General features: G+C 46.4%; 1 protein-coding gene and 1 long non-coding RNA gene across 2 annotated transcripts; both read right to left on the bottom strand.

The window, feature by feature from the left end:
- Window positions 1-23,412: 23,412 nt before the first annotated feature.
- LOC125436217 lies at window positions 23,413-24,743 on the bottom strand. The gene is made up of 2 exons (XR_007245019.1): window positions 23,816-24,743; window positions 23,413-23,706 (listed from the first exon to the last, which is right to left on the bottom strand). It is a non-coding gene; the product is annotated as an uncharacterized LOC125436217 (long non-coding RNA).
- Window positions 24,744-27,055: 2,312 nt separating this feature from the next.
- Window positions 27,056-54,477, bottom strand: FECH (ferrochelatase). The gene is made up of 11 exons (XM_048503016.1): window positions 54,199-54,477; window positions 50,782-50,899; window positions 47,111-47,230; window positions 46,547-46,695; window positions 39,779-39,913; window positions 36,710-36,816; window positions 35,582-35,680; window positions 33,206-33,313; window positions 31,547-31,711; window positions 28,715-28,774; window positions 27,056-27,891 (listed from the first exon to the last, which is right to left on the bottom strand). Exons 1-11 carry the CDS (start codon window positions 54,263-54,265, stop codon window positions 27,757-27,759), a joined length of 1,263 nt encoding a protein of 420 aa, XP_048358973.1. The 5' UTR covers window positions 54,266-54,477; the 3' UTR covers window positions 27,056-27,756.
- Window positions 54,478-59,129: the final 4,652 nt, after the last annotated feature.

Here is a 59,129-nt window from a genome sequence, read left to right on the forward strand (position 1 = left end):
ACCTGTTCCGTGCTCAGCTGTCTACCCATCTTTTGAAATTCTAGCCCCAGACTGGCTATGAGGGATGGGTGGTGTATATGCTTTGTTAGAGATAGCAGCCTTTCAGCTGGGAGTCATTGAACGTTCACTTCCATCCATCCATCATGGATGATCTTGATGCCATTAACTGTGCTCAAGTGAAGATTTCCTTCAATTTCCCATCGTTCATTGATAGGCCTTAATGCTGCAGCAAATTTGTCAGGTTCTGCTGGTAACCAGGTTTGGAAGCATCATCAGTGGGAGAGCTGAGAAAATGGGGAGTGGGAGACAGCCAGAGGAATGGTTCTGGAAGCTCAAAGAAATTGCACAACAACACGTACACCTGCGACTTATTTATTTTTAGCCCGCTTCTCATCCTATTACATTTCGAGAGACTTGTGAGGATCACGCTGACCATTTGAGCATGCTGCAATGTGAGATTGGCCGTGCAAGTGTCTTTTGTTGACTCTCACACATGTGCGTGCACGCATGAATATACAGACACAGAACTGGCATCCAATACGTCACGGTTAATTTACTACACTGAATATCATTAGAAGGTTGACTAAGACCAATGCAAGGTCTATAAGAGAGCCAGCGTGGTTGAGAGCAGGTGGATTCTAATCTGGAGAACCGGGTTTGATTCCCCACTCCTCCACCTGAGTGGCAGAGGTTTATCTGGTGAGCCAGATGTGTTTCCGCACTCCTACATTCCTGCTGGGTGACCTTGGGCTAGTCACAGTTCTCTCTGAACTCTCTCAGCCCCACCTACCTCACAAGCAGAGGTGGGATCCAACCAGTTCTCACCACTTCTCTTGAAGTGATTACCAATTTTTTCTTAGTGCCGAAAAGGGGTTACTAAAGCAACCTCCCTGCCCAATAAGGACTGGAGGTGCGTGTGTGCGGCGGCGCCACTGTTTGAATCCCACCACCATCGGAACCTGTTATTAAAATTTTTGGATCCCACCACTGCTCACAAGGTATCTGTTGTGGGGAGAGGAAGGGAAAGGAGCTTGTAGGCCACCTTAAGTCTCCTTACAGAAGAGAAAGGCAGGGTATAAATCCAAACTCTTCTTCTATAAGGATCTGGGCCCTCAGGTTTTTTTCTAAGTGGGGACCCAAAGCAGTTCACATCATTTTTCTCTCCTCCATTTTATATTGTTGGTCTAACCTACCTCACAGGTTGTTGTGAGGATAAAATGGAGGAGCGGAGAGACAGGTCTACTGACCTGTGACCTGGGGAGGAAGGGCGGGATGAAAATGCACTAAATAACTAATTGGCAGATTTGCCCTAGACTCAGCCATCCTTCCATCTATCGACTCATCCAATGCATGTATGTGCTGCTTAATTAAATTTAGTTAGAAATACATTCATGCCTTTTGAGGCACACAAGAAAAGCTGAGGAACTCGAGCAAGTAAAAATTAGACGACTTTTTTTTTTTAAACCAATCGAATGTCTACATATGCCAGCAGAAACAGCCCTCTGGAAGCCAGTAAATGTTTTAGTGTATAGAAATATTAAGGAGGAAAAGGCATTTGGGGGCAAATGGAGGAAACTGTTTTCAGAGGACAAGGGTACCCAAAAAGTAATGAACATGGAAGTGAGGGGGAAATAAATTGGAACAGGAGAATGAAGCAATTTGAAGGTCAGTAGAAGGATGCCGCAAGAAAGAGGAAAAGAACAGGAAACACAAGGAGTAATATGATCATAATGGTGATGTGGGAAGGGAAACAAAGGTTTCCCACCAAATGATGATTTGTCAAGCAGCAGTTTCTCAGCCGCCTTATCTGGGGTGCTATTGTGAGTAAGAGGACAAGAGTATGCAGTGTCCTTAGGAGGATGAAACTAGGATTGGTCAATTAGTAGATCTGGGCAAGGTCTAGAAGGGTGAAACCCCTTCTTTTCTTGACCCTGATCCTAGAAAGTGGATCTCGTGGTGTCCCGTGTTGTTCAACTCTGAATAAAAGCTATTTAATTATAAGCAGTGCTGATCTTCTTTACGTACCTTTCCATGTTCTTGAGTGTTAAGAAACACTTAAGAAGCCCTTCTAGGTTAGTCCTTTATGCCGGTCAAATAACAGAAAGACATTCTTAGTAAGGCAAATCTTTTTTCACACTAAAGATCAACCTGGAAGTCACCTTCCACCCTTTACACATTTGTAAAGTATCTCTATTCACTGTTTTCTGTATTCTATTACAGGGCAATATCCAGACCTGCCCTTGTTTCTGAGATAGCATATGTTATCTTATGTCTTAACCTACTGCATCTGCAAAGAGTGTCTTAACCTACTGCATCTGCGTATGGTTCTCCAGTTGCACAGTGGCAGATAGGAAGGCGCTCCAAAGGGTGATCACTTCACAGAGGATTATCGGCTGCCCTCTCCCCTCCTTGCAAGAACTCTATAATTCCCAAAGCCTAAAGAAAGCTCAAAATATTCTGAGAGACCTGTCTCATCCAGCACACTCTCTTTTTGAACTGTTACCACCCAGCAGATGATACAGGTCTATAAAAACTAGGACAAAGAGGCTTAGAGACAGCTTCTACTCTAGAGCTGTGGCTATGATGAACTCCGTGGCTTCGTGTTGATGTGTTTGGGGCTGTGTAGGGATGGGTGGAGGAAGGGGAAAGTGAGGATGGGGTATGAGTCTGAAATTGTGAGCATCGAGGAATGCTGCTGTAAATTTCGTTGTGCGTGCACAATGACAATAAACTGCTTATGCTTAGTAAATTGACCCTACCTATTTTCTTCGCAACAAATCTGGCTCTAGTCTATACATACGCGTTTCCATGCATGATGCACTAAACTTAGGCTACCCTCATTCCCAGAAGAATTAATTTGGACCCATCCGTCCTTTACCATCCAGCCCAACTATTAAGATTCTCCTTCCAAATTTGCTGTCTGGGCCCTGCCTGCAAAGGTGAGAAGGTGAGAAGAGAGGTTTTTCAGTAGTGGCCCCTTACCTATAACATGCCTTCCCCAGAACATTACCTGACAAACACCCTACTCTCTTTTAGACAGCAGGCCAAATAATTTCTTGTTACTCAGATTTCCAAGAGCCAAACCACACAATATATGTCTGTCTGTACTTGCCAATGCCACTTGCATGCCACGGACCTTGCATGCATCTTGCCGCGCTTGCATGCGCCCAGCACTTGCACTTGCCTTACTTGCCTTGCGCACTACAGAGGTGGGATCCAGCAGGTTCTCACAGGTTCCCGAGAGTAGGTTACTAATTATTTGTGTGTGCCGAGAGGGGGTTACTAATTGGTGATTTGGCCACGTGATTTTTGCCTTAGTTACGCCCCTCCTCTCAGGAGTAGCGCACAGAACTTGAAGCAGTCTAGTAGGAGGTGCACCGGCGTGTGTGGCAGCCTGCGCCTGTGTGCATTCATTTCCTGCCCAAGGACTGGCGCAGCGGCTGCATCCTTGCCACAGCCCCGCCCAGGAATGCCCCACCCCCAGAATGCCAGACCACGCCCCCGTTGTTCCCCCTCCCAGCCCCATTGGCACTACGCCACCATGGGAACCTGTTACTAAAATTTTTGGATCCCACCACTGTACAAACACACACACACACACACACACACACACACACACACACACACACACACACACACACACATAAATATGTATATTAAACGTGTCGAGTCCAGGGAAGCTTCCGTTGACCTGCCTTCTGCGGTCCCAATGCTTTTCAATGGGAGTCCTCTGAGCAGCTAAGATTCTCAGATGTGTGTCTGCATATCTTTGAATACAGCTCCTCCAAAATAAAATATTAAGAAAGGAAAACTATATATTGCTGGAATTGGCAGGATCAGCTGAGTACAACTATGTGCTTTTTGGCCTGAAAAGGCACCCAGGATTGGAGCCTGCAAAGCAAACGCCCTGGAGCAACCAGCAAATGGAAGCAGGGAGAAAGTCCTTCAGCAGCCCATGAAATGACCGGCGCGAGTGTAGGGTGACCAGAGAGCTTAATGGTTGGCCTGGAGAAATAAGACTCCTCCTGAGCTCTGCATTCACCACAGCCAGGCTGGGGATGTCTTGCAGGTGACTTAGGGGGAAAAGGTACACTTTAAAGTGTCCTCAAAATATGATGGCTTGAGCAGAAATAAGGCGTTCTGAGGATGTCTTAGGGGGAAAGCTGGAGAGTTTCTCCCCAAGGTGCCTTTTTTTGTGTCCTCAGGAGTTAGTGTAGTGGTTAAGAGCAGGTGGATTCTGATCCGGAGAACCAGGTTTGATTCCCCACTCCTCCATCTAAATGTCTGAGGCTTATCTGGTGAACCAGATGTGTTCCCGCACTCCTACATTCCTGGTGGGTGACCTTGGGCTAGTCACAGAACTCTCTCAGTCCCACCAACCTCACAAGGTGTCTGTTGTGGGGAGAGGAAGGGAAGGAGTCTGTAAGTCACCTTTGAGTCTCCTTACAGAAGAGAAAGGTGGAATATAAATCAAACTCCTACTCCTACTCCTTCTTGCTGTGTCCTGGTAAAGAAAAGACCTCGTCACAGCTCCTGAAGCTGTCCACAGTGTCCTAGAACTTCAGCTCATATTTACTTTGTTTATCAAAAACATTATGCTGCCACTTTACGGAACTTGCCCTTATTCCTCTCTCTTCCTCTGCATATCTGCTTTTCAGAGCCCAGTTACAAATTTCCAGACACAAAATTCCAGTGCCCCATGTAGTGTGATACTCAATGAATACTGCAAATAACCTACAATTGGTTGGGGCCAGTGGTGGGATCCAAACATTTTAGTAACAGGTTCCCATGGACGTGGGATTCAAACTGTGGCGTAGCGCCAATGGGGCTGGGCGGGGCACGACGTGGGCGTGGCCAGACATTCTGGGGGCGGGGCATTCCTGGGCAGAGCTGTGGCAAAGATGCAGCCGCTGCGCCGGTCCTTGGGCAGGAAACGAATGCACACAGGTGCAGGCTGCCATGCACGCCGGTGCACCTCCTGCTAGACTGCTTCAAGTTCTGCGCGCTACTGCTGAGAGGAGGGGTGCAACTAAGGCAAAAATCACGTGGCAAAATCACCAATTAGTAGCCCCCTCTCGGCACACACAAATAATTAGTAACCTACTCTCGGGAACCTGTGAGAACCTGCTGGATCCCACCTCTGGTTGGGGTGAAAGAAACAGCAGGGAGGGAGAAGCAACCCCAGGACGAGTAGGAAAATAAAAGTGTTGCCAATGTTTAAGTATTCCTGCCCCCCCTTTCTGCTTCCAGCTGTGAAACACTGGCCTGTATGTGCTGATCTATGCTGACTCTGTGCGTGTATCAAAAATCCCTTCTGGCCTAGAGCGAGGCCCGCTATGATGACCGTCAAGGGATATTGTTTGAGGGGAGATTTCTATTTATAAGAGCTCTTTTCAGACCCCGGCAGCTTGCAAGCTTTCAGCTTCACTTTTTTCTCATTTCTGCTGCTGTACAAGGTTTTCTGGACCTCTGGGGAGCGCAAAAGTACCTCCACGTGCATTTCTGAGAGATCTCAGAAGCCTTGGCATAAATCAGCAAAAGTTAATTTTTTGTAATGTATTTTTGTAGCGAGACAATGAGACACTTCCTTTGTAGTCCGTGGAGGACGAGATGCTGGGAAATTCACGGCTTCCATAAAAGTAGCTGGGAACACTGGGGAACTTAGCTCTTCAAAGCCTCCATTCCATTAATTTTTTTTAAAGAGGCACAGCCTCTCTTTGCTACCAATAGACATTTGTTTTCCCTAGGACCAAGGTCCCCACTACCCACAAGCGTCATATTGCCATCGCTCAAAATAGACTTTTCTACTTATAATGGCTTTCTTGTCATATTTTGAGGTTTGAGTGGCTGCCAGTGTTCGGGGGGCGGGGAGGTTGAAGGAACACTAATAGTACAAATACAGCACTTCTTTTAAAAGTGATTTAATCCATTGGGGTTTTTTTAAATCATAGGCCAATTATGCATAAGCTGTTTGCTGCGGGGTGGAGGTGAATGTCTGCCACAGCAAGATTTCTTGTATGGACGTATTTCCTCTAGCCCTGCTTTCACTTTCCACTCTCTCCGCAACAAGCAAATCCACTTGTAGCACGATTTTGTAGCACAATTTTGCTTCACTGCTAGATTTTACCGGGGGGGGGGGGGGCAGGCACGCACCTGCTGCAATGCACACACCCCGGCCCCCTGGTAACTCTGCCTCTGGGTGCAGATGTGCCCTGGATGGCCTCCGCCCACAGGCAGCCCGACTAGTCATATCCCAACACACATTCCCTCGCACTGCTTTGACCTCCCTACCTCCTCCCTGTTGCCTACTGCCATATCACTTCTATTGCCCATGGCCTCCCCACTCCTGCAAATCTTCATATCTTTAGATTTTTAAAAATGTAAATAACCTATTGATAGATTGATAAATTGATACTAGTAAAAACATGTAAAAATAAGGCTAGTCGATCAGTCCAAACACCAGACTTGCCTCTGCATTTGATCAACAAACTAGACATTTCCAGCTCCCTTAGACTTCCCTATTATTATTATTATTATTATTATTATTATTATTATTATTATTATTATTATTATTATTAAATTAAATTTATAGGCCGCCTCATCCCCGAGGGAATTTCGAGGCGGCTCACAACATGGCTGTTTCCAAACAGCAAATTAATCGTAACATAAAAGGCCAAAGGCATTCAAAAGGCTTTAACAGCAGTCAATAACAATAAATAGATTAAAACAGCAAGATTGTGTAAAGCATACACACACACACAGGCGCCCGATCTAAAGGCCAAAAAAGAAGAAAGGGGAGGAGGTAGGCAGGGCCCAAAATGGAATTAGGGCCCAACCCAGGTGGTCCAGACAGGCAGCTTTGATTTCAATGGGGGGCGGTGGTACCGCAGCCAGCCCCTCCAAAAGCCCGGTGGAATAGCTCTGTCTTACAGGCCCTGCGGAACTCACCAAGGTCCCGCAGGGCCTGGACAGCTGGGCATGGATTCCAGACCTCATAGGGCATGGATTCCAGACCTTTAATCATTTTGGTCGCCCTCCTCTGGACACACTGATGGAAAGAAAATGGGGAAAAAATATCTAAACTTTTGGGGGTGTTTTTTCCCTGTTTTCTTCTGCTACCAAGGCTTAAAGTACTGTGAGTGCATCCCAACACACCTTTTTTTCTTCATCCCTTCAAATACCCTCGCGCCCATTATGAGATAAAGGCACTTTTAAAGGAGCTTTTGGAAAACTCTGCTCAGGCCTAGTGAATCTCCGGGGTCAAGGAAATATCAGATTCACATTGCTGAGAGGAGTGGATGAAGAATGGGGAGGTGGAAAAACTGCACTTGCTAAAGAGCTCCCCTGTTCAGTTTCCGTCCAAGATAAAATGAGGATACCGATTGTGGAAATAGCAAGCTATCTGCTCTGATAACCTGCAATAGTAAAGATGCTAAAAAGATTTCCTTCCTGGAAGTAAGCCCCACTTACTAAAAAGGGGGTTACTTTTGAGTAGACAGGCTTGCCCCTGAAGAGACACACATTGGCAAGAAGTACTAATAAATATAATGTAATATACTGAAGCGTTCTAGAGACAGTGTGGTATAGTGGTTAAACTGTTGAACTCTGACTAAAGACACTTGGGCTCAGATCACTGCTCTGCCATGAAGCTCATTGGGTAACTGTTGTGGTTCAGCCAACCTCAATGAGTTATTTGTAAGGGCAGCTCTACTAAAAAGGGGGAGATTTAGATTGTGTGATTGTTCAAATCTTGCCCCAGCCTCAAACTCACAAAGCAAATCACTGACTTTCAGTCATGCCTCTTCATCTACAACAGACTTGGGTATTATATGGCCCACATGGCAGACCCATTCGGCCCGCCAGATGACCCTGACTGGCCCCCCTGCCGTGCTGGGGAGCGAAGCATCTTTGAAAGCCCCGCAGAAGCCGGTTGCCTTGGCTGCCGGCTTCTGCGGGGCTTTCAAAAGCACCTCACCCCCCTGCCTTTTGGCCCGGCCCTCCACAATATTTTCTGTTTCTTATGCGGCCCCATGGAAAAAATAATTGCCCACCCCTGATCTACAACATAAGGATTGTCCATGGACTATCAACATTTTCTACTCTTGACACAGTGTATTTTTGCTTACTGGCACTGTACATTTTAACAGTCATATTTATTTATTTAAGCGCCAAACTGTCAGGATGCCATTGTTGGGAGGTTGAGGATTGTTGGGGATTTCTTTCGCGTTTGCAGGTGCTGCTTTATCTGTTTCCCTGGCCTTGGAGCTTGGCGGCTGGGACGGGCCTTCAGGCTGGACTTTTCTGTCTTGGGTCACGTGTGGTGGCGGGAATTTGCTACAACATATCATCAACTGCTTTGGCGCCTTTTCGCCGGAACGGTCTCCTCCTGTCTCTCTCCTGTCTTCAATAAAATCCTTGAACCCATCAAGTGAGTTATTGTCTGAACGGGGAAACTGACACAAACCGATTCAAATCCTGCTATCATTATCTGTTAAACAGAAGAATCTATTATATTTATTAGCATTAAACAGAATCTAGTATTTTTCTTTTATGTACACTGAGAGCATATGCACCGGAGACAAATTCCTTGTGTGTCCAATCACACTTGGCCAATAAAGATTCTATTCTATTCTACTCTGCTACGTAGGTTAGGTTGAGAGGGACTATCCGGCCCAAAGCCTCCCCAGGTGAGTAGAGATTTAAACCCCGATCACCCTGGCCCTAATCCAGCACTATAACTTCTATACTACCATGAAAACTTTTTACTTTTTGACAACTTCATTTGCCAAATACCCAAATCGTTGTTGTTGTTTTTCAATTTTAGAAAGGAGCACACCGTGAGACTGCACTGAGAAGCAAGCAAATTTTGCATGAGGTATTCTGTGCAAATCCTCTGTTTCTGTCGGGGAAAGCAACCCTGACAGAGGAGTTTTCAGCTGAAGTAGAGGTTTAGGCAGAAGCAGGGGTTTAGTGCAGCGCATTTAAGGTGCATTCACTTTACAAAAAAAGAATTTAATTCATTCTCTCTCTTTGACACTCGCTTCTTCAAAACACAGAGCAGATGAAGTTTGCTTTTACCCTCACTCTGGTGGGTAAAATTTCTGGGCTCTCTGTATAAAACCAGAATGAACAACCCTAGCGGACAGCTCCTTTGTTTATTTGAGGCGCGCATAAAATAAAACATAGAAATATGATAAATATATAGATAGGAAGCACAAGTTAATACCCTGTGCCATTTTAACACACTCTGACCTGAGTGGCATGCATTCAGAAATCTATGGGATGTTTGAGTTTTGATCCCAGGGTGAGCCACCGATCCCTGTTTTCGATGCTCTGGCGAGCGCCATTTGCCTGCTTGCATTATCCTGTGATTCCACCTCGTAAGAACCATGTGATCCAAGCCTTAAACTCTTCTCCTCGGAGAACAATGGGGCTGACACCCTCAGTGCCTTTGCCAATGGCCTCATGACCTCCTGGCCTCCGAGGTTCAGAGGTCACCTCAGGCAGCAGGGCAGGCAGTTTTTGATGTAACCTCTGAACTCCAGAGGATAAAAGACTGTGAAGCCCTGAGAGACAATCCATCTCGGCAAGGTGGCAATAAAGAATGCCATTCAATCAGAGCCCGGCTCATAAATTAAATGGCACTCTCCTCGGAGGTGATCACATCAGAATCCAAATTCGCCTTGTGCAATAGGGGAGCCCTAGAGGAAAGGGAGGGGAAGAGGGAGCAGAAGGCCGGTGGGAGGGTTCGGGGTCATCGCTGTCAAGACAAGACAGAGTCGTGGGCGCTCCGACGGAAAGGTTTTCAACGCCACGGCAGATCCTGTAGGATGAATTTATGATTCATTCCTCTTTGTCATAGTAGAGATTCGTTTTGCCGGTTTGATAAGACCGTCCAACAATTCATGATTGCTTAAAAAGAACAGTCAATCATCTGCCAATTTTCAGCAGATTAACTGATCCGCCGACCTAGTCTGATACAAAGTACATGGCACTTTGCAAGGCAGAGAGATCTATACCAATCCTCAAAAACCTCACAGAGAATTGTGCGATTATCTTAACCAAACAATACATTTGGGAGGCTGTCATTAAACGGCCATTTATTTTTAGATTTTTATCCTGCCCAATTTGAAATGTGTTTAAGAGGGCCTAGGGGAGGAGTGGTCAACCTATGGTGCTCCAGATGTTCATGGACTACAATTCCCATCAGCCTCTGCCAGCATGGCCAATTGTGGTCCATGAACATCTGGATCACCATAGTTGGCCACCCCTGGCCTAGGCAGTGATAACGAACCTTTTCAAGACTGAGTGCCCAAATTGCAACCCAAAACCCACTTATTTATCGCAAAGTGCCAACACGGCAATTTAACCTGAATACTGAGGTTTTAGTTTAGAAAAAGCGGTTGGCTCCAAGGAGTAAGCTTGGTGGTAGTCGGTGGCTATGCTTTGAAGCAACTGTGCAACTCTTCCAATGGGTGAATCATGACCCCAGGAGGGTTTACTCAGAAGCAAGCCCCATTGCCAGCAACCGAGCTTACTCCCAGGTAAAGGATCATGCTTTAGTTTTTCACATGAAAATCAGTGGGGTTTAACAGCACTTAACAGGGTTACCTACGTTGCTTCCCCAAAACTAGGTCTTAAGTTTAATGCTAATAATTGAGCCCAGCTGCCCAGGCCAGCCTAGATGTGTTTTTGGGGGGGTTGGGGTGACTCTGCGCGTGCCCACAGAAAGGGCTCTGAGTGCCACCTCTGGCACCCATGCCATAGGTTTGCCACCATTGGCTGCCCTAGGGGGACTCTGCCCTCATCTTAACCTTACAGTGACCATGTGGGATAGGATAGGCTGAGAGAGCTACTCTGCTTCCTGACTGTGTTTTAAAATCTGAGCCTTCTCTTAGGCCACCACCGCTGTGGTAACTACATCACATGGACAAAATTTCTGGGTTTGTTATGATATTTTACCTCCTCTGAGGGGCACCATTTGGATTTTCCCACCTCAAGACATCAAAGGGCCATCTCTGGGGTGTAAGTCTGTGAATTTTGTCACTTTGGCCAATTGAGTGGAAAAATCATGGCTTGGAATATCGAGAGCAGTGTATCTTGCATGGATTAATTATTCATCTTCGCTACCAGGAAAGGCTAAAACTTTGAGGGCTTTTATTTGTGGTGTTGTGTATGTGTGTGTGTGTGTGGGGGGGGGAGATATGCTTCTTAAGTGGCACAAGGACAGAGTGGCTCCAGGGATCTCTGAAGCACCATGGCCAATGGCTTGGTCTATCTGTCTCTTTTTAGTTGTAGTTAATGCATCGGGGAATGTGGGCAAGTACATTTGTACTGTGTTATAAATATAATAAATTCCCACTGCAACTGTGAAAGAAAGTGGTTTTAAACAAAAAAAAAAAGACAGAACATGGCTGTTCATTATAGTCACGTTTCTCATTTCAGTACTGGGGGGCGGGGGGGGGACATAATCCAATTTGCAACCTCTCCTAACATCGCTCGAATTAAGAAGAGAAGAAAAGTTAGTTCTTATACCCCACTTTTCTTAATTGCAAGGAGTTTCAAAGCAGCTTACAAAACTCCTTCCTTTCCACTCCCCACAACAGACATTTTGTGAGGAGGGCAGGGCTGAGAGTTCTGAGTGAACTGTGACCGGCCCAAGGTCACCCAGAGGCTTCATGTGGAGGAGTCGGGAATCAGCCCAGTTTTCCAGATTAGAGTTTGCCACTTATGTGGAGGAGTGGGGTATCAAACCTGGTTCTCCTGATTCGAGTCCACCACTGTTAACCACTGTACCACGCTGTCTGTCTTGACAATTTCAGAGGCTCTTCACATTTTTTTCCAAATGCAGCTGAGGCAGATCCTTGGTCTGTCAAGGTCACTATTGTCTGCCTGAGTGGCGGCAGCTCTCTGGGGTCTTTGGAGTCCTTCACGTCTCCTACCCTCTTGATCCCTTTAATTGGAGATGCCAGGAGGTTGAACGTGAGACTTTCGGTATGCAAAACAGACGCTCTACCACACTAAATCCTCCCAAAAGCAACCCCAATTATCTTCCTAGCTAGCTGCTGCGCAGGTCATCATGGACTGAAAAGAAACCGTCTATTTAGCTAGACAGAAGATACATTTCAAAAGTAAGAGAGAGCTCGGACTTCATTTCTTGTATCTATAGCGCAATTATCCTTGTTCAAGAATCCATTCTCTTAGAAGAAGAAGAGTTTGGATTTATATCCCCACTTTCTCTCCTGCAAGGAGACTCAAAGAGGCTTACAATCTCCTTTCCCTTCCCTCCCCCAACAAACACCCTGTGAGGTGGGTGGGGGCTGAGAGAGCTCTGAAGAACTGTGACTAGCCCAAGGTCACCCACCTGGCATGCATTGGAGTGCACAAGCTAATCTGGTTCACAGATAAGCCTCCACAGCTCAAGTGGCAGAACAGGGCATCAAACCCAGTTCTCCAGATTAGGGTGCACCTACTCTTAACCACTGCACCACGCTGGCTCTCCAACTCAACATGGCTAAAACTGGCTACATTTCTAGTGTCCCGTCCCCCCATCTAGTTGAACATATGAAGATGCCTTACATTTACTCAGATCACTGATCCATTAGCATCCGTATTGTCTACTTGAACTGCTAGAGGCTCTCCAGTGTCTCTATGGGAGGTTTTTTGCTTCCCCTACTGCCTGGTTCCTTTTAACTGGAGATGGGAGGCACTGAATCCAGGCCCTTCCTTTATGCCAACCAAATGTTGTTCCTCATAGCCACAACCCATCCCCAATTGGCCTAGTAGTAGTGAGTAAAAACACCATATCTAGAGGAATTGATTGGAAGAGCACAGGAGCAGCAGTGGCGTAGGAGGTTAAAAGCTCGTGTATCTAATCTGGAGGAACCGGGTTTGATTCCCAGCTCTGCCGCCTGAGCTGTGGAGGCTTATCTGGGGAATTCAGATTAGCCTGTACACTCCCACACATGCCAGCTGGGTGACCTTGGGCTAGTCACAGCTTCTCAGAGCTCTCTCAGCCCCACCCACCTCACAGGGTGTTTGTTGTGAGGGGGGAAGGGCAAGGAGATTGTCAGCCCCTTTGAGTCTCCTTACAGGAGAGAAAGGGGGGATATAAATCCAAACTCTTCTTCTTATGTTGATACAATAGCCATCTTAAAGTATTTGAAGGGCTGTCATATAGAGGATGGAGCAGAGTTGTTTTCTGTTGCCCCTGAAGGTGAGACCAGAACGAACAGGTTGAAATGAAACCTGTGGGACACAACCAGAGGTGGGATCCAACCAGTTCTCACCACTTCTCTAGAAGTGGTTACTAATTTTTTCTGAGTGCCGAGAAGGGGTTACTAAAGCAACCTCCCTGCCCAATAGGGACTGGAGGTGCGTGTGTGCGGTGGCGCCACTGTTTGAATCCCACCACCATCAGAACCTGTTATTAAAATTTTTGGACCCCACCACTGGACACAACCAATAGGGACATTCAGAGGAATGTTATGCCATAAAGTCCACCTTCCGCAGCAGCCATCTTGATCTCGGTTAGCATCCCTGAGACAACCAGATAAAGACCAGCATAGTGTAGTATGCAAGAGCAGTTGAATTCTGGGGAACTGGGTTTGATTCCCTATCCTCCACATGAGCAGCAGACTCTTATCTGGTGAACCAGATGTGTTTCTGCACTCCTACATTCCTGCTGGGTGACCTTGGGCTTGTCAGTTTGTTCACAACTCTCTCAGCCCCATCTACCTCACCAGGTGTCTGTTGTGGGGAGAGAAAGGGAAGGGATTGGTAAGGCCCTTTGAGTCTTTCAGGAGAGAAAGGCAGGGTATAAATCCAAACTCCTACTCCTACTCTTCTTTAAAAGCACTTCAACCCAGATTCAAAGAGGGCTTTGTGTCCACCTCAAAAACGGTGCACAATTTTCATGTAGGGGAAATTTGCTTTCTAAACTTCAACACGAGGCTCAAACGAATAACCATAAACACACCCAGATTAGCCAGGATCACGTCTAATTCAAAACATTAACCTTCCTGCTAGTTGGGGAAAGAACAGAGCCAGTATAATGTAGTGGCTGTGGTGTTAGACTAGGATGTGGGAAACCCAAGTTCATATTCCCACACTGCTAGGGAAGTTCACCGGGTGATCTTGGTCCAGTACTCTTTCTCAGCCCAACCCACCTCACAAGATAGTTGTGAGAATAAAACTGAGGATAAAACAATGTTTTGTGTCCCCATTTGGGGGAAAACTGGTGTTTGTGGGTGTGTGTATAAAGATACAGTATGAGTTTAGGGTTGCAAGTTCCAAGTTGAGAAACTGTAGAGATTTGGGGAATGGAGTCTGGGGAGGTCAGGAGCCTCAGCAGGGTGTGATGCTATGGTCTACAGTCCATTTTCTCCAGAGGAATGGATCTCTGTAATTTGGAGATAGAGTTGTCAGTTCCAGTTTTGGACACTCCTGGATATCGGTAGAAGAAGTACTGAGGACAGGGTACAGTGACCTAGAATCTACCCTTCAAAGCATCCATTTTCTCTTCTGGAGAACTGATCTCTCTAGTCTAGAGATGAGCTACAATTCTCGGAGATTCCTGTGGCCCCATGGCTGGCATCCTTATTGAGAACCAAGGTAACCAAATGGCCCCCAAAAGCCCGGCCTGATAGCTTGCTACTCAAGAAGAAGCAGTGAGATTTCAAAGCATGCAGGTGTTTGCAAATCAAAGTCCTGCTGAGCACAGAGGAACAAGTACTGGCCGATAATCTGGCAACCTTCACGGCAACAGGTATTGCGAAAGATCTGTACATAGCAACGTACACAAAGTCCAGGGCCTAGTCACAGTAGCCAAGCCTGGCTGGATTTGGGTCAGACTGTGCATTTGCAAATACCATTACATGTTGGGTTTGCAATTAATCAGTGTACTTGGTAGGACCAGCCTTAACTTCCTGAATTGGAATTTGCCCTGGTCTCTCCCCGCAAGCCCCCCCCCCTTCAATGATGTCTTTTCTACATAAATACACACACACACACACACCAGAGATCAGTAATGAGAGCTCGCTAATGGATTGGCTTAAGTACGGAACAACATCCCATCACTGTTCCAGAAAATAATCAATCAAGCACTTAATTTTAAACGTAAAAACTAAGCTGCCTAGAGACTGTTAATAGATAACCAAATAAATTAACAGTTGTGGGTGGGTTTTCATTTGAGGCAAGGTCAAATTGCTTGCTCTCCCCCTCCTCCTCTGCCATCTTTTTAAAGCTCTCTTTGTTAATGCTGTCCTTGGCTTGCAGCAGATTTTTGATAAGAGAGTGATGAATGGCACAGGGATTTCACCTCCGAATGGGGTTCCCCCACCATGTGCCGTTTTCATGGCAGTGTGGAGGATACACACTGCTTCTCCAGGGCATCCGAGATGATCAATGGCAAGCTGGTACTTTGGTATACCTGTGCACTCCAGCCTACTGTCCAGGATCAAGAAGAGGTTGCCACAAGCACAGAAAAGTCCATACAGAAAAGGTACAGGAAGTCCACAGCAAGGAGAAAGTGGTCTTTGAACATTTCATTTTTTTTAAAAAAGGTTGAAGAATAGAGTTTGACTGGTTGTGGTGGGTTTTCTGGGCTGTGTCCCTCTGTGAACAGACTTCCCTCTGTGATACACCTCTGAAGATGCCAGCCACAGATGCAGGCGAAACGTTAGGCACAAGATCCACCAGACCACGGCCACACAGCCCGAAAAACCCACCACAACCAGCTGAATCCAGCCGTGAAAGCCTTTGACAGTACAGAAGAATTTGAATTTATATCCTCCCTTTCTCTCCTATAAGGAGACTCAAAGGGGCTTGCAATTTCCTTTCCCTCCCCACTCCCAACAACAAACACCCCATGAGGTGGGTGGGGCTGAGAGCTCCGAAGAACTGTAACTACCCCAAGGTCACCCAGCTGGCATGTGTTGGAGTGCACAGGCTAATCTAGCTCCCCAAATAAGCCTCCACAGCTCAAGTGGCAGAGCAGGGAATCAAACCCGGTTCTTCAGATGAGAGCACACCTGCTCTTAACCACCACGCGGACTCTTCCTTATGAAGGTACTTCATTCATAATTCCCAGTGGGCACCCAAATCACCATTACATCATTTTCCTTTCCTCCATTTCATCCTCACAGCAACCCTTTGAGGTAGGTTGGTCTGAGAATGTGACTGGCCCACCAAGCTTCAATGGCACAAGTGAAGATTCAAACTTGGGTCTCCCAGTCTTAGATTCTAATTGGACACTCTTAACCACTGCACCACACGGTCTCTCAGTTTGGATTTGTTTTGAATGCTGCTGGTGGAAAGATGCATTTGTAGATAGTCTAAAGACAACCCAGCATGAATTTGACTGGTCTGTGGGCTTTCGATTTGACAAACTGGTGTAAAATAAGAAGCAGCGGGTGGAAAGTTTGACACAGGTGCACTCATGTTCTGAGGCAGAACAGCAAGAGAGCAGGTGTTAGTATCAGACTAAGATCCGGGAGACCTCAGATCCCCGCTCTGCCATGGAAGATCATTCGCCTTGGACCAGGCACGCACTCTCAGCCTAACCCACCTCACAAGATTGTTGTGAGAACAAAATGGAGAAGGGGAGAATGTTGCAAACGACTTTGGGTTCTCAGTGGGAGAAGGAAATGAAGATATAAACGGCTGAGGTAAGCCACGTCACTTATATACCTACCATCCCAGCATAGAAATGCGGGAAGCCAGATTGGACAAGCATATCTGCGATGCTTCCAACTCTACTTCGCATGCATTTCTGCTTGCAGACAACCCGCTTTGGACCCCGCTTGACTGCGGGCCGTTTGGGTTTTGTGCCCAGCCAAATCCAAAAGAAATGCTGCCTCTGCTGCTGACCGCAACACAAAGCCCTGCCCACACGCATTTGCTTAATAATCATAATATTTATTATTTATGTAGCACTCAAAGTCCAAGGCACAGTGAAAAACTATTAATTCGTAATTAGGTACATCTTCTGTCAGTAGCTGAGAGCTGTAAAAATAAAACTGGAGCCCTGCATTTTTAACACTGGACAGCCGTAGTGGGGGGAAAGAGCACAGGTCAGCAGTATTACTTACGTATATTAGCGTACTTGTAACCCATTCTTTGGCCTCCAAGAAGGTCAGTTCTAGCCGAATTAGTCCAGCGGCCAGCCAGTGTAGTGGTTAGAGTGTCAGGATATGGGAGACCCAAATTCAACCCCCCCCCCCATTCTGCCACGGAAGCATGTTGGGCGAACCTAACTCAGTAACATACTCTCAGTTTAATCTATTTCACAGGAGGAAGAATTACATTGTAAGCTGTTTTAGAACTCCATTGGGAACCATGGGGTAAAAATACCAAAATACAAGTTTCCTCCAATATGTTACTTGAAGTTAGGGATCTCACTTGCATGCCATTGGGAGTGACTCCCCTTCTAGGTGGAGATCTGGAAATGATGTCGACATGTCGAGTGACACTCTAGGAATCTATGGTCTTCACCATAGAGATCAGGGAAATTCCCACAGAATTGTGCTACACAGTAACTCCAATTCCAGTTCTTACCATGGTATTGGCATTTTGAGTTATGTTAGTTTCATTAGCCTCTGCCCCCTCAATGTCCCACCAATCGCCAGCAAAAGAGGCAATCCTACTGAAAGATCCACAAACATGGCATGGAGGTCTAAACCAGCAAGTGCTATGTCCCTCTGCTATATTGATCTCTGCAGAGTTTCTGCCTCTGACCATAGATGTTCCACTCATCCACCATAACTAATAAGTGGAAGTCCCCTTTCAAGTTATCTAGGAAAGCGGCTGTCACTGTCTCTTCAGCAGTGAATCCCAAGAATCTGTTACGCATTGCATATGAGTAAAATAGGTCTGCATATGAGTAAAATAGGTTTGACCCAGTTCCCTGAGGGTACTAACCTAGATCGAAGCCATTGTTGTTCCCCACTGCAACCAGCTTGATCCCAGCTCGGAGGGCGGAATCATCCTGTGCTCCGTTCCGATTGGCTACTGTTCTACGGCCATGTTCCATCTAAACCCCACACACGTTATAAATGGCTGAGTGGGGGACTCCTGGCACCAGAGATTCCGCACTTTACTGGAATCGAGCTGAGTTCGAGCGTGGTTTCCTGAAAAAGTAGTAGTTCCCAACTTGAGTCGGAAATTTGACCGTTACACGGGGTGAAGTTGGTACAAAACCACGTCGATCCCAGTGGTTGTGCGGAGCACTTAGGTCGGACGCAAGTGCGGAATCAACCACAGTCTCCTGAATCTACTGGTGGGGACTTAGACCAAGGTCAACCAGTGAACTTGCGAGCCAATCACCTATGGTTTGTGTATCTGGAGAACAACTGTCGATATGATCTTCTATAGCCAATCCAAATGTAGTAGTGCTACATCTAGCTCCCTCATTGGTCTGTCAAGCTCAGTATTGTCCACTCAGTCTGACAGTGGCTGTCCAATTATCTCACACTGAGGTTCTGCGCGTCACCTAACATCTGGTCCTTTTAATCGGAGTTACTGGGAATTGAACCTGAGACCTTTTGCATGCAAAGAGAGCCACAATCCTTCCCTCCCATGACTAATTTACAAGGATGCGTATAAATCCAGATTCTTAGATACAATCCTGGGCACTCGACTGCATCTGATCTTGGCCATTTGGTATATCTCTCTTACCTTCAACTTCAACAGACCTTTATTAGGCATATCAGTAAAATAAAGCAAAACACAGGACAGAGTGGGTGTTAAAACAAGACATAAAACTGGACAAAGCATGTAAGGTTGGTAAGGAAGAGATGATCGAGCTTCCATTATGTCTTTGACTTGAGCGCTTCTAATTAAAATTCAGAAGTTTGTCCAGTTATCCCTCCGTTGCTATTATTCAGCAGTTGAATAGTCTTTGTATGCTCCGAACAACTTTTTTTATTCCCTAGAGCTGGGACAAGTAGGGAGAGTCTAGGTAACGCATACCTTGGGCAAGAAAACAGTATACTCGAGGGTCTCAACAGTATCCTGACAACATGCACATGTTCTGTCTAGACGTGGAATATTCAACTGTCAGCCCTTAAGAACGGTTTTACCAAGGTTTGCACATCAGACGTTGCACTTACCTGGAACTGTTGTTCATAGAGTGATCTTCTGCACAGGCACACACGGGTCTGCGCATAGCACCAGATTCAGGTAAGACTCTTCTAGAACTTTCTGAGCCCTCCTTACCCCTCCTCTCCAGTTTAGGTGGGAAAAATCTCCCCCCCCCCTCCCCGATTCAGCTTCGGTTGAGTTTGGCCTTTGTGCCACCCTGGATCTCAAACTTGAGCATGGGTTTGGGTCACCCACAAGTCATTGTCCTTCTCTCTCCCCCCCCCGCCCCCCATTTCCTCTGCTTAGCTCCAATGTTTCCAGAACTTGGATTGTTCTGATCTTTCTGGAAACTTGCAAGTCAAAGCAGATTAGCTCACATGTGGATCGAAAGCTGTGGGGTTCTCAACCTCCCTGCTCTCATCTGGCCCCATTTCTCCCCCATACCTCATGTGTGCCATTTACTTTGCACCACTAGAGCGCTTTCTCACAAAATCGCCAGTAGGTTTTTCACAATTGCACTGTAGCGCAGGGGTCTCCAACACAGCGCCCACCATAGCGCCTGCTGACACTTTTGATAGTGCCCACCACAGGCTAGAACACAGGTGTCAAACTCACGGCCCTCCAGATGATGCTGGCAGGGGATGATGGGAACTGTAGTCCATAACATCTGGAGGGCTGCGAGTTTGATACCTATGGGCTGGAAAGTGGTAAAGCCAAGTTGGACACAGTGGCGTAGCGCCGGGATGTGTGTGTGTGCATGCACATGACACACTGGGTGCGCACTGGTGCAGGGGCATGGCAGGGGCGCAGGGCAAGCACCTGCCCTGGGTGCAGCGCCCCTCGCTACAGCTGTGGTTGGACATATGATTAAAGGGCTTTTGATCAGCCACTGGACAGATTGAAATGTTTTAGTGGCAGGTGCCATTGCAGTGGGTTTTATTTTCATTCACGCCTCTTTCTCAGTGTATTTTTTTTATTTATCCCACTTCTTCCCTGCACTTGGGCATCATCTATGTGTGAGGCTCCTCACCTGCTCCAGCCTCACCTGGAGCAGCAGTGGTGTAGGTTAAGAGCTCGTGTATCTAATCTGGAGGAACCAGGTTTGATTCCCAGCTCTGCCACTTGAGCTGTGGAGGCTTATCTGGGGAGCTAGATTAGCCTGTGCACTCCAACACATGCCAGCTGGGTGACCTTGGGCTAGTCACAGTTCTTCTAAGCTCTCTCAGCCCCACCCACCTCACAGGGTGTTTGTTGTGAGGGGGGAAGGGCAAGGAGATTGTAAGCCCCTTTGAGTCTCCTACAGGAGAGAAAGGGGGATATAAATCCAAACTCTTCTTCTTCTTCCTCTTCCTTCCTTTTAGGTTGGTTCTGCCTCCATTGGCAGCCATGTTGTGATACCACCCACTATCTCCGTCTTCCTCCAGACCTTCACAGATAATGCACGGTTGTTTGTGTCGGGCTTTGGTTGTCGGCCGCAAATCTCTGAGACTCACACACCGAGGGCTAACTTTGTGGGAATGTTACAATAGCTATAAAAATTGATTTGGCTTTTTATCTTTCTGCTAAAGAAGGGAGGAAGAATTAGCTGACATTAATTATGAGGCGTCACGTTTATCCCTCAGCAGCAGGCGGTATTTAAAATTCAAACGTATCCTTAACCACAAGCGGGATAATTACCCCAGTGTGTTTTACTTTTTGCTATTAGCTTGTAATGCTGATAACAATTAATTTCCCAGCTTCTAACAGATGGATGATGAGGGCAAGAAGAAAGCTGGTGGTTTTTGATTAGTGGGGACTCCATCATGAAAGCGCTCCTTCAATACTGTTTCTTTGCAGAGGCTTCACTGGGAAAATATTCCTGCTTACATTTGATACGGAAACAGCAGAGGGTCCTTATAGATCAGTGGTGGTGAACCTATGGCACGGGTGCCAGAGGTGGCACTCAAAGCCTTTTCTGTAGGCACACGTGCACAGAGCTCGTCATTGGGTGGGGGGCGGAAAATCACCCCCCACCCCCCCACACACACACTTCTAGGCTGGCCTGGGCAGGATCCTTTACCCGGGAGTAAGCTCGGTTGCTGGCAATGGGGCTTGCTTCTGAATAAACCCTCCTAGGGTCGTGATTCACCCATTCGTAGCATTGCACAGTTGCTTCACCAAGCTTACTCCCGAATAACGCGCACCTTGGAGCCAACCATTTTTTTCTAAACTAAAACCTCAGTATTCAATTTAAATTGCCGTGTTGGCACTTTGCAATAAATAAGTGGGTTTTGGGTTGCAATTTGGGCACTCTGTGTTGAAAAGGTTTGCCATCACTGTTATAGATCCTACACTGGACTGAGAAAACCCGCTGAGGGGAAGGAACTAACCCCACCCCTGTATTTCAGTTTATATATATGACTGTTCACCAGGAACAACCCAATAGAAATGACTCCAAAGAAGGCTAGATGCTTTCACATCCTGCATGTGAGCTCCCAAAGGCACCTGGTGGGCCATTGCGAGAAGCAGAATGCTGGACTAGATGGACTCTGGTCTGATCCAGCAGGCTAGTTCTTACGTTCTTATGTTCTTAAGCATTTGCTACCTACTGGTCAACCATGGCTATGCCAGGGCACAACTCTTTCATACTCTTTTCCATTAGTGGGCCAGGAAGCAAGTATTTTCCATAGTCCTACTAGCAGGAAATGGGAGATTGCGCATAGCAACAACACTTAGGATCCCAGGAGGAGAGTCCAGAGCACACCTGCCAGGTATCTCTCCCACTGGGAACAGGGAGAATGCCCCAGGACAACCAGTCAGGAATGGCTGTGCTGCTAGGCCTCAGGCTGTGCTGCTAGGCCTCAGGCTGGGGGAGAATCTTGGCAGCGCTCTTCCTGCAATAGACTCAACGGCAGATATGAAGATGAGTTGGTTTTTATGGTTTTTGGTTTTTCTCCAACATACGAGAGTCTCAAAGCGGCTTACAAGCTCCTCCTCCCCACAACAAACACCTGAGAGAGTTCTGAGAGAACCATGACTGGCCCAGGTTATCCAGCAGGCTCCATATGTAGAAGCAGGAAAACAAATCTGGTCCACCAAATAAGAGTCTGCCTCTCTTAAGCAGCAGCAGCAGCAGCAGCAGCAGAGTTTGGATTTACATCCCCCCTTTCTCTCCTGTAAGGAGACTCAAAGGGGCTTACAATCTCCTCCCCCCACCCCACAACAAACGCCTTGTGAGATGGGTAGGGCTGAGAGAGCTTGAAGAACTGTGACTAGCCCAAGGTCACCCAGCTGGCATGTGTTGGAGTGTACAAGCCAATCTGGTTCACCAGATAAGCCTCCCCAGCTCAAGTGGCAGAGCAGGGACTCAAACCAGGTTCTCCAGATCCGGTCCGCCTCTCGTAACCACTATGTCACACTGGCTGTACAAAGTGATATTCATGGATGAGGGGCGAATACATTACATACGAAACAATCATAAGACAAACGCACATGATGGCTAGTAGACAGCCCTTACGTGCCAATTTACTGATTGGGGACTTTCCCCAAAAGACGACCAGTTTGGAAGTTAAGAGTGAACATGAAGACGTTCACGTGGACCAGTGCTAGCAGCTGTGTGAATTTGCTCTAGGATCAGCAACTGGTAACCCCCGGGCTTAATCCAACCCTGACAGAGAATGTTGTGGGTGGATGTGAATGTAATGTCCCATAAAGATGCAGCGAGTTTTCAAGACAAGAGACTAACAAGGCGGTTCGCCATCGCCTTCCTCTGCATAGCAACCCTGGTATTCCTTAGTGGTTTCCCATCCAAATACTAACCAGGGCTAACTGCTCTTATCTTCCGAGATCTGACAAGATTGGGCTACCCTGAGCCACCCAGATCAGGGCAAAAGTTGCCTACCTGGAGCAGCAGTGGCACAGGAGCAGCAGTGGCGTAGGAGGTTAAGAGCTCGTGTATCTAATCTGGAGGAACCGGGTTTGATTCCCAGCTCTGCCGCTTGAGCTGTAGAGGCTTATCTGGGGAATTCAGATTAGCCTGTGCACTCCCACACACGCCAGCTGGGTGACCTTGGGCTAGTCACAGCTTCTCGGAGCTCTCTCAGCCCCACACACCTCACAGAGTGTTTGTTGTGAGCGGGGGAAGAGCAAGGAGATTGTAAGCCCCTTTGAGTCTCCTGCAGGAGAGAAAGGGGGGATATAAATCCAAACTCTTCTTCTTCTGATGCATACATTCATCAGACAAAAGGAATAATTTTAAAAGGGGTAAAGGAATAAAGTGAGGAGACTGCTACCCATTTTTGTAAACCCCTGGGAAAAAAAATACAACTATAAATCGCCCCATTGGGGGGCATCTTTTCAAGCATTCAGAATATTTTAATTAATTAAGCAAAAGAATTGGCTACACAATAACTGCAATCCTTATTCATATAGCACCTTGAACGTGTGCACAAAACGCTTCCCACATAATTGCTCACCTTCAGGAATGTTTACAATGAATTTGTAAGATAGGTCAGTAGTATTACTCCCAGTGTGTAAACAGAAAAAGGCAGAGATGGAAGTGTGCTTAAGATCCTGCAGTTCATTTTTCAATTTGTGTCCAGCACCAAGTGTGTAGAGGGTAGGACAGTCTAAGGCAGGGGTGTCCAACTCTGGCGCCTCAGGTGTTCATAGACTACAATTCTCATCAATTGGCCATGCCAGCAGGGGCTGATGGGGATTGTAGTCCGTGAACATCTGAAGCGCCAGAGTTGGACACCTCTGGTCTAAGAAGTCAATTTGGCCCTGCCCATACCATTCCAGATTTGCTAATGAAACTGAGGAACCTCCCACAACTAGGCAAGAATATGCCTGTAACCACTCCACCCCTTTAAAAAAAAACTTGAACATCTTATTTTCCTAAATTAAGGACGTATCTAAATCTTCATCCGCTAATGACGGGGTAGCCATGATAACCGCCAATCTCTCACATTAACCATGAATTAATAAAGAAGTTCTAACGTATCATTTTGGGGATTTAATTGACAAGATGAATTAAAGCTGGATCAATACGCATCCAGAGAAATCCCACAAAAACCACAGTGTCTTGACAGCTGGAAAACGCTGAGCAAATCTATAAAGCAGCTCTGAAGAAGAGCCTCACATTCTCGCTCGGTCACATAGAAGGAAGCCCTCGGTGAAATTTGCATACATAGAGAAAACGCATCGCACAGAAGCAACAATGCCGGGAAGAAGCAACAGCAGCCACAATCCTTCTGAACCACGAAATTAGCCTGTGTGAATCAAAGGTGGGGACTCTTTGGAAAAACAAAACGGTCTTCTCAAAATCCTGAGCTGTTCTGAGTTGCATTAATGGCCGGTTTCCAGAGAAATCCCCATCAACAACTAAACTAAACTGCAATAATTGTTGTTAAGTATCAGAGGTTTGGTAAATCTCAACATTTACTAATAGTTCTTCAGAGAACTGAAGAGATGCAGAAGATCCTGAAATTTACCAATACCTTAAAATAAGAGCCCACTCTACCATTTCAATTCCCTCTCTCTCAATGCTGGCCATTTAATATGTGTGGAGAGTCAACTTTCAAAAAAATATCAAAGACAAATATTTCTGACATTTCCCAGTAGGCCTTCAAAAATTACTGAAAATGTCAACGTTTGCAGATTTCCTTAGAGCCGTGGTGGCAAACCTTTGGCACTCCAGATGTTATGAACTACAATTCCCATCAGCCCCTGCCAGCATGGCCAATTGGATACCAATTGGCCATGCTGGCAGGGGCTGATGGGAATTGTAGTCCATAACATCTGGAGTGCCAAAGGTTCGCCACCACTGCCTTAGAGTGTACTTGTGAAGAATCCTTGTGAATTGGAATCACTGTAAAAAAAAAAGATTGTGTATGTGTACCCATACCCTGAGATGAAGACAGGTGTACTGGAGAACGCGTGGGTGCACTCATGATACACAGAAGTTGCTCCCACAGTGATGATTTTCTGCATGGCTCTTGTTGCTGCTGTGAATGCAGAGACGTCTGCAAGACCAACAACGCACTCCACAGTTTCTTCTTCCCCATATGCCTTTGCCTCAGCTTCAGAAGCGTAGCAAGGGGGGAAAGCACCCGGTGCACTGGTGTATCCTCCGCACCCGTCCTGCCACATTCCAACAGGGTACCGCTATGCCACTCGAAGTTACACCTCTGCTCGGCTTCCTCTGGTCACCATCTTCTTCTGCTTCGGAGGGCTTTTCTCAAAATTGGCAACCGTGCAATATTATTACAATCTACTGCTACAATCTACTAGATCCACGCTTTTACTTTTTAAACAAATCACTATCTAGCTCTTTTCATTGTACAGATATAAGGGGAAAGGCTTATCATATCTAAGCAAAGGAAAAGGCTACAGGCTTGTAAAAATTCAAGCTGGTAATTCAGAGGAGCGACCAGATTGTGGCAATAGCCAGATTACAATATGGCAATCCAGCAACTGCTGACTTTTAAAACACAGGTCCCTAAAGAGCTTTGTTTTAGTGTGTGGGGAGAGGTAGCTGCAAGGATTGAGATCAAACCTTCAGAAATGAGCACCAACCCATCCACAAGGGGCACGAAAAGTTCCTTCAAAAAGACGGCAACAATCTTTCCCAATGTCAAACCCGGTTTTTAGGGATCTCACCAAACAGGGAATATGTAGAGTAGACGATCCGGGGACTACGTTGTGTGGATGCTCAAAAAAACCCCTTCCCAATCCTAATGCCAAAACTGAGCAAGACGTTCATGTGGAAACCACCAATCATGAGAAGACGTGGAGAAAGTGTACAAAAATGGATAAAATCACAACAGGGGACTCTCACACTAAGCCTAGACCACGTACCTAGTCTTCAAGTATCACTGGGCAATACTCAGACCCGGGCAATGCTAACTGGGAAACAGCCACAACAACCAGTAAACTTGAGTATTCTGCATTGGCACTGACTGTATTAACTACCCAATGTACAAAATGTGTCTAATCAATCCTTACTGTCGAGAAGTTACTGCCGATTTCTGCCTGTTGACTAGGCAAAGCACAGCATCCTTGGTCTACCTGTGCAGTCTGCAGTTGGTATCGCCACTGACGCACCTTCCCCAGTAACTGACATCAATTCTCAAAGTATATTAATGAAGAACAGCTCATGTGAACGTAAACTTGTTCACAGAAGCCCTTGTGAACTGGCAGGAATGGGCTAGCCCTTTAGCTTATTAGGAAAGTTTCCATTGGGGAGTATCTCTGATGGCCTGGAGTAATCTGAGCCAAGTGCCCCATTTGGTGGGGCAATGCCCCGAGGATCAATCAAGTAAGTCCACAATAATGATGACAACGCGTGTAGGCTAAATCACTGCTCCTATGCCTATTATCACAGCCACAAGCTTCCAGCATAGACCACTCTGATCTGCCCTTGTGAAGAAAGTTTCCGCACATACTGGATAACGCACTTCAGCAGTTGTTTGCAACTGGCTTTTCATGTTCCGCATATGAAAACCCAGTTGCAAACAATCGTGCATTGAGAGCGCATTGTCCAACCATATAGCGCAGAATCACAGGATCGAACGCAGGTACATGCAAAGGGCGAGATGATCCCATGCAGCTAGAAACCCAGAACTCCTCCGGAAGCTGTGAAGGCACGTCAGTATTCAGCAAATCAACCCACAAATGTACTCATTCCACTCAATGCGCTCACGTCAGCTTCATGTCCAGATTTCAAGAGGTAATAATTTCCTTTCTTCCAGGGGGGAAAAAGAGAGAGAGAGCGAGAGAATGAAAAATCTCTCCACTAAAGTCTCTGCAAAGAAAAACGATGTAAACACAGTTTGGGTACAATGTGGTTGTACGCAGAGCAAAGCTTTTTGGGCTGCTGCAGAATCACTTCCGTGTGAAAAAAAGCAACGCAAAAACAAAACCAACCTCTGTTTAAAAATATATATATACACACACACACACAGGATGTTTAAAAAAAACAACTAGATGTCACTTGTTCATCAAAAGCCATTTTTTAAAAAAACAAACAAACCAGTAAAGGCAATCAGCTGATTAATGAATTTGCTACAGAGGTCGAAAAATAGGACCTCAAAAATAGTAGTATATCCTACCTGGAAGGCTTGATGTAAATTTCTTTAGAAGTGCATAAAGAGCTCTGAGAGATCTCAAACCAAAGTTTGTGGAGTAGTCTTTCCGGACTGATCAGAACCAGGCTGGAGGACAGACCCCTCCCACAAAATCAAAATCCATTTATCCCCAAATAAGCATCAATTAAATGAACAGAACTAAGTTGCCGAGGCGACCAACCTACCACGTTTCAGTTCCTCCCGTTCTGAAAATGACACTGCTCGGACCAATACTGCGAGCGGCTAAGAGTCCTGTCTCCCTCCGCCATGTCTATTCATTTCGGAGGGAAACCGAGTGATCTTAGCCGCCTACAGGATGAAGCCCTTGAAAGTAACTTCCCTTCCAAACGAGATCCCTCAACTGAAAAGAGAACCAGTTTCACGTTCGTCCCTCTCGCATCCCCATGTAAACCACCCCTCGGGATCAAGGGTCCACTTCACACAAGAGACAAAAAAAACTGTTGTCTGCAGAACAGCCCAAAAGAAAAACCGAAGAAAGAGCACACAGGCTGGATTTTCCAAAATCCACAGGGCTTCTTCATCCCGAAGGCGTCCTCTCCATCCGCCCACGTCATTGCTCTTGGTTGGTGAAGAAAGATTTCGTCTCTCGGCAGACAGGATTCACACAGAGCGGGCAGCTGAGGGTTAACTGCTTGGAGCAGATTTCGTTCGACTGCAGATGGGAATAGACTAAATCTGCTAGTGCCTGAAAATGTTAAAAAAAATGTTAGCCAATGCTATGCCTCCAAACTAATAAGCGAGGGCAAGTAACGGCAAGCGAGGGCTGGTAGAAAGAAAATCACAAGGCTTTATAAATACAGCTAAGGAGGGGCTGTGGCTTAGTGAAGAGATTTTGGTTGGCCTGTACAAGGTCCCAAGTATCTCCAGTTAAAAAGGGGAAAGTAGTAGGCAGCTATAAGCAACGCAGTCTCTGTATTGCTGCCACGCAATTTGTGCAGCCACCAGCAGGGGGAGCTCAAGCAGGCAGCTCTAATTTCATGCAGAGGTAGGGAATTTCCACGCAGTGCCCGACCAGCGTTAGAGGTACTATTGCTAGTAGGTTATGTGAAAGACTTCTGTCTGAGATCCTTGAGAATCACAACCATTCTGACCCTGATGAACTGAGGGTCTGATTTACTATAAGGTAAATTTGTATGTTTACAATTATCGTTATTTGTATGCCATTAAAGGTTGAACTGAATTGAATGTTATCGTTAGGGGATCTTGTAGCAAAAGAAAAAGATAAGGGGCCAATTCACACACTAAATATAAGAAATCAAGAAGTTCTCCCTCACTGAGCTCGACTTCGGTCAGGAAGGGCGGGATATAAATTTAATAAAAATAATAAAGTTAATAAAAATAATAATAATAATACATGCACGATCCATTCATATGACTTTCTGCTTTTTTAATCAAAACGCTTGATGGACTATAAACTGATGAAATTATCTCTGGAATCAAGGTGTAAGCAAGTAGCGTTTTGTATGCCACAAGTAATGATCCTGTATGTGGATGCTTGTCATGATTACCTTGGCAAACAGTGGATTTCCATTCAGAGATTCTGCTCGTCTGATGTTTTCAACACCACACTGACGAAAGAAAACAAAGGGTTAATGCATGGTACCACTATATGAAACTTTGGCTATTTCAGCAATACAGATTGTTAAAACTGGGTCTGGTTATACGTCACCAAAATGGTGAGAAACCCACTTCCCCTGTTCTGATGCCATACCGTTGTAGTAACATCTGTATGAAGGAACAGTCAGCATTGAACTATGTGGGTCATCTCTATGGAGACGTTACTAGATTGGCTAAAGAATGGACCATAGAAAAGAGACTTTTTCCTTTTTCTCAAAGCACTGGCAACAATCAACTGTTGTGGGTTTTCCAGGCTGTGGGGATGCAGTCTGGTAGTTTTTGCTCCTAACGTTTCACCCACATCTACAGCTGGCATCTTCAGAGATGCCATAGATGCAGGCAAAAGTGCCAGACCACGGCCACACAGCCCGGAAAAGCCACCACAGCCAGCTGATTCCAACTGTGGATTCCTTCAACTTGGGCATCAACTGTTGGAGCCCATATTTTTGCAAATATCAAGCGCTTGAATTTTTTTCATTAAAGTCAATATCTGTATCTGCAACTCACCCTGGGTATTTACCAACAGCACTGTAACACACACATACCATTGCACTTGGGCATCCCGTTAAAACCGCATACCATGGCCAGATATTTCCATTTGGTTTTAGAACCCAAACTGCGACGAGGTGCAATATTCTCCCTTCAGCTACCACTCAGGGTAGAATACAGAAAGTGCCCTTTAACGAAAGATTTTGTCCCTGTAGCTCAGCCTATGAAGAATCGATCCAACACGTGATATAATATTGCCCATTACATAGCTTAGCTAGAAATAAATATCTAGACCCGTGGCTAAGAACCCCCACTGATTATACTGATTTATCAATTGTGGTAACCATGTTGGATTGTGGATCTGCAAGAGTATTGGAAGCGTTGGCTAAATTTTTGCGCTCTGTTATTAGCAAATGGTCATAACTGTATTGGAGATCGTATTTATCATACTGGTGTTGCCATTGTTGCTGTTATCTCGCTGTTGTTTTAATTATGCCATTAAAGGCATAATAACAACACACACACACACACACACACACACACACTCTAACACCCATGCAGCCTGATCCTAAACAGGTTCAAAAGAAAACAGGGTTTATTTCCCACTACGAATGCTGGGAATTGCTGCTGCAGATCTCCCACCTTAACATCCTGGGATTGGAACTGCCATGGGGCACAAATCGGAAATGGTTTTGCTACAGAGGCTGGGTCTTCTACTTTTTAAAACAGATACTGTTATCCTCAAGACCACCCATAACTCTGGGCAGTTCAGTGGTTTTATAGATGAGTGATGGTGTAATTGGCTATAAACAATTAAACGGAGCAAAAACTTTTAGGAGCAAAAACTTTGCCTGAAGAATGCATATCAAATCTCTTTGTTTCAAGAAAAAGGTACAAGTTTGTTCTGGGCTGATGCTATTGCTATAGTGAAATACAAAAAGGTAACCACAATGATTCTTAACGTGTCATGTTTAAAATATACAGGATTTTGGCCTTGAATTTGTTGTTGAATATATCTATGGGCAGGTGTTGGAAATGTGTTGTGAATCTTGCCTCTTGCATCAGAAGCAACAGTGGCGTAGGAGGTTAAGAGCTCATGTATCTAATCTGGAGGAACCGGGTTTGATTCCCAGCTCTGTAGAGGCTTATCTGGGGAATTCAGATTAGCCTGTGCACTCCCACACATGCCAGCTGGGTGACCTTGGGCTAGTCACAGCTTCTTGGAGCTCTCTCAGCCCCACCTACCTCACAGGGTGTTTGTTGTGAGGGGGGAAGGGCAAGGAGATTGTAAGCCCCTTTGAGTCTCCTGCAGGAGAGAAAGGGGGATATAAATACAAACTCTTCTTCTTCTAGTGCAGCAAAATCCATAATTTTCATGCAGGAGGTCCTGGGTTCAACCTCTGGCATCTCCAGTTAAAAGAACCAGGCAGCAGGTGAAATGAAAAACCTCTTCTTGAGACCCTGGTCACAGCACTGGATTGCCCTTGACAGACCAATAATCTAACTCCATACATGTCAGCTTCACTTAGGAAGGAACCACGGTAACAGAAGAAGAGTTTGGATTTATATCCCCCTTTCTCTCCTGTAGGAGACTCAAAGGGGCTGACAATCTCCTTGGCCTTCCCCTCTCACAACCAAACAACACCCTGTGAGGCGGGGCTGAGAGAGTTCAAAAGCTGCTGTGACTAGCCCAAGGTCACCCAGCTGGCGTGTGTTGGAGTGCACAGGATAATCTGAATTCCCCAGATAAGCCTCCACAGCTCAAGCGGCAGAGCGGGGAATCAAACCCGGTTCCTCCAGATTAGAATGCACCTGCTCTTAACCACTACGCCACTGCTGCATCTACTTCTCACGCAAAAAGAGATTCCACCTAAACATTAGGAAGAACTTCCTGACAGGAAGGGCTGTTCGACAGTGGAACTCACTGCCTCGGAAAGGGGCGGAGTCTCCTTCTTTGGAGGTTTTTAAACAGAGGCCGGATGAGCATATGTCAGGAGTGCTTTGATTGTGTGTTCCTGCATGGCAGGGGGTTGGACTAGATGGCCCTTGTGGTCTCTTCCAACTCTATGATTCTATGAAAAAGTCCCAAATCCAATCCCTGTCATCTCCATTTGAAAGGACCAAGTAGCAGATGATGTGGAAGACCTCATCTTGGGATTATGGAAAGTTGCTACCGCCCAAAGCAGACGAGACCAACCTGCAGAGAACAATACCCTGATTACGTGTGTTTTTACCTCATTGGCTAGATGCTGCGAGTACTCAATGTCCAATTCATACAGCGTTTCGATGTGATCGCTGGTAAACGCTATGGGAACCAACAGGAGGTTCCTCTTCCCCCTTTCGCAGAGCCCTTTGATGGTCTCATCGGTCTGAGGACCCAGCCAGGGCATGGGGCCCACCTGGGAAAAAGAAGACAGCCTGCATTAACCCCTCTTTGCCCAGCGCCATTCGCACACATGTCATTGCAGAAGCGAAAGTTAAGCACCTAGAACAGTGGTGGTGAACCTTTGGCACTCCAGATGTTATGGACAACAATTCCCATCAGCCCCTGCCAGCATGGCCAATTGGCCATGCTGGCAGGGGCTGATGGGAATTGTAGTCCATAACATCTGGAGTGCCAAAGGTTTGCCACCACGGACATAGAAGGTGGATAGGCAAGAAAGAGGGCTTAAGTAAGATGGGAAAAGGAATAGGCACCATGAAGTTCTTCTGCATCAGCCCGGCTGAAACAAGAAGAGATTGTCGAAGGTTTTCACGGCCGGATTCAACTGGTTGTGGTGGGTTTTCCAGGCTGTGTGGCCGTGGTCTGGTGGATCTTGTTCTTAAAGTTTCGCCTGCATCTGTGGCTGGCATCTTCACAGGTGTATCACAGAAAGAAGTCTGTTCACAGAGGGACACAGTGTGTAACAGACTTCCCTCTGTGATATAAGAACATAAGAACAAGCCAGCTGGATCAGACCAGAGTCCATCTAGTCCAGCACTCTGCTACTCGCAGTGGCCCACCAGGTGCCTTTGGGAGCTCACGTGCAGGAGCTGAAAGCAATGGCCTTCTGCGGCTGTTGCTCCCGAGCACCTGGTCTGTTAAGGCATTTGCAATATACCTCTGAAGATGCCAGCCACAGATGCAGGCGAAACGTTAGGAACAAGATCCACCAGACCACGGCCACACAGCCCGGAAAACCCACCACAACCACAAGAAGGAAGAGAGTTTTGGATTTATACCCCGCCTTTCCTTCCCATAAGGAGACTCAAGGTGGCTTACAAAATCCTTTCCCTTCCTGTTCCCACAACAGACACCTTGTGAAGCAGGTGGAACTGAGAGAGTCCTGAGAGAACTGTGACTGACCCAAGGTCACTCAGCAGGAATGAAGGAGTGGAGAAACAAATCTAGTTCACCAGATAAGAATCTGCTGTCCATGTGGAAGAGTGGGGAATCAAAACCAGATTAGAGGCCACCAGTTCTTAACCACTACATCATGCTGGCTCTCACCAGAATGGCTCCAATTCCAACTCGAGGCAGTGATTTACCTTCGAAACCATCAGAAGTTAGTGGCATCCTTCCTGCTGGAAGTCAGCACATTTGGGATTAGGAGTCTAGCACAGCCCTCTCTCTAAGGTGCCAAGTTGCCTCATGCAGAGTACTTTGGACATGATCAAGCACCCACCCCCCACCCCAGGAGGGTATTGCCCCGATAGAAGTGCACACCTTGGCTTTGAATGTTTCACTTGACCCTTAGAATTACAAAACATCTAGGCAGGGGCCATTCAATTTCCATGCAACATAGAGCTCTGAGAGCACACGTCTCACAACAGCAACAGACACAGGGGAACAGCAATCAAACACAGACCATTTCTGATATAGAGAGCAGTAGAAGCTGCCTCCCGGCACGTACCTTGGACTGCCACACGAGCCTGTAAGGGTTGGAATAGCTGAGCTTCTCCATAACTCTCTGGACAGTAGCTCCCACCTCTTGTGGATACGGATCACCTCGATTAACTACCTGCAGCACAACAAGGAAAAGCTGTCAGGGATGGCACCTAGTTGATTGAGAGGCATTCCTAACTCCATGCCATGACTACATAAAATGTAGGCAGTGATTGTATCTGGGTGAATCAGAGGCATTCCTGTCTAGGTAACTGCTTTGAGATATATGTACTTTCCCTGCTAAATGTTACCATCGCGGTAATGGAACATTCTGCCTTAATCTTGCTTTTATGGTTCCACATGCTTGGTAGATAACTAGGCTTATCCCTGACATTCTCTTACTCCCATGGGAAACGGGATGTTTCCATTGCTCTGTGGGGGTAGGAGGCCAGTTGGCTTTAACTCTATCTGTCACTGACCTTGGGGTGCTTGGCTCCGTTGTAACTCTTTCTCACATTCTTTGGGAAAATGGGAGGGGGGATTGTTTCTGGTTAAAGGGGGTCACAAAAGCCAGATTCGCCAGAACTAGCTTCTTGCAAGCTGGGTGCTTTGCTACCTTTCCAATAAATGCTTCTGATCAACAATCCAGAGCCTGTTTATTGATTCAAGGACTGAGGCCTAACAAAGTGTTAGCTCATAAGAGATTCCCTTGGGATTAAAGTGTGGGCCAGAAACATTTCCAACTCAACCTTACAACCACAATCAGTCCCTTCCTACTACACCACTTGCAGAACAAAGGATTTCTCATACTTATCTTTGTTCAGGAACACTTGCACAAGATGCAGTATGTTCTCTAGAGACAGATTTCCCCTTTTTATTTTTTTGGCATACAGCTATAGATGCCCTTCCTAGAATTTAGCCACAATGGGAAGCATAGTGCTAAATCAGACAGACTGTTGATCTATTTGTGGGACAAAGATAATTTAGAAAAGATCAGAGAAAAAACAAAGGTAGGGAGTAAAAAATATAACCAAGGGCAGAGCCTAGCTCTGGTGCTGCTCTCGCTATTTGAGGCAGGAAAAGAATTGAGGAGGGGGACTTCCATTAGGAAACAGGAAGTTAAAGAAAAAATTTTCCTGCCTCCCTATTGGAAGGGTTGGTAATCACACAAGATGTCCTTCTGCTCAAGAAGGGAAGGAGGGAGGGAGTTCGAAGATGAACTACTGTTAACTAGACAGCTATGGGTTGGCTAGACAACAAAAAATTCATGAAACCTTAGCCATTCATAAAAAATGTAAAACTTTTTTTTTGTCGCCACGTCACAGTTGATTTATGGTGACCCACAAGATTTTCAAGGCAAAATATATTCAGAGGTGATTCGCCATTGCCTGCCACTGTGTAACAATCCTGGTATTCCTTGGGGGGTCTCCCATCTGAATACTGACCCTGTTTGGCTTCCTAGAATTGAAGAGACTGGGCTAGCCTTGGATACTCAGGTTAGGACATAAAAAAATTACATTTTCCCCAAAAACCAGAAAAAGAGCTTAAAGATGGATGCTTTTCTTGTCTGAGAACTTCCTCATTTCCCATTTTACAGAATAAACAATTTTTGATGGTTTTCTTACTGACTTGTATGCTTTTGTACAGTGTGTTTGGGGATCTGGGCCAATCAGCATCTGAGTAACATCAACGGCAATGAGACAGTTGTAAAGGGTGGGGAATCAATCTAAATAAACAAATAACTGGAAAAATCAAAAATTGCCTGAAAAACCAAACAAGTATCCAAATCCAAAGCTGCACTTCAAGCCAAAGAGCTCTTCATTGGGAGAAAGGAATTAAAAATCACTACTGACCCTCCCTTCAACTGAAGAGATAGGCCCAAGAGCCACATCGGAGATGCAGTAGCTATATTGATGCTCTTTGTTTTGCAACTGACAACCACAAGATGGCACCACATCCCAAGGAATAGCAAAATCTTTGCTTTATTTATTTATTTTATTTTATTAAATTTCTATACCTCCCTTCCCCGAAGGCATTGGGGAAGAGAGGAGAGAGAAGATAGCAAAGGGGTGAAGGAACATGAAAACAGTATTCTGATGCTGCCATTCTGATTGATAGAGAAAGCAAAACTAGTTGGATGAAATATTTTTTTTAAAATGGGACTCAAAAATTCTTCATGCAGCCTGCTTCCAAGGAAGTATTTGGGATTTTAAAGCCACGCCAGGATGCGCTATCCACTACACCACATTGACCTTTTTGCATAGAGAGTGACCAACTGAGGAACGGGTCCAAATTTTGCAGCGCCTTTTCCCTTTTCCCCCCATGCCAACAAGGTTGGAAATAAGTTTGTCTTCTTTTTAAGTGAAAGATCCAGACCTTTCCCAAATAGGTTTTTCTTACTCACAGACATGGGTAGGGAGTGAGCAGAGAAAAGTATCACGACGTCTTTCCTCTTGTCGGGTGGGAATAAACCCAGTTCTTTCTGGATGTGGTCTGCAAAACACTGAACACAAAAATTAAAAAAAAGTCATGTGTTGCAAGTTCAATGCAAACTCAGCCAATCATAAGAACAACAATCCTATAAGGCAGGCCAAGCCCAAACCCAGCTCAAGTGCTGAATGCAAAATATTTTGCAATTTGTTTCTGGCCACTTTATCTTCACAACATGCAGCCCTTAAGCTAGACCTCACCTTTAAATTAGACTTCACCTGGAATATTGCATACAGTTCTGAGCACTGCAATTCAAGAAAGATATTGACAAAGCTGGAACAGGTCCAGAGGAGGGCAAACAAAATGGTAAAAGGTCTGGAATCCATGCCCTGCAAGGAGAGACTTAGGGAGCTGGGTATGTTTAGTTTGGTGAAGAGAAGGTTAAGAGGTGACGTAATAGCCATGTTTAGATATTTGAAGGGATCACATGTTGGTGAGGGAGCAAGCTTGTTTTCTGTGGCTCCAGAGACTAGGACCAAGAGTAATGGGTTCAAAGTGACGGAAAAGAGATTCCACCTAAACATCAGGAAAAACTTCCTGACCATAAGGGCTGTTCGACAGTGGAATGCACTACCTCGGAGTGTGGCGAAGTCTCCTTCTTTGGAGGTTTTTAAAGAGAGGATGGATGGCCATCTGTCAGGAGTGCTTTGATAGTGTGTTTCTGCACTGCAGGGGAGTTGGACTTGATGGCCCTTGGGGTCTCTTCCAACTCTATGATTGATTCAGGGCGGGATGCCTTTACCAGCCAGTCTGGGAAAGGCTGCAGCTCAGAGCTAGAGCCTCTGCTTTGCATGCGAAAGATCTCAAGTTCAGTTCCCCGTATCTCAAGCTGAAAGGATCAAGTCGCAAATGGTACGAAAGACCCCACCTGAGGCCCTGGAGAACCAATGCTTGTCTTGAGTAGACAATGGGTTATTTTATTCTGGTTTTAAGTGGAAATGTTGTTAACTATTATTGTACGACGATGAAAGGTGGGACGTAAATGAATAAACAATTCTCCTAGCTTTGCTTCCTGCTGCTTCCCCTCCCACAAATGCCTCACCTGGATGAGAAGGGGATGCGTCGGCCATCGGTCAATAGTGCTCCACTTCATCTTTGGCTTAGTCCCTTTTGCGTTATAGTAGCGGTAGATGGCATTTAAACTGCTCCCTGAAATGCACAACACATCTTGAATGTTTGCAGGAAGTTCAGCTGCTGAGCCAATCAGGAAGCCCAGGGTGCAAAACCGGCTTACTATTTAATAAATAATGATAATAATAATAATTATTATTATTAATAGCAGCTGCCACATGGAGGGTTCCAGCGGAAGGCTATTAAAAATAGTTTTCATGTGAAATTCAGTCTGCCCTGCTATATCTGTTTTGTTTCATCTACGGTTCTCCAATTCTGTTTTCCTCCAAAAGAGGGGGGTAGGATATCAAAGAGATAGAAAAAGTGCAGAGAAAAGCAACGAGGATGATTGAGGGACTGGAGAACCTTCCTTATGAGGAGAGGCTGCAGCGTTTGGGACTCTTTAGTTTGGAGAGGAGACGTCTGAGGGGGAATATGATTGAAGTCTACAAAATTATGCATGGGGTAGAGAAAATGTTGACAGAGAGAAATTTTTCTCTCTTTCTCACAATACTAAAGCCAGGGAGAATACATTGAAAATGCTGGGGGGAAGAATTAGGACTAATAAAAGGAAACACTTCTTCACGCAACGTGTGATTGGTGTTTGGAATATGCTGCCACAGGAGGTGGTGATGGCCACTAACCTGGATAGCTTTAAAAGGGGCTTGGACAGATTTATGGAGGAGAAGTCGATCTATCTTGATCCTTCTTGATCCAAGGTTGCAAATGCCTTAGCAGACCAGGTGCTTGGGAGCAGCAGCAGAAGGCCATTGCCTTCACATCCTGCATGTGAGCTCTCAAAGGCACTTGGTGGGTAGCAGAGTGCTGGACTAGATGGACTCTGGTCTGATCCAGCAGGCTTGTTCTTATGTTCTTATGGGTAGCAATTTCTATAAAGAGGCCAAATTGATAGAAGGCAGATTCTTTAACTCCTATCTTCCCTATCAATTCCCCCAGGTTCACAAAACCTTCTGGGTACCTGTTCTCCCAGGATGGTGAAAAGAAATAATTCTTTCCCCTCCTTTTCCAACAGGCCTTGGCTTTCTCCCTTCAAAAAGCAACTTTCAACATTTGCATTAATCTTTCCTGACCTTTAGAAAAGAGCAGAAATGCATGTAACATGCCACTCTGCCATGACTTAATGTATTATCTGCAAGTCCTTCTTGGTATACGCTCCTCCTCCTCTTTTATAAGCAGCAAGAAATCATGCAACGGGCTGCAGGACCAGAAATACAAAGGAGAATCCTGATATTCCAAGAATGACCCGGAGGAGTTTCAGCTCACCAAATCTACTTCCTATCAAGCAGTGGATGCCTCTTCCATATTCAGTGGCTGAGAGCCAGCGTGGTGTGGTGGTTAAGAGCAGGTGGGTTCTAATCTGGAGAACTGGGTTTGATTCCCCACTCCTCCACCTGAGTGGCAGAGGCTTATCTGGTGAACCGGATGTGTCTCCACACTCCTACATTCCTACTGGGTGACCCTGGGCTATTCACAGTTCTTCAGAACTCTCTCAGCCCCACCTACCTCACAAGGTGTCTGTTGTGGGGAGAGGAAAGGAAAGGAGCTTGTAAGCCTCCTTGAGTGTCCTTATAGGAGAGAAAGGTGGGGTATAAATCCAAAACTCTTCTCTCTTCTTTTTCTACATCAGATGCTTGGAAGATTCCCCACAAGCCTCCACTAGCTATTGCTAGAAAGCAGATGGGCCTTTGGCTTATTTTAGCAGAGGAGGAACATTACATAGTTAAAATACCACTTCAACCGAGGGCACAAAATGGTTCCAAGAACAACTACGTTAAAACACTACTACAAACTACACTCTGCCTCTTAAATCCTTTTATCTGGGTCCCCACCTTTAGAGGACAAGTGAGTGGTGACTACAGGTGGGGCATTTATTGTAATGGCACCTGGCCACTGCATGTTTAGATGGCATGCCAAAGAACTGTTGCCCCTGAAGACACTGTGCCAGTGTGCTAAAAGTGCACGTAACCACTCCACACAGGCTCCAGCACTACTGACAAGCTTGTTCAAAGCTGTATGGGGAAGGAAGCACTTTTGCCTGGAGAACTTCTGCCAGACTAAGGCCCCTTCTGCACATGCAGAATAATGCACTTTCAAGCCACTTTCAATGCGGAACAGCAAAATCCACTTGCAAACAATTGTGAAAGTGTATTGAAAGTGTATTATTCTGCATGTGTGGAAGGAGCCTAAGTAGACAATGTTATCCTTGATGGACTAGTGGTCTGATTCCGTAAAAGGCAGCCTCGTGTGACATAGGGCGATTCCGCACACGAGTAAAATAGGTTCGACCCAGTTCCCTGAGAAGGGTACTAACCTAGGTCGAAGCCATTGTTGTTCCCCACTGCAACCAGCTTGATCCCAGCTCGGAGGGTGGAATCATCCTGTGCCTCTTCGCCGCTCCGTTCCGATTGGCTACTGTTCTATGGCCACATTCCGTCTATCCCCACACACATTATAAAAAAAACTGCCACAGGAATGGAGGGACGAAGGTGGCGTTTTTTTATTGGCCAGCTGTACGCATGCCCGAAACACTCAGCTGTGATTGGCTGAATGGGGGACTCCTGGCACCAGAGATTCCGCACTTTACTGGAATCGAGCTGAGTTCGAGCGTGGTTCCCTGAAAAAGTAGTAGTTCCCAACTGGAGTCGGAAATTTGACCGTTACATGGGGCAAAGCTGGTACTAAACCACGTCAATCCCAGTGGTTGTGTGGAGCACTTAGGTCGAACGCAGCTCGAACTTAGGTCGATAACACAAATGCGGAATCAACCATTGACTCACCTACACATCTGGGGGGCCCTCTCCCAACACCACACTGTAGTTTCTCAACAGGGAGGTGAAATACCCTGTACAGGCTCAGAGGAAAGATCTTTCAAACACCTCACGTGTTCTAGGTCCGAGCTGTGACGTTTGAAAAACAATCCCAGAGCTAACAGTAGATCAAGTTGAGTTTTTGGAAACTGGGGGCGGGACTGGTTCTTCACCTGTGGTGGAGCAGCTGAACTGCGGATACTGTGTGAAAGCAATGGCCCTTTCGATCCCCTCGTCCTCCATCAGCTCAATCGCTTCTTCTGTCAGAGGGTGGACGTAACGGAAACCGATATAGTACTTGTGAGGAGCTGGAAAGAGAAGAGAACAGGTGACCTTATTGCCTGGGTACCAGGGAAGTCATCTCTTCCACTGTTGTATGTTTCCTCAGTTCAACGCTCTTAGAAAGCTCGACTCCAGAGGAACAGAATAACCCTCCCCACCCCCAGACTGTCCTTTCCTCTTCGTCACCTTCTCTGCCTTGCCTTCTCACCTTTGGCTCTTCCCTTTCTCTAACCACACCCCTTCCTTTTGGCCCCTCCCCTCAGCCCTTCCAAACTGGTTCAGAGGAAGGCAATACAGATGGTGTGTCAGGGAGGGAGGTTGACTGGAAAATAAGTCCTACATGGAGATGTTGAAGAACTGGGAATGTTCAGCAGTTAAACAAGAGATTTGGTATCTTCAGAGACAAGTTCCAGTTCAGTTTAGGAACAAAACTTCAAATAATAAGTATTCTAGCATGGAGAGTCAGCGTGGTGTAGTGGTTAAGAGCAGGTGGATTTTAATCTGGAGAACTGGGTTTGACTCCCCACTCTTCCACTTGAGGCTTACCTGGCGAACTCCTACCTTCCTGCTGGGTGACCTTGGGCTAGTCACAGTTCTCTCTGAACTCTCTCAGCCCCCCCCCCCCACCTCACAAAGTGTCTGTTGTGGGGAGAGGAAGGGAAAGGAGCTCGTAAGCCACCTTGAGTCTCCTTACGGGAGAGAAAGGTAGGGTATAAATCCAAACTTTTCTTCTTCTTTATCTCACAGAGCAGCTCCTTCCTGCTTCTTTAAGCATCTAAAGCAGGGGTCCCCAAACTTTTTAAACAGGGGGCCAGTTCACTGTCCCTCAGACTGTTGGAGGGCCGGACTAAAAAAAAACTATGAACAAATTCCTATGCACAAATGATTGTAAAATGTTTGATTTCACCTTTCAGCCTTTCTGTCATGGTCTATTTTTAGAACAGTGACCAAAGTATGTCAAGTACAGGGTGGGCTCCAAATATTGTTGGGGAGGCTGTGGAATACCTTCCCCTGTAAAAAAAAAAGCAGAACTTTCCCAATGAAGCATTCCATCTAACCCAGGATTAGGTATCTTCCTGGGTTCTTTCCTCCCTAGCAGCCAGCGAGCGATTCGCCAGCCTGGCTGATGCCAATGGGAGTGAGGGGGAACAGAAAGCCTGAGAGCAACACATGGAGTGGCTGAGAGGGAAGGGCGGAGCAGGCGTTGCCACATGTAAGGTTTCCAACTCTGGGTCAGAAAATTCATGGAGATTTGGGGGTGCCATCATGTAACTGCAATCGATGGCCATTGGGGCCGGTTCCTCCTCTCCCTCGATCCCCCACTGCACATGAATGGAGCCATCGCCGCCATGCCTGGCGGGCCGGATAAATGCCTTCAGGGGGCCACATTTGGCCCCCGGGCCGTAGTTTGGGGACCCCTGATCTAAAGGCATGCCCTTTTCCGAGGGCCAATTCACACACGTGTCAATTGTGTTTGAATTTGAATTGTGACACTTGATTTTTTAAAAAAATTGGGTGACTGTTTTCCAGGCTACCAAGCCTCTATGTGACAATGGATTTATCAAGTGGCAACTGCGACCTCATAGCTTTTTTATCATCAAGTTACAGTTGACATATGGTGACCCTGTAAGGTTTTAAAGGCAAGGGACATTCGGAGGTGGTTTGCCATTGCCTGCCTCCATGTCACGACCCTCGTATTCCTTGGACGTCTCCATCCTTGTACTAGCCAGGGTCAAGGCCGAAAGTGTGCGACTGGCCGGAGGTCATTCAGCAAGTTTCTATGGCAGAGTGGGGATCTGAACCTAGGTTTCCTGACAGTCACTAATAGCTTATACAAGTGACCATTTTTTTCTGGGCCACATGAGGGCAGCATTTCCCTTCTGATGCAAAAATTCCAGCTGCGTTCCTACAGTTTTGCAAGGAAAGGGAGAAGAAGAAGAGTTTGGATTTATATCCCACCTTTTTCTCCTGTAAGAAGTCTTACAAGCGCCTTTCCCTTCCTCTCCCCACAACAGACACTTTGTGAGGTGGGTGGGGCTGAGAGAGTTCCAAAGAACTGTGACTAGCCCAAGATCACCCAGCAGGAATGTAGGAGTGCGGAAACACATCTGGTTCACCAGATAAGCCTCCGCCACTCAGGCGGAGGAGTGGGGAATCAAACCCGGTTCTCCAGATTAGAATCCACCTGCTCTTAGGGTAATTGTTTGCTCCCAGAAGTGCAAGAACAGCATGTTTAGCACACGCTTCATAGCAAAGGGAACAGGGAGGGAAGAAGAGTCCACAGACATATTTGGAAAAGACATGATACATTCAGCACCAAAATTAAATGGGCCTTGGTCTCATCAACACCTGGACGGTAATCAAGAGTTTAAGTATCCTTTCTGCCACAAAACTCACTGGTAATTTGGGCAAGTCACTCTCTCAGCCTGACCTACTGCACAGGGCTGTTGTGAACATAAGACATAAGAGAGAAGAGCCATATGTGCTGTCCTGCCTTAGTGGCAGGCAAGGTACAATTGGACGCACAGATACTGGGGAACGGTTCTGTAACATTATCATGTAACATTATCACATCTGCAATGACAGAGGATTACTAAGCATGTTAACTGTAATTCAAGAAGGATATTGACAAGCTGGAACAGGTCCAGAGGAGAGCGACCAAAATGGTAAAAGGCCCTATGAGGAGAGAGGGAGCTGGGGATGTTTAGCTTGGTGAAGAGAAGGTTAAGAGGTAACACTGGTGAGTTCTGCTGGACTTGTGAGACCAAGCTCTGTCGCCAGGTTTTTATATCTTGCCAGCCTGCCTGATTGGAACATCGTGACCTCCTTTGGGTGCCTTATTATTATTATGGGGTTTTATCGCCATCTTTTATAGTTTTGGAGTTTTTGCTGTTTAAAGTTTTAATAGATGTGTTGTTGTATTGTTTTAAATGATGTTTGCCGCCCTGAGCCCTATTGGGAAGGGCGGGTTATAAATAAAAAAATAAATAAAAATAAAATGATAGCCATGTTTAGATATTTGAAGGGATGTCATGTTGGTGAGGGAGCAAGCTTGTTTTCTGCTGCTCCAGAGACCAGGAGTGATGGGTTCAAGGTGAAGGAAAAGAGATTCCACCTCAGGAAAAACTTCCTGACAGTAAGGGCTGTTCGACAGTGGAATGCACTACCTCGGAGTGTGGTGGAGTCTCCTTCTTTGCAGGTTTTTAAAGAGAGGCTGGGTGGCCATCTGTCAGGAGTGCTTTGATTGTGTATTCCTGCATGGCAGGGGATTGGATTTGATGGCCCCTGTGGTCTCTTCCAGCTCTACGATTTTACCCCTCCTGGTGACAGAAATCCCATTAATTCCTGGGCTCACTCCTTTTTCTCACTAACGATATTTCATATGAAACATGTGCAATGCACCCTCCCCGTGTGAGCTTCAAACTGGCCAACACCCCCTCAAAAAAGAAAAAAACCCCGCCACAAAATGGTTTGATGGGATTAACGCTTTCAGCATACTGACCGAAAAGGAAAACTGAGACAAGTTATCGAGTCAAAACAGAATTCAAAGTGTGGTGGAACCACCCTGGGTTGTCTAACACAAGAACAGATGCAAATGTCATTTCTCCCTCACTCCAGTCTTGTATTTCCCTAACAATTTATCGGTATGCAGTCCTCGCAGAAGCAACGCAGACAGCCTTCACAAACACAAAGGGAGCGGGAGTTAACATGCAACGGATGTCCAAATAGATAACACAACGGATGGCTTTTTTCTCGAGAAACCACATTGTAAATTAAGAGGGAGTGACAAGGCCTGACAGGGGCAGATAACACGCCCTAAACCATTAATTTAATGCTCCCGAGAACCCAGTCCCGGTTTTTTGTAAAGCTACCAACTTACACGCCATGCAAAGAGGCACCGGGCAACCATCCTTCAGGTCTACAGTTCTCAAACCGTGACAGGCTTCACTGAGAAAGCCAGGCCAAGACAAGATTATTTGTTCACACTTTTAAAAACCTGCCCAGGGAGCTGAGGCTAGCCGGATCTCATCAGCCCCCAGAAGCTAAGTGGGGCCAACCGTGGATGGGAGACCCTCCGGTGAATAACAAGGCTGTGTGATGCAGGCAACGCGAAACCACCTCTGGGAGTCTCTTGTCTTGAAAATCCCACAGGGTTGCCACAAGTCAGCTGTGTCTGGAAGGGAAAAAAAACTGCCTTTCTCCAAAAAGGAATCCAGGTGAGTTGTTTTCCACAACCACCTTACGAGGTAGGCAAAGCCCAAACGAAAGAAGGAAGTGTACAAAGGTCGGGCAGCCTTCACTTTGCTCCAGGAGCCTCTGACTCAATTTCCCCTCCACCTCCCCTTTATCTCTGTGGAAGAGAGAAGGGTTCCTGGCAGGCGGTGCTTGAGGATGATTCCCCACACAGTACAAGACAGAAACTTCCATGGGCTGCTGCAGCCGACTGGCCCACTTAGGCCGACAAACAGGAGTCAAACGCAACCCCCTGGCAAGGTTGATTCCACATGGTGATGGGACTCTTGTTGCTTCAGGAACAGAGGCAACAGACAACCCATTTTCCCAGTCCTCCACCACAGCCATCTTCCCCTCTCCCTTACCCCCAGAGGGATTCTCTGCTAATTGGTACCTGACACATCACTATAGTATTATAAGCCTATAGAGAAGTGATGGCGAACCTATGGCACGAGTGCCACAGGTGGCACTCAGAGCCCTCTCTTTGGGCACACACACACAGAGTTCATCATGAGGGGGGTGGAAAATCACCCCCCCCCACACACACACATCTAGGCTGGCCTGGACCACTGGGCACAATGCCCTGCGTCGAGCAAGGAGGACTCGGCTGGCAGGCCTGGTGCCTGTGCTCCGGACGGCTGATACCCGAGGGGGTGCAGAGGAGGCAGAGATGCTAGAGAGATGCCAAGCGGTGCGCATGGGACTTGCTGGAGGCTAGAGCAGGCTGGCCCTGAGCAGGTGGGGTGAAGGCACTGGAGCAGCGCAGGGCAGAGCGGCGGGTACATGTAGGACTAAAACCTCAATATTCAGGTTAAATTGCCGTGTTGGCCCTTTGCAATAAATAAGTGGGTTTTGGGTTGCAATTTGGGCACTTGGTCTCGAAAAGGTTCACCATCACTGATATAGAGATACCTCAGTTGAGGGTGGAAAGTAGCATTGTTGGAACTGACATTTGGCAACCCAGAAGGGCTTTCAAGGCAAGAGATGTTTAGAGGTGGTTTGCCACCGCCTGACTCTGTAGTCACTCTCGACTTCCTTGGAGGACTCTCTAAACATCAGGAAAAACTTCCTGACGGTAAGGGCTGTTCGACAATGGAATGCGCTCCCTCAGAGTGTGGTGGAGTCTCCTTCTTTGGAGGTTTTTAAAGAGAGGCTGGGTGGCCATCTGTCAGGAGTGCTTTGATTGTGTGTTCCTGCATGGCAGGGGATTGGACTTGACGGCCCTTGGGGTCTCTTCCAACTCTATGATTCTTCCCTGTACTAACCAGGGCTAATACTGCTCAGCTTCCAGGATCTGACAAGATTGGGCTTGCGTGAGCCACCCACCTCAGGGCTACCTCAGTTCCTGATGAATAAAAAATAATGGGAAAAGCCCTCCAGTAGAAGTGGAGGGAGTGGCTGCAATGGAGACCTGCCGCTGGGGAAACAGCACTAGTCGGGAGTCAGTAGAGAGGCACGATCCAGACTTTTCCATCCACACCGCAGCTGCCTTCACTTTGTGCATAAAAATTCACACGTGCACAAAAAATACACGGACCCAACATAGTTCACTGTGCATGTTTTTCAGGAAACAACAAACCACACTCATGCCGCGTTTCTCTAACAGATCAGAATATTCCAGTCGCCTCAAAACAAAAACAGACCAAGAATGACCCACAGGGATTTCAGCACATCAAATCTACCTCTTAGCAAACAAAGAGGCAATTGATCTTCCATATTTAGTGGCAGTATACCAGATGTTTGAGACAGCCAATGGGCCTGACCTTTTCCACCAGCCCTGCTTGGAAACTTCCCTGGGTGACTCCACTAGCTACTGTCAGAGAGCAGATGGACCTTTCGGCTTGTATTAGTAAGCGAGAGTCTTACATTGTTAAAATATCACTTCCATCTGACAGCAGATGTTCCAGGCCAGTGGCGAGGCCTCAACTTCAATATCACAAGTTCAATTATGAAGCACTCTGGCTTTTGAGACTCTTCCATGCTGACTCAGCTCCTAGTTTCCCTTTGGAATAAGCCCTTCCAAGTCACTCAAACGTGCACTGAAATCAGCCAAGGGCTGCACAGGACTTGGAATATCAAATTGCTAAGTTTCATCCTTGAGAGCCGGAGAAAAAGCAACTTGCACCTGACAAAGGTGTTACCACTGAGCAGTAGATAAAATCCTCAATTGTTTAAAAAAGAATGACCAATTTTTCTGCAAAAATCTTTAGTCATTAATCAGGAAAGTGAGATCTTCTGCTCATAGTTCATAGGATCCAACCCATGAGATCTCAGTTCAGAGCACCTTGAAGGAGGAGGATGCTGCACAAATCTTCTACATTTACAAATAATTAAATCTGTACCTCACCCTTCCTCGCAAGGTGCTCCAAATGGCCTTTGGGGCTCCCCCAAGTTAAAAAACCAAGCATCACAGAGGGCTTAAATACCAGAGTGAGGAGCCATTTCGTCCAGCAATTTCACCATGGCTTCTCCTTGCGTCGCCGTCCATTTCTTGATAGGCGATCCTCCTCCAATCTGACTGTATTGTTCCTGGATTTTCGGAGTGCGCCGCTTCGCAATGAAGGGTGCAAGTTTACTGAAAACACACAAAGCTGTCTGTTAGTGACAATGCCATAGATGGTCACCTCAAAAGTTTAGAAACAGAGTCTTATTTAAAACTGGAGCCTCAGACACTATAAAACATTATCAGAAAAGGCCCAAAGAACAAGAAGTGTGTCCACTCAGAAAAGGTACACACAGCACCAGCAACACACACACAGCAGCCAAGGATTCCACTAGAGCGCAACGGTTCTCACAGTACCACATAAGTTCTCACTGCTCGCCTGCATCATGATTGATTCAAGCAGAGGCGGACAAATAACTGAACTCATTCCCAGGCAGAAACAGGGGCTAAAGCCATCCTTTTAAAACAAAAAACTGAAACGAGTACTTCTAAGTGGCAGTTTGAGGTGACTGTACACCAAAGAAAATGCCCCAACGAAGCGTCTTACTTTTGGACTGGAAGCGTCATCAAGTCTCTGTCAAGAAACAGCCGAAGGAGGAAATCGTGGACTTCTCCCAGAGTTTCTGGACCCCCCATGTTCAGCATCAAGATCCCTGTTTTTGGTTTCCTAAGGAAAGGAAAGGGGAAAACAAACGTTTTGACATACAATGAATCAGGATAAGAGTGACCAACTCTCGGCTGGCAAAAGGTCCTTCAGCAAACCTGCTTTGTTTATTGATGGCAGGAATAAATTGTTTATTGATGACAGGAATAAATTGTTTATTGATGACAGGAATAAATTGTTTATTGATGACAGGAATAAATACAGGGCAGCCACATTACAGTAGAATCAAAGAGAGAAACAGAATAGTCAGTAAACAGTTCAGTAAACAGAATACAGCGGAACCTCGGTTTTCACTGCCTTCGGTTTACATTGGTTTCGGTTTTCATCAATTCTTTTCAGTGAAAAATTTGTCTCGGTTTTCATCAATTTGCAGTAAGGTGCAGGGGTTTGTGGAGAAAAATCACTCGGACAAAGCTGTTGCAGGTCGTGTCTGCAACTTGTTTAACAACAATGTCTTGCCCCATTTCAGACAAATCTTAAAGAGGCGTCAGAAACAGACCTCTTTGGACAGCTTTCTGGTGTGACATTGGTCCACTGGCTCTGAAGCTGGTCCTAGTGTTATTGTTTGTTACTGTTTTCAGCATTAAACACTATGTTTATTCACCAAAAAATGTGTTTTTGGTATGTTTTTTGGAGTGCCTCAAACAGATTAATTGGATTTACGTTGATTCCTATGGAAAAGTTTGCCTCGGTTTTCAACGGTTTCGGTTTTCATCGATTCTTTTCGGACAGATTACCAACGAAAACCGAGGTTCCACTGTAGTCCTCTTCAGATTAGCTAAGAGTGTAGTACACAAAACTTGTGTTTCTGCAGTGATGGCAAAGACATATTATGAAAGATGTCTGGAAATGCTAATCCTTGAGAAGCATTCTTGTTAACAGCCACTAAATTTTAACAGCTCAGGGCTAGATCCTATGAGCCACATGAAAAGCATTCACAGAAGGGCTTTATGCTCTGCCTTCCCTTTCCAGGCAATTTGCCCCCAGGGCGCTCTCTCTCCCCCAGCACTGAGTTTTCAGAGAAATGGGAACCAAGTTTCATAAAATCCAACCCACAGTATGCCAGGACAGAATGTCCTGGAAGGAGAAAAGTGCTGTATACAAATCTTGCTATATGCACAGCTCGTGAAGTATTTATTTATTAGATTTTTAGAACACCCTCTAAAAACAGGCTCAGTGTTTACTATATAGCTGCCAATAAAATACCCCAAAAAATTCATGACGCCTAAAATTCATCCTCCATTCATCCTCCATTTAATCTTAAAACAACAAAAAAACAAAGGGAGGGAAGGAAAGGGAGGCCAACTAAGAGTGATGGACACCCATAGCTGCCCTCAGCCATAGGCCTGATGAAACAGCTCCGTCTTACAGGCCCTGAGGAACTGTGAGAAATCCTGTAGGGCCGTGGTCTCATTAGACAGAGTGTTCCAACAGGCCGGGACCTGGTCGAGGAACGGGCCGGAATCACTGGGGTGCTGTGTGGTTTCTGGGCTGTATGGCAGTCAAGGGTCAAAGAAGGTATATATACTCCACTTGCTTTCCTACTATCAGATCCTCTGAAGATGCCAGCCACAGATGCAGGCGAAACGTCAGGAGAGAATGCTGCTAGAATACGGCCATACAGCCCGGAAACCACATAGCACCCCAGTCAATAAACTGGTTACCAGAGAACTTCCCCCTACGGATGGAAACAAAAGAGTGGCATTTCTGCAGCCTGTGTAGTTTCCACAATAGAGCCAGCTCTGGAGGCCTGCTTGAAAAGGATGAGAAGGAAAAAGAAGAGGGAGGAAGAGTTTGGATTTGTATCGCCCCCCTTTCTCTTCTGTAAGGAATCTCAAAGTGGCTTGCAAATTCCTTCCCTTCCTCTCCCCACAACAAACACCTTGGGAGGTAGGTGGGGCTGAGAAAGTATAGATAGAACTGTGACTAGCTCAAGGTCACCCAGCAGGAATGTAGGAGTGCCCATCTGGTTCACCAGATAAGAGTCCGCCGCTCACATGGAGGAGTGGGGAATCAAACCTGGTTCTCCAGATTAGAGTCCACATGCACTTAACCACTACACCATGCTGGTGTGAGAGGGGAATGTGTTCAACCTCTCATCTTTTTTACTGTGAGCTGAATGGAGTAGGCGGGAGAGCTGCTATTTAGAAATACAAACACACTCATTATATCAGTTCATGGGCCCATATCTCAGTCTTGCCTTCTAATTTGAAAGCAAGAAAGATACATCAGGGCAACATCTGCTGACTGGACTAATTTCAGCTACTTGGAGTAGTTCTCCAAAATTACACAGACCTCTTTGGTTTTTAAAAGGGAAATATTTATTTTTCTACACGGTCCTTCATGTCACAGCTCCAGACCTCCTAAGGGACCCCCAGACTCCTTTCCAGACCCTGTTGAGGACATGTTGTAAAAGAATGAGAGGCAACAACTTCTCAAAACTAAATAGGTCCAGATCTGGTCAATGCTTGGACAAGAGACCTTCTTGGGCCCTTCTGTATACCACCTTGAATTCCATGAAAGAAAGGCAAATTAGAAATGTTTTTTAAAGTTCTCATTGCTAGAAGGAAAGAGCTATTCCTCTTTGATACCTAGCTCCTTAAACAGGGCCTCCTCACCTTTCTTTTTTATAGAAAGTTATTAATTATTAATTTAAAAAGGTAAACGTACAAAACAAATGATACAAGTGCTCAGAATCATACATAAAATCAACATAGTATTGACATTCCCTACATACATATATAGATCCATAAATACATATAATACCCTCTACCACCCCTCACCCCTTAGTGCCCTTCACCCATTGCTTTACAAGATAGTAGTGCTTAGAATATTACTTCGGATTTACTCTCTACAAGATATGTATTACAACATTAATCTTTTATCATGAATAGTATTATTACTTCTAAATTTACTTCTTACATTACATGTAATATTAATCTCTTATCTTAACTCAGGTAATATATTCCTTGTAGCTTTTATCTCTATCTTGTATTCCAGACTTCCCCTACGACTGACCCAAATTGACCTATCGTCAGCCTCCTCACCTTTCTTGACCCTGTGAGCACCTTTGCCATTCTGACACAAGGGATGGGTGCACACCACATAAAATGGCCACCACAGAAAGCAAAGCCTACCGCAAAATGGCCACCGTGGGAGACAGAAACAACCATACATAGAGAGGAAGCCCAAATGGAGAGGACAAGAGGAGCAATTAAAACAATACACTGTGGTAGAAGCTGACACTAAAACAATAATACTTTAATCGGCACAGTAAATCACATCTCCAGTGGCCAAGGAGAAGTCCTGTTTGGCTGGAGCCTCACTTGGTCCCAGCTACGTTCCAAAAACACTCGGCACGTGCCAGGAAAATTATATATGGGAACCAGGTTGGGGACCCCTGCCTTAAATGGAGATCCAATCCATCCCAAAGTACTCTGATCCTAAGGCAGATAAAAGTTGGTTCTCTCTCTGAGGTACTATTGTATAACCCACACACAAATGATCTTTCACCAATACCTCTGGAGATGACCAGGCAAAGAGAATTCCCCTACCTTTGTTCCGGTTGAATCTGGGGCTTCGTTTTTTGGACCTGGACAGGTGCTGTTGCGGTCAACTGACATCTCCATTGCAGCTGGATTCTCGCTGGATTGCAGCTGTTGTTTTTTGCAACTGACAGGGCCAAAGGAAGAAACACAGTAATGTATTTCGTGTGTAACAGACGCTGTATCTCCCGCACAAGATGGGGGCTGAGGCAAAAACACCTGATGGTGGCAATTTGCACCCACACTGAGGCTTGCTCAAACAGTGCTCGTAAGTACTCATAATTACACCACTAGGATCGTGCCTAAATCAGGCTTGGTGGGTTCAAAACTTCTATATTTAGACCATTTATGTGGTCAGAATGTATATATTTAGAAAACACACTCTCTCTCCACAGACCTGCTCAAAGCTGCTTACAGCTAAAAGCAAAACATACCAAAAAGCCATTCAAAACAAGCCAGGGCCCAAAGCAAACAATAAACAGCCTGTTTTTAACCAACTTCTGTTAAACAACCTTGTTGTTTAATTTGTATTTGTTGTGAGGAACTGCTGTGTAAGTTTTTAATGGGATTAATGGGTTTAAGTTTTTATGTTGTTTAGACTTGCTGTTTGGAGAACAGCCATACTGTGAGCTGTCTCGAGCCCTTCAGGGAAGAGGCGGCCTATAAGTCTAATAAATAAATAAACTTATATCCATTAATTTTCTTTATTTTTATCAACCTTTCTCCTCAACAGAGACCTGAAATGGTTTACATCACTCCTCCCTCCTCCATTTTGTCCTCACAACAACCATGCGAGATAGGTTAAGCAAACAGTACACAAATGGCCCAAGCTCACTCAGCAAGTTCCCATGGCAGAGCGGGGATTCGAACACGGCTCTCCTAGTCTGACACTAACCACACACCACTCATAAAACAGTCCTTTGCTTAGGAGCAGACTGTGAAACAGCTCTCAGTTACAAACCTGGGTAGAAAAGCATGTGTTGACCTGGCATCGAAAACTAAGATAAGAGCTAGAGCAGCTTCTAGGGAAGCAGCAGCGTTGGGAGGAAGTTTGCCATTGCCTGTCTCCGTGTCACAACCCTGGCATTCCGTGGAGGTCTCCCATCCAATTACTAGCCTGGGGCCAGAGCTGAGAGCAAACTTCCAAAGTGGGAATGGGGGATTCGAACCTCCAACACCTTAACCACCACATTACGCTGGCCACAAGCATGTATGGTTTTTAGGCCAGCAGTGGCGAAACTATGATAAGCAAGTCGAAGAAGACATGCCACAATGTTTGGGGTGACATGTCAGCATTCACCTAAAATTAATTACTATTCTCCCTGTCTGACAACCTACCTATGACAAGCAAAGGTCACATGCCATCATGTTTTGGGTGACAGGCCAGCGTTCACCAACATAAGAACATAAGAACGAGCCTGCTGGATCAGACCAGAGTCCATCTAGTCCAGCACTCTGCTACTCGCAGTGGCCCACCAGGTGCCTTTGGGAGCTCACGTGCAGGATGTGAAAGCAATGGCCTTCTGCTGCTGCTGCTCCCGAGCACCTGGACTGTTAAGGCATTTGCAATCTCAGATCAAGGAGGATCAAGATTGGTAGCCATAGATCGACTTCTCCTCCATAAATCTGTCCAAGCCCCTTTTAAAGCTATCCAGGTTAGTGGCCATCACCACCTCCTGTGGCAGCATATTCCAAACACCAATCACACGTTGTGTGAAGAAGTGTTTAGTCCTAATTCTTCCCCCCAGCATTTTCAATGAATGCCCCCTGGTTCTAGTATTGTGAGAAAGAGAGAAAAATTTCTCTCTGTCAACATTTTCTACCCCATGCATAATTTTATAGACTTCAATCATATCCCCCTCAGACGTCTCCTCTCCAAACTAAAGAGTCCCAAACACTGCAGCCTCTCCTTATAAGGGTGCTCCAATCCTTCAATCATCCTCGTTGCCCTTCTCTGCACAACACCCAACAACTAGTATTCTCCCTGTTTGAATTTTGAGTCATTTTTGTAATTATTTGACATTTCTATATATAATACATAGAACCACATGATTGGTCTGTATTTTTTCAAAAAACCCCAAACGAATATGTTCAGCGTGTGCACGCGTTTGTGTGTGTGAAATGCCAACAGAGTCACGTTAGGCATTAGCAAATTTTTGGCATGCCCAGCCCAAAAGCTTCGCCATCACTGCTTTAGATCAAGCAGATTCATGCAGCGGGTGGTTAGCTGGGATGACTCAAAGGAACCTCCATGTTCATTAGCAGTCAACCCCTGGATACCAATGCTAGAAGGAAACAAAAACAGAAAGACTTGGTTGGTTCCCATGCCTGTTTGTGGCCCTTCTGGAGTCACTGGTTGACCAAGTGATTGAAATTGGATTCTGGACTCGTTGGAGCCTGGGCTTCATCCAGCAGGGCTCAGTTTCGGAGGCCAGGCAGGTACCCATCCTGCAGCTTCCAGCTGAGTCGGCTGGGCACAATTGGCCGGCTGCAATTGCTCAGCCTGCCTGCCTCGCCTCTTCCAGCAACGCCTGTGTCTCCGCCTCCTCCCCTCCACGTTGTGTAACAAGATCCTGGCAGGAGCAATGAAGCTTTCACTTTCTCAGACTTGGGAGGGTGGGAAAAATTGCAAGAGTGGGGGGCAAAATCAGGGCGCGGGGGGCGGGGCACTCTGGAGGGTCACCACGCCGTGCTAGCCATGCGCTTGGCTGCGGAGCTGGATCAGCGCGGGATGCAAGGAGAGCCCCGGGGGGAATCATTGTCTGCCCCCCAAGATATATGTGTGTGTGTGGGGGGGGGGACTCTCGGCAGGCAGCCGGGGGAGGGTGCAGGGGGCGCTTTTCTGCCCTAACCCCAGAATCGGTTGCAGTAAAGCTCTTTCCATCAGAGAATTTTGCGTTGCAGCTTCCAGGTGGGCGTGGACCGCGGGGGGGGGGGGGATGTTTTAAAAAGGCTGCAAATATGCCCAAATCCAATACCGTCAAGCCCCTACACAGCCCCCTCCCCAATATGCCCGGGTCTCCGATGGGGAAATGATAGAAAGCCATTTGTTTCCAAGTTTCCCGCGGCTGAAAACGCGGTGCCAAAAGTCCTTACATAAGAGACGCGTTTGCGTAAAGCCCCCTTCTGCGCCCCTTTTGCAAACCCCCAGCAAAGGTCGAGCACACCAAGTGTGGGGGACCCGTTCAATTGACTCCCCCCTCGGGAAAGAGGGGCCCGGAGAGAAGCGGGGGGGGGGGAATGCAACAATGGGGCAGATCCCTAACACACCCCCTAGCAGCGCCCAAACCCAGGTGCGGAAAGAACTATTGTAGCCCCTCGCCCAGACCTCGAGCAAAGAAGGGGAGGGGGCACCCGCAGCCTGCAAGAAAAGCAAGACTCGGCATTGCATTTGCAGCGGCGGCCGCGTGCAGCTGATCGACTTACAGGGGTGCAGCGCCCGGTTTGCAGTTCGCCAAGCAGAAGCAGCCATGTTGGTGTGGGCTAAATGCATTCCCTTAGTGCGCCGCGCCCGCAGCTCCGGAGTTCCTCCCGCAACTTCTCTGGCCTGCCCGCTCGCATCCTGCCCCTGGTAGCAGGGAGATCCCACCCCTCCCGGCTCTGCAAAGAGATCTCTTGCAGGATCTCAGCCCCACCGGAGGAGGAGGAGGAGGCGGTGGCGAGCAGCCCAGTGCACAAAAGCCCAGCGCCTCCTTATGCAAAAGGCCGGCAGAAGACGCGCGAGAGCTCTGCTGGCCAGGCGGCCACGTTTGAAGAGTGACTCCGAGGTGTGACTGAGGCCCTTTCCGGGGAGCCCGAACCGGCACGTGCAAGATGTGGCTGCAATGCGCGCTTTGGTTGTGTTAAAATGCAATCCACGCAAGCAGAAAACTAGCTCCGCAGGGAAGATGGCTTCTGTTCCTCCACTTCCCTTGGCTTGCTGCGCTGATTTTTCTGGACGATTTAGGAGTGGGGGATCTTTTCTACGATGCAGCCTCCCTCCCCATAATAAGGTCCTCCTGCCATTTAAGGTTTCCGACCTCCAGGAGGTGGCTGGAGAAGCCTTGGGATTAGAGCTAGGTTTGCCAATCTGCAGGAGGTTAACAATAGGAGCAAGCACTTTTATGTGTGGCTAATGGTATTAATGTAGCAATGTCTCTAATGTTCAATATACACTTAAACAATTATAAATAAGTTCATATACTTTGTAACATAAATAATATCTACACAGGCTTATAACTGTGATAATTTACATAGAAGAAGAAGGGTTTGGATTTTTATCCCCCCTTTCTCTCCTGTAAGGAGACTTTATCTCTTTATCTCCTCCTCCCCCCCCAAACAAACACCCTGTGAAGTAGGTGGAGCTGAGAGAGCTCCGAAGAACTGTGACTAGCCCAAGGTCACCCAGCTGGCATGTGTTGGAGTGCACATCTGGTTCACCAGATAAGCCTTCACAGCTCAAGTGGCAGAGCGGGGAATCAAACATAAAGAAACATAAACTAAATAGCTCCTGTACAAAGGGCTCACAACAAATTAGCATTGAACAATATGCCCATGGTTGTTGAATGGCTTCATAATAACTTCACAATGGCTGGCAATCTTGTAATAATAATTAAAAAAACCTTACAGTTTTTGGGGTGCTGTGTGGTTTCCGGGCTGTATGGCCGTGTTCTAGCAGCATTCTCTCCTGACAGTTTGCCTGCATCTGTGTCTGGCATCTTCAGAGGATCTGATAGTAGGAAAGCAAGTGGAGTATATATACCTTCTTTGACCCTTGACTGCCATACAGCCCAGAAACCACACAGCACCCCAGTGATTCCGGCCCATGAAAGCCTTCGACAATACTTAAAGTTTTTGGTTGTTTGTTTTGCTATATAAGAACTGGATCTCCAGGATAGAGACTCTGGCCTGTTTCTCCGCTCTGGTCTCAAGACCTTCTATTGTAGCCTTTTTGGAAAAGGATTTTTTTTGTGTGTGTGGAAAGTTACAAGCTAATGGGCCATTGTGACGGTATCACGAAGTCATTCAACAATTGGAGAATGACAGGCCATGTGCATATTGTTCATTGTTAACAATTGTTAATTTGTTGTTCTAGCAGCATTGCTAGAACAATGTTTATGTTTATGTTTCTTTGCATAAATTACCCTGTGTAGGTATTGTTTATATTACAGAGCATTATTTATGTTTAAGCGTATATTGAATATTAGAGACATTTGCACATTAATACAGTTAGCCACACAGGTGCTTGCTTGTATTGTTAACCTTTGAGCAACCTACCCAACTTTCATTATGGTTGAATCTCCAGGATGGGAGAAGGAAGAAACACATTCTTTAATTTATTAGGGATAGAGTTATGTGAGACTAAAGTTTTTCTGGAAGATCTGGACTAGGGTTTGCAGCGCTGGACCCAAATGTGATGCCTGTTCAGAATCCGGGTCAGAAACCTTTCCAAGCCCAAACCATAGCCTCCATGAGGGCAGGTGCCCAATTTATGCTGTGAAGCCAAAGAAAAGAGAGAAACGTCATTAGGGACGTCAGCGCTCTGGGCTCCAGTCTTCCAGCCTGATCCCAAGATGTCTGCATTTAATTAATTTAGTTTTGATTATTTGATTGCGTGTTATTTTTATTGCTTTTATCTCCTGTACACTGCCCAGAGCCCTTTGGGGGTGGGCGGTATAGCACGTTTAATTAATAAAATAAATAGATAAATAAAAGGCACAGGAGCAAATCCAAGACCAAGATGCTGCTTGCTTTTGACTACACAACCTGCATTGCACTTAATGCAGAAAAATGGCAGAGTAAGTCAGAGAAGTCAACTGGCCGGAGGCTAGGCCGAAAGTATGAAACATGCAGAGACACACCGGGTGCCCTCTGGCAGGAGGCCAGGCCAAAAGTGGGAAACGTGCAGAGACACAACAGGTGCCCTCTGGCGGGAGGCTAGGCCAAAAGTGTCAAAAATGCAGAGATAAAACAGGTGCCTTCTGCGAAGGGAGTTCTCAGGGTCACCAGAGGTCTTTAATTATTAGCCAGTTGATCGAGAGACGCTATACCGTGGTGGCGAACCTTTGGCACTCCAGATGTTATGGACTACAATTCCCATCAGCCCCAGCCAGCATGGCCAATTGGCAGGGGTTGATGGGAATTGTAGTCCATAACATCTGGAGTGCCAAAGGTTCGCCACCACTGCGCTATGATGTCATATTATATTTGAGTGTTGGATGTGAACAGCAAGCAGCCTGAATATTTGAAGTATTTCTTGCAAGCCCTGCACATTTGAACGACACCAGGGCGGGGGGATAATCTCATCTTGGCTTTATCTTTCCAAACAGCTAGGTGGCCTGTGATGGACAGCCATAGTCCAGTTCTTCCAAGCTAGTCATGATGCTATGTGGTCAAAGTTTTGGCCTCTTATTACAACCTGCCGTTCTTGCATGACCTGCGAAGCATGCAGAACCATCCATGACTTGCAGCCATCAAACTGAAATTATGGTCAGAAAGCATTTCTGAATGCGAGTTAGTGTGTTCCTTGTCTTGATCGGCATGGTCTTTCCAGCCCTACTGCATTCCTACGACAGCAAGCACACAAAGCCAAAGAAACACAATATTATACACCTGGTCTGTGTACCAGTGTGTCAGGTGTGGGGTCGATGCCTTCCCTCTTGTAGCAGGCCAGCAGCTCTTTGCTGTCCCAAATATGCATTGAGCCTCCGACAATCTCACCTACGTTGGGCATCAAGATGTCAACTTGAGAGAGGAAAGGTGGAATAAAGTCGTGAGCTTAGTGAGAACTAGTTCAGACCAGGGGAGGCCGTTCCAGGTTATAAACTCTTCTCTGTAATTTCATGCATCACTGGAGATTTTTAGCCTCATGCAATCCAAGCTGGCTGAGCAGCTGAGAACCTGAGCAATAACAGGTACTACTGCCAGAAAAAGGGCTTCTGATCATAGAGTTACTACTAGCAACATCGATCATCCATGCCATTCACACATTACACAAGCAAGGTCTGGCCAATGAGTGTGCATTGTGTGAACTGGCCCACAGAGTGGCAACCTAGTGTGTGTGTAGTGGTTAGGAGCAGGTGGATTCTAATCTGGAGAACCAGGTTTGATTCCCCACTCCTCCACCTGAGTGGCAGAAGGCTTATCTGGTGAACCAGATGTGTTTCCGCACTCCTACGTTCCTGCTGGGTGACCTTGGGCTAGTCACAGTTCTTCGGAACTCTCTCAGCCCCACCTACCTCACAGGGTGTCTGTTGTGGGGAGAGGAAGGGAAAGGAGTTTTTTGGAATTGTGCTCATCAAAACTATTTTTTTCTTGTCAAGTCACAGCTGACTTATGGCAAGCCCATGGTTTTCAAGGCAAGAGACATTCAGAGGTGGCTTGCTACTGTCTGCCTGGGCATCATGATCCTGGTATTCCTTCAAGGTCTCTGCTCCAAATATCTGCCAGGGTTGAGGCTGAGAGCAGGTGACTAGTCCAAGGTCACCTATGGCAGAGTGGAGATTCGAACCTGGGATTCCCAGATCTTAGCCCGACACCTTCACCACTACACCACACTGGTAGAATACCTTTCGCACTCAACAGGGGCTTCAGTTCCCTCATATGCTCCCTTGCTGTGTTTCACATGACTTAAGAAGACTTCAGAATATGGGTAAAATCAGCCAAAGGGTATTGCCAGATGTTGGTCAGTCTTGGAGTAACTCCCCTTGGGTAGAAACGTGGGGTGTGAACAAAGTAGGTAAATAAACAGAGCCAACAGACTTCACACTAGCACCAGAGTAGGAGGAGCTTGGCCATCTGTCATTCCTGGCACTGAGGTGCCACCTGGAGATGGGATTAACACCTGGGTGAGGAAGTACCGGTTCCGCTGTGTGTGGATCGATCTATGCTTTACCATTTAACCAGCTCTCTGACATGTTAATGGATCTACCCTCTGATCAGTTTCTATATGGAGCACCAGTGGCGTAGTGGTTAAGAGCAGGTGCCTTCTAATCTGGAGGAACCGGGTTTGATTCCCTGCTCTGCCGCCTGAGCTGTGGAGGCTTATCTGGGGAATTCAGGTTAGCCTGGGCACTCCCACACATGCCAGCTGGGTGACCTTGGGCTAGTCACAGCTCTACGGGGCTTTCTCAGCCCCACCCACCTCACAGGGTGTTTGTTGTGAGGGAGGAAAGGGCAAGGAGATTGTAAGCCCCTTTGAGTCTCCTGCAGGAGAGAAAGGGGGGATATAAATCCAAACTCTTCTTCTTCTACTCTTCTACATGTTTGCAAATGTAGATAACTAGGCTGCCCCTGTGTTAGGCTCCGGGAGGGGAAAGGTGGAAGGAACAGAACTCACCAGGAGGCTATCCATCTCTGCTTTGGCCTTGGGATACCTG

Source organism: Sphaerodactylus townsendi, linkage group LG07, assembly GCF_021028975.2.
Source record: "Sphaerodactylus townsendi isolate TG3544 linkage group LG07, MPM_Stown_v2.3, whole genome shotgun sequence".
Taxonomy (NCBI): domain Eukaryota; kingdom Metazoa; phylum Chordata; class Lepidosauria; order Squamata; family Sphaerodactylidae; genus Sphaerodactylus; species Sphaerodactylus townsendi.

Bases quoted from the DNA above. Each gene is read 5' to 3' on its own strand.
- FECH (XM_048503016.1), bottom strand. From the start codon at position 54,265: ATGCATTTAGCCCACACCAACATGGCTGCTTCTGCTTGGCGAACTGCA. The intron at 50,900-54,198 runs GTAAGTCGATCA...TGGCCCTGTCAG, and splicing joins AAACCGGGCGCTGCACCCCT to TTGCAAAAAACAACAGCTGC. The intron at 46,696-47,110 runs GTAAGACGCTTC...GTGTGTTTTCAG, and splicing joins ATGACGCTTCCAGTCCAAAA to TAAACTTGCACCCTTCATTG.